We start from the raw sequence: 72089 nt of genomic DNA, 5'->3' as shown, positions 1-72089 counted from the left end.
CTAGTACTTTCAAAAGAAATATGCAAGTGTATATTCTGAGAATGTTTTAAATTTACAATCTAAATAGAAAAAAAAATGATAAATGAATTTTTCACACATTGTTGACAACAATTTCAAAACATATTTAACAACTGATATTTTATGGAAAGCTCAGAGCAAGGTATGTTTTAAAACAGTCAATGATCATTGAAATTAGACTGGTTTTCAGATATGAGTTAATGCAGTAAATATTGTTTCTGTTTTATGTTAGTGGGCATCAGCAATATCTATAGCCTCAGGTTTGGGAAGCACAGGCCTTGGACAAACGGCATCCTTTGCAGCATCTGACGAGCAGAATTCTCTGTATCTGCAATAATGTAGCCCTCTCCCGATTTTTTTTTTTGGGGGGGGGGGAGAGGGTTACAACTCCATAGGATCTCCGTAATGGTGCAAGTGCGGGAGTGATTCACTCCCGCAACGATTTCGTCTCAAATCGTTTATAAATGACGATAACATTTGCATTTCTTACCTGAACTCAAACGTTGTAGATGTCTATGGCATAAATTAATCCAAAAATATCAAGTATAGTCCATATATCGGTTATTTTCCGTGTATGTCAACAACGAAAGTTGAATTTGTCCGCCATGTTTACTGACCTTGACCGCTTTTATTTTGGGACAGCCAATGAGAATTCAGGAGCGGATCTTGAACTGAATATAGGAATTCCCCTATTTTAAACATTATGAACGCGGTAAATATGAATTTTCCATTATATACCGTTTCCTTAAATGATGTTTTAGTGATATAACGAGGTAAGATCGATTATTTACACTGTCATTCACGTTATCAAGCCCATCAAAACTCCAAGCGTACATCCCATAAAATCACGCGAGAAGTGTCATGGCTGCTGAAAAAGACGACTGGTAAATTATCTAGTTTTGATTTATATACGGTTGATTTGTTCAACCTGAATTAAAAAATTATTTTATCTAAAGAAAGTCAAACATAAAATCGATCTTTTCAGACCGAATTTTGAACCATTACGGAGATACTGTGGAATTGGAGCCTTCTCCAGTAAACATCGGATATAAAAAAATCGGAGAGGGCTACATTATTGCAGCTAAATTCTCTGATACTCTCATACAAATACCATTGTTTTCCAATGTCAAGTCCCTTCTGTGATAACATTAGGCAGCTGTCCTGCTGTTGGTTGTACATTTCCCTTAAGCACATTCACAAAAACAGGGTTGCCTGAATTTCTCTCCTTCACCTCAATCCGCCCAGGGTTGTCAGCATGAAATTGGAAGTGATGGTATCTTGTCAAATTTTTCAAAGGTTTGAAGAAATTTTGGAGATATGTTTTCCAGTCATAAAACACCACTGGCTTGTCCTGGTCCTGAACAATCTTCGGAATGTTGTGTCCATTTTTACTTGACCTATGAACTGATTCTGCTACCTGAAGAAATACATAAACAGTTCTTTTCTTTATATCAAATACCGGTACATTTTTGATAGTGTTGAAAGGGTAACTTTAGTAAAATAAATACTGATTCATGACGTCATCTGCATCGATTAATTTACCTCTGTTAATGTTTTTACATTTGAGTTTCTCCACTTAAGTTTTCACACTCCAAAGTGCAAGTCAGGTTCAAACTTGGTATGACCAGCAATCATTGTAGAAAACTGTATTTTTGTGCAGACCTAAATTGAACAATACACTATATTATTGGAATAGTGTTGTTTTAAAATGTTCATTTCTGCAATTAGAGTAAACATCACCATTAACTAAGTAAAAATAATGTACCTAAAGAAAAGTGTAAAAAAAAATGTTGTCATACACTATTACATCTTAACCATAATATTCTAAGAGCAAGATGTCAAAGATTTTTTTTTAAATGGTTTCTCCTGAAATACTTTCTCTTTCAACCAAGTAAATACACACAGTGTTTCTGTGAAAAGAAGTATAAAGCAGTTATAAAAACCAAACTGTACCTGTCATCACTCTCCATAGACCATACCACAGAACAGTGTTATTTTTGTTCTGGCCACTACAGTTGTCAAAGTGAAATTCCCCTTCTTCACCATGGCCATAGTATGTTAAATAGTGGTGCACCATGCTGACTACACTGTTTGCACCCTTGCCTTAACTTCCAAAAATTATTTTATTGATAACTTAGTTGTTTGGTCTTTTACATCTCTTACTATTTCAGCCAGTGTTCAAATGTATATATTTACCAAATCTTGCATTCTGTATTTAATATGTCGTCTATTATTGACATCATTCATGGTATATTTACATTCCACATATTTTTTGCATATAAAGTGTGTGGAAAGCTACTACAGATATAATGAAAATCTAACCTGAACCTTCAGAACACATGCTAAAAATATTGCATTACCTTGGTGTCCTAAAGTAAACAGGTCCAACCTGCTGGGCATGAGGTTAAATGATGATTTTTAATTATGACGTCACAAATATTGAACGCTGTTAAACGCAACGTATGTGGACCTGCTGGGTATATCCCAAAAATAGTGGAACTTCCCTTCCAGAGACATTGGCAGGTTACCTACAATTAAGAGAAATATTACTGGTCCAGTGCATACAATGTATAATTAAATTATCTACTCATGTAAAGTATCACAATTTTACATGGACACTGTACATGATACATGCAGTTATAACAGTTTTAAATTGATGTTTTGTGCTAAATAAAAATTGAATTGATAAATAATTTGATATGTAAATCTATTTTTGCTGTATTCAAAAATCTATCATAGAGAACATGTATACATAAGATCCAGTTTGAAATAATACACTTCCAAATCTGACAAGAAACATGTATCCATGTATATACACATTCAAATTTTTAACTCCAAAGTAAAATCATGGAAACAGTTGTACATGCATGTAGTAGATTTCCTTTAAGCTTAATGTATAAACTGAGCATGTCTGTGAATATTTTTTTAAACATTGTGGAATTTAATGAATATGAATTATTAAAAATGTATTAACGTACGGTGACTTTTCATATCCTCATCTAGTAATGAATATTTCTGTTTGCTTTCTGTACACTGCAGTCTATAATGGTCCCTCTACTCTTTAGCTAGCTAAATATGTTCATTGTATGACTGAAGGACACTGGTTTTTTTCTTCCTCTGATAAACTCCCACTCTTTGAAAGTAGATTTGCAAACTCTTGACATTTCTGACAGAGATATGTTCATGGTTTTGAAATAACTATGCGGGGACAATGGTCATTCCATATTCATAAGAAAGATCGTAAACTTATTGTTTTGTGATTCAGTTCCTCTCCAACTTCTGAATAAATTTTGAAAATGTCTTCTTTTGTTTTGTCTTAAGGTGAAAGAAGTACTCGTGAGTCTCTATGGTTTAGTAAACGTCCAGGAAGAGGAAGATCATTGTCTTTAGCATAACGACACAAAAATATTTTAATGCGTTATCTGTCTGTGTAGGTCAAACTATGCGTTGGAGGGTTACCAATTCTACCATGAACACGTGGAATCAAACCATCAACATCTAACGATTTTGCTACTGCTAACATTTTCTTCTTTTCAATGCCATGTAAAAAGCAAAAAGTTTTCCTTCATACACGTTTTCCCTTAAAATAAAATTCCTGAAAAGGTCTTTCTCTTTCTTTAATATTGTGTTTCTTTGCCTCTGTGTGTGAGCCCGATCTTCTATGAGCAAATAGTTAAGATTTAATTACGATATCTAGTTCTTCCCGAGACAATTCTTTGCATGATTCTCAATATTCGAACATTTCATCATAATTAACAATCTCACTACAGGGTTTACCGTAGAATTCAGTACAACCACATGCCTCATTCCTAAATTTAGCCTGCTTAGTATACCTAGATTTATCTTCATCTGAGGGGTCAACATTAACGACTGATTCGTAATCACTTGCTGAGGAACTCGTGTCGGAATCATAGTATAAAGTACTTTCACTTTCATCTTCGACTTCTGTAATGCTATTTAAAAAATACAGAGAGTCAACTAATTTAAGTTCATTTACAAAATCTTCATCCTGATAATCCGTCAATTTAAATGGAACAGAACTTGCCTGACTGTCCTGGCTCATGATTCTGTCACCATCTTCACTTCAAACTTGCGAATTCCATAATTCTCTCGCTCCTCTTCATGATTAACATCACATGTCTCAATCGCATGTCGAAACCGATTGTTTATATACACGCTTATTTTAAAGGACGAGTGCACTTATGGGCCCCGGTGAAAAGTGAAAAAATAAAGATTCAAATTAAGCATATATTTTTCCCTAACATTATATACTGATATTTATTCCATTTATTAGTCCCCTACCGGTTTCACCGGAGGGGACTATAGCTTTCCTCTGCGTCCGTCAGTCCGTCCGTCCGTCCGTCCGTCTGTCTGTCCGTCCGTCAGTCCGTCTGTCTGTCCCACTTCAGTTTTCCACACTTTTTTTCTTTATGCATTTGAGGAATGATATGAAACTTGCTGAACAGCTTCAAAATGTCAAACTACAGATCAAGTTTACACTTTTGTAGCGTCTGATTGACATATTTTCGAGAAAATTAATTTTTTATATTCCAATTTTTTAATGTTCGGGTTCGTTATCGGGTTCGGTGTGTAACTGAATAAACGAGGTCAGTATGTAGTCAGTAATAATATCGTGCGTTACTTGTACCAATCCTTTTCCTGTACCATTCCTTTAATCATTTCTAACAAACAAATAAAATCTATAAAATAGTGTCAAGCATTGTGTTGTAAATTTAATCGGCAGGGTTTTTTTGTATTATTATTACAATCGGGTTCGTTGTCGGGTTGGGCTGTTTAACTGTTTGGTTTGATTCGGGATTCAGAAGAGGGTAAGAAATGATATTGTGCATAACAGTTCATTGTTTTCACAAATTTTTACCAGCGAATATAGAATAGACTTGGCGAAATTACAGGAGATGAAATAAAGAGTATTATTTTACCTATTTCCTATTTGATTTCTATATCAACTATATAGTTTTAATTTCCTCTGTTCTTTTATCTCTGATTAAAGCATGACATCTCGTTTTTAATAGCTCTGAAATAGTTGTGTGCTTCACTGGCGTCGGAAGCAAATTGAAAGTGGGGGGGGGGCTAGACTAATCCTCTGAAATATTGAGAAAAAAGTAATTCCCAAAATCATGGAAATCCTAATCCGGGGGGGGGGGGGGGGGAAGTATACCTTTACTTCCAATAAAAAAATATTACTTACCCAAAATTCTTTTTCCAAAATCACGTGATTCCTAATCCGTGGGGGGGGGGGGGGGGGGGGGGGGGGCTAGTATGCTTCTGAATCCACTTTTTCAATCCTCAATGTAAATTTAGAAACAATCTTTCCTGCGAGAAAAAGTGGGGGGGGGCTGAACCCTCTATTATGCTATGTTTCTAATGGTAAGGTATAAATTTGCAAAAAAAGTGGGTGGGGGGGCTAAGCCCCCCTCCCCCTAGCCCCCCCCCACCCGGTTCCGACGCCTATGTGCTTGGAAGCTTTCATAGAATAATACAAACCGGTAGGGGACGTGTATTGCTTATGCAATACTCTCAGAATGCTTGTTCCATAAGAATTAACAAGTTTTAGCGCTGAATTTATTGTATATAAAAAACACGAAGCTTTAAAACATAGTAGGGGTCAGCAGACATTCGTGCTTTTGTACGGTAAATCGATGACGGCCATTCATTTCAAAGCCTGTGTTTACTGTCAGCCTAACCGAGTACAAACTTGTGGAAAGGACAAAAAGACAAAAAAAAACTCCTGTGAAAGTAAGAAGTTTGTACTACATTAGGCTGGTACCTAAAAAATGAAAAAAGTATGAAAAAATCAAGGTTTTTCTTATAGCAAGCGAAAGCTATTACCTGCGTGACCCATGTTTGAACCAAAGCATGAAATAAATTATTTCAAACAATCACGTGGGTTCTATCCAGTTAAACGTTTGTCAAATGTGCTCACTGTAGAGCATTGACATGTTTTAAATCGCTTTCAATCATCTTTGTATGGTCAGGAATATTTGTTTGGTCACTATGGTAATATGAAACTTCAAAGCTTTATTCGATTTTTTTTATCAGATGTAAAATAATGCATAAAGTATAATTCAGCAAACGCGCCAATCGATCCACAACAGAGCAATGTTGATTTAAATGTCTCCTCCCTCTGATTTAAATAGACACAATTCAAGTAGGTTCGATTCGATTTTTCCGGATTTAGATTATTTATAGGCATTTGAAAATCCTCGATTTTTTAAACTGTATGCTTATTTTGATAAATTTAAGCGTGCATATAACTCAGAAGTATCCATCAGTGCTTAACTATTACGAGAAAACAGCAATTTGTTCATATTTTCTACATAAAAACGGCACTGAAAAAGGGCCCATTCTCTATAGCTTAAGTGCACTTGTTATTTTAGACTTTTAGACGAAATGTTAGAGAAAAAAATTGATATTGTGTATTGGAAATAAATAAAATTTTGTTAGCAAGCCTCAAGAATAACCAGAACTTTATCATAGCTTTAAATGATGCCTATTTAGAGTCAGAAATATGATGTTTTGTTTTGCATAGGATGTCTCTGTTTATAGTAACAGCCAGTATTGCACTCTGGTTTTAATGCCTCTAAAATATTACTGTTTGAAAAACAGCAAGTATAACCAATATTCAATATGGAATCTTCGTTGAATGTAGATACACGTAGATCTGATGGTAAAGTGCTGAAACAAATTATAAACAAAATATAAAATACATGGGATAATATGAAAACTGAAATGTAAACAATTCACACAATAATGCATTTATATCATATATGCATATATATCATAGTTTTTAGGGGTGATATATACTTAATTAATGACCAGAATAATATAACATTAAATCATATAAATGATACAGGTAACCTATTATGTTTAACATCAAGATAATGGTACACAAGAAAATATGGTAACCACAACTTACTACAGTAACATTTATTACGAGGGTGCTTTATGTTTGCTTTTATAAACATGTCATGGCAAAAACAACAAATAAAAATGTGTAAATGCATATGATGCTTACAATTTGAGGGGACAAGGATGAAAACATGGAAATGTGATAGGAATGAAAATGTGTAGCACTGCGGCGGGACCGCATATCATGCATGTATTAATTATGCTATCTTATAAGAAACAAGAGCACCGCTAAGCGGAGCATCCCCATAAATTTAATTTCTACCTATGTTATACGATATAACATAACTTTGGTCAGTTTAAACTTTATAAACCGCAAAGCGGTTTGTAAAAAGCGTAAACTGTTCCAAGCTATAATATACTCGTATAACATAAATAGAAATTTATTTTATTCCTTATAATTTAAATTTTCTAAAATCGGAATATAAGGCCCTTTAAATAGTAAAAAGATGTTAATTTGTACAAAATTTAAACTTAACGTCAAGTGGATTAATACGTTTCGCACGCGCGCTGTATTGTAACGTAGGCAAGTTGTTATGTTATACGATATAAATGAATTTGTTTACCCAATCAGTTGAGACGTTGCTTTTTTAGGAATATACAGTTATGAAAATGGATGGGATCAAATGGTACTAACTCTCCATATTCGGCCAGCATTTTTCGATTTTTGGGTTTACAAACCCGCCGCTCGGTTTTCTGAGTTTTAAAAAAAAATACTAAAAAGGTCTCTTTCTTTCCAAGACAGGAAACTATTGACGGGATCGAGATTTTTTGGTTCGGGGTCGAGATTTTATATCGGGATTGATATTGTAAAGTAAAAACTTCCTGTCAAATATGGCGCAAGAAAAACATTCACATTGAACTTAAGGAGGCCGATTTGGGTTTTTTTGCAGAAAAACTACAATAGCAAAACTCTTTATTTTTTAACCATATGTAATTTAAACCAACTCTAGTTTATATGCGAAGGTTCATGAAAATCGACCGTCTGGTTCTTTTTAGGGACCATCTCAAAATAGAGGTACATTTACTATAGGAATATATAGGAAACTGTCATTTTCCGCACATCAAAGCAGTTTTAAAAAATACTACAATAGCTTTTTTTCTCAAATTGTTATATATGATAAGTAATATCATTTCCTACCTTATATGTAAAAAACACAAAATTCTACCGTCTGGTTTTTAGTGGGGGCCATCTCAAAATATGCACCAAATTTTGCCATATATTTGGATCATCACAAATGATGATTGGTATAATGGATTCATTCCAAAAATGAGGAAAATATCCTCGAGGATAGCATCATTCTGTATATAAAATTTCAACAGCGTACAATTTTTACTTTTTTTTTAATATTATTTCTTATAACGTACTCCTACAAATCTTCATTTTATCATAACGTCATAAAAGCGCAATGGCAATGCTCCCCTACCGCACAACGTAAAAATCGTGTTAAAAATAAAAATTTCCTTTAAAAATCTAAATATTTTTATCTGTATTTTGTTTATTGTGTTCAATTTTATAAATGATATCGAAAAAATTTTATAAGAAGTATAAAACAACTGTATTATATTAGAATGCGCAAAAACATGCGCAATGCAAACTAAAGTCGGCCTCCTTAAGTTTGTGTTTATTATGGCCTGGTTTAACTTTAGTCTGAAATTTGCTCGCGGTGACGGGGAATGCCAATATCAACAACTTAAAAAGAACAAACTTGATTAACCACTTAAAAAAAACAAACTAACTTGTAAGACCGCTATGTGATGCATGTGTTGCAAGTGGAAAAGAAACGGCCACTCAAGCATCCAAAAAGCAGAATCGTTTGTTTTATTAAAGAAAGTTAACATATTCAATAGCAATGTTGTACAATGATTAAAGTCCATGCTTAAACCTTTGACAATATACATTTATATTTAGCATTCCTTACTTCAAACATTTTAGGGTGTTGCTAAAACGCGGAACGAAAAAACGGAACGGAAAGCGGAACGGAAGGGAAAACGGAAAATCTTATCTAATGTTATATACCTCATAGAGTTGTTAATCATGCTAAAACGATATACTTTATGTACCTTTTTAATTTTTTTTGAAAGATTAGCAATATTTGATTATTTATTCAAGAATATTTATTTCCTCAAAATTAACAGTACATGCATTGACCACTATATTCTGTCCCAAAATATCCTCGATTCACTTTTTGCTGAATATTTATATAAACCTCTGGGTTTAAACGATTCTCTTTTAGAAGCATTAAACATTCTCGTTATTCTTTCTTTAAAACGTCCTCTCTAGCTTATCAGCTGGTATAAATAAACGACTAAAAATAAAGAAGTCTATGGGGTTTTGCATTTCAACAGACCCGGATGATAGTGTTGAAAAATTGTGAAAGGTCTTCTGGGTGACTTCCAAATGGAGAAAAGATGTCAACGTTTTCCATTATAAATCGTCCATATGTGCTGCATGAATATTTTGGGATCGACAGACTATAGTCCCAATATATAATCGGAAAATCAAACCAGGCAACGTCTAGAGCTCTCTATTCGGATCATATGTATATAGCTGCTGGAATAAACAACTGCTTTGTAATGCAAATGTAAACAAAATTGCATTGCTAAAAATACTAGTTTCACAAATTACTAGTTTCACAAATTACCGGGTATTTTAATGTTTACTGTATTTTAATTTTTAATGTCGTCAGTCCTACGGTTTTTTTCTTCCATCTCAATGATACTGTATCGTCTGTATGATAAAAGATCGTCTAGAACACCGAAAATTCAATTTTGATGTAAGTATATACATGTACATCATATTTGAAATATAAAAATACTCAAAACACGCATAAAACGCTTTCACTAACTGCGTACGTTACGCTGATATGCCAGCAATACCAAATAAGAAAAATAAGTATATAGTTATAGCTAATTTGCTCGTTTAATCCTGTTAATGTTTCACAATTCGTATACATTTGATTTTTCCGTTTCGTACTCAACTAAAGCCGAATGAATACAATGCTATAATTGATAGACATTCATATGAATATTAATAAGATAGCAACATGTTGATAATCATTCATTAGATATCAATAAAAGATACAAAGTAAATCGTTTCTGGCCAGTCTATACTCTTTTTAAGCGATAAACGTGATGATATTAATTTTCCATTCCGTTCCGCTTTCCGTTCCGCGTTTTAGCAACACCCACCATTTTATATAAAATTTTGTTTCATTGGTAACAAAACTTACTCTTAACAAATAAATTGGCGAACTATTTGTACTTAACTAAAAAGTTAATATGATACAACTGTAATTATAAATTCTTATAATATTAAATGACTTGATCCCTTTAAATTGACAAATGAACATTTTCTACATGTTATGTCAAATCTGTATGTCCAGTATTCTATTGTACTATTTCACTCATAATTCACATAGATGACATGCTACACTTGATGTAGTTACACACCACTGTCATGAAGTTGTCATTTATTATATAATCAAAAAAGGTGATGTAAAAAATAAATTATTTTACCTCCTACAGAACATTTTAATTTTGTGGATCTTAAACCTAAAAATAAAAAAAATGGTGGTCAAAAGTGATATTTTTTTCATCCTCCTACGGTACTTTCTTATTTTGTGGTTTGTAAACCTAAAAATAAAAAATGCTAGCTTTACTAAAAAAATTTTTACCTGTACTAGATCTAAATTGTACATTCAAAAATAATCAAGGGTTACTTTCACTTTAGTTTCACAGTAGTGAAGCGGAAGTAGTTATTGTCAAGTCGTACATAAAATTCCTGTTTAAAATTGTGTTATTTTAACGACATATGTATTAAAAAGTATTCAACTAATTGAAATAGTTTGTCCTTTTACCACTCCAAATAAGTGTACGAAGTTTGATAAATATCCGTCCAAGGGTTTTTTTAATATCTTGCTTCTAAGCTGAAGAAGACACAAATACTTACATACACACACATACACAGCAGCAATGCTATATCCCCTTCGCACCAAGTTTCACTAGCGGATAATAAATTTTAATTTCGCTGCTGATCAGAAATTTTTAAATGGAACGTGCAGATTAGAGAAGAAATTTCAGTTTTTTCTTCGATCCTTAGCCTGTACATGTATCTATACTACTAAATTAAAATAATAGACTCGATTTTTTTGGCTTTAATACCGATAAATCGGAAGAGTACTGCCTTTTGTTTTATACATTTTAAACATCATTGGTACTTGAAGATTACCAATTTGTTTTTATGTTTTCTCAATTAAACTTCGCTAATTAATAATCAGTGAAAATTCCTCAAAAAATCCCGGAAATCATCTGTATTTTTTGGATTTTACAATCTAGCGCATGCGCAATACATTCACGCTAACGGGATCTTTAGTTTATGTTTCCACAATATCATATTTGCATTAATAAACTCAGAAACGATAATACAAATACGTGTAAATTTTCATTGGAAATGTAATTGCTATATATTCTGTTCATATACATGTATATTCATGACTTTTTATGAGAGAAATTATAAAATAACAAATATCTACTTAGTTCTTACCTTAGTCTTCGTGATAGCAAAAAAATATATTTGATTTCATGCATAAAATTCACAATATATATATATATATATATATATATATATATATATATATATATATATATATATATATATATATATATATATATATATATATACACAGTACAGCTCACGAGTATCCCGACAAAAACACCGACCACCGTGTTTGAAAGTCCACGCTGAGCGTGGAAGTGTCGGTACCTTTGATCTATTGTTCTCTGTTACGGCCACGAAACGAGAAAAAACACGGTGCGACACGGTGCAACGCGATGCAACACGGACAGTAACACGGTGTAACACGCGGTATTTACCTGTGAAAAAAGGAGGATTTAGGAATAAAACTTATAAAGAATAAAATATTTATTGATGTGCGTTAGAGAATTAAAGAAAAAGACAAAGTAATAGAAATAAATAAATAAAATGTTTAGGCACGCAATTTTCAGACGAATGCGATTGTTACGGTTGATTTTTGTTGATATTAAGAACAAAAAAGTTCGATATCGCCCACATAAAGGTTTGATCAAATAAAACACTAACCCTTTATTTTCCTTTTTAAAATTCAAATACACTGTTCCATAAGTTTTTGTTTTTGTTTCAGTCCGTTTTTAAACGTAGTAGTAATCGTAGTTGCTGTAGATTGGCAGTTTCAATAGTGCATAGAATCATAACTGTGATCTTCTCTCACTTAAACTCTATTCAACAATAACAAATCTAATGAGTTGTTGAAAACAACTGTACTTTCTCTAAATAATATAATTATACAGCTTTATATTCATATTTTCAAATTTTCTTTCTTCTATACATGTGTATGATGTACTTGTCCATGTAGTACCGCACGGTACATATTCATTGCGCTTAGAATCCGTGGATCGGTACTTGATAATTTTTTATTTCATCTTTATAAGCAAATTGAGTTTAAAAATTATTTGTGTTCCAAGAAACTACTCAGTATTGCAATAATTACTGTTTGATTGTTTAATGATCGTCATATAAGAGAGAGAGAGAGAGAGAGAGAGAGAGAGAGAGAGAGAATACCGGTATGAGTTTAATTTTAAGTACATTTCCTTTGTAATTCAGTGTAATAAGTTAGATTTATAGTTTCCCTTATATTGAACCCTTTTCCCTAAAATTACGATAGAATCTATGCAGTCAGAGTCCACGTGCTATCCCTGTCAATCAAATCAGCCCGCGAGATAGACCACGTGCTCCTTCCATGATAAGGAATAAATGTCGTTCTATAGTTTTTTTAAGTCCACAAAATAGAAAAACGTTTAACAATGAAGTATTTAGCGTTTGATATGTTTAGTTTTTTCATTCTTATACTGCATGTATGAGGGTTGGAATATTGCGCTGTAAAATCTCTCTCTCTCTCTCTCTCTCTCTCTCTCTCTCTCTCTCTCTCTCTCTCTCTCTCTGTACTTTTGTCGTTTGTGCAATCATTTTAGAATTATAAGAGTTCTATTTGTATGAATTTAATTCATTTATTTTAGATCCATGGTTTTAATAACGATTTCAACACAATGACTAGAAGTTTGTAAAGTTCACGATGTAATAGGATTTTTCGTTAAAATTTCGACGCTTTTCACATCACACATATTAGATTGGTTATAAAGTAAATAAAGTTGTGTTTGTTATAAATGCTTGCAAAAAGTTAACGGTATTATCTCATTCATCTTTTTAATCAATCAGGTCTTTTCGTACATACATGTATGTGTACCCGGTAAATAATTTCTTATCGCAAGTTAAAACTTTGTGAAATTCCCGCATTTATAGAGTTGCTGAATTGTTCTCCGGATCCACGCGCCGATAGTCTTACGTATAGTAGTTTGTGTACACATCTACAGACAATCTTTTTGTTAGAGATTAGGAAAAATCACGGAACTAACAAAGTAGAAGTAAAATATATTCAGACCATACACACAACGGGTTGTGATGAGTTACCAAACAGGTGTTCGCGGAAAGGTGTGAATAACGGCATCTCCAGTACACCTGTTCAGACGTCCAAATATACACACAGTTAGTTGTAAATTACAATGACACTTAACAAGACAGACACTAACACCTGTTGTGTATAGAACCCAAGATGAAAGACAATGTTGTGTATCTGATCAGCTTCCGTACAGGTGTATCGCACGAGTGATTTTTTCATGTGAAATCACGGCGCCATTACCAGCTGTACGGAAATAAAGTTGAAAGTTATTTTAATAAATGCGCGTATTTTTAGTACATGTACAATGCTTGAATATAATTTAACAAGAGTATGTACATGTATTTATGTATAATCTAAAATATAAAAGAGATTTTTTGTTTATTTATTGCTACATAAATAGCTGAAGTCCAAATTATTCGAGTCACCGGTAACATGGGGTTGTTATTTACTACAGCACATCAACATGTTTTTAATAAAAACATGATCTGAAATGCTTTCATTTCTCATTTTTAATTGGTTTAAAGTAAGGCTGTAAATTAATTAATAACCAGAAAGTGTTTTCAGATAACAGAAAATAAGTCGTTTAAGCTCCCGATATTTTAATCGGATCGTCAGTTTCAACATCACGTGTGTTTAGAACAAAAAAACACGATGAATTAAATTGATTTGAATTTTGATTATATATCAATTGATTATTAAATATATTTGGTGAATTTATTTCAATTCATTTAAGAACAAATGAATTAAAAGGTACCCATTTACGTCGAGTTTTCAGATCACAAAAAAATAACTTCACGTTGACAGCCCCGACAAAATTTTCTGGGTCCATGCAACTTAAGTCGACATTCTTTCTTTTTTTTAAATTTAAAGAGGATATATATGTTTCAACCCTTGTTTAGCCATAATTATTTTATTTCTAAACATATGCTGTTTCTATCATCGTCTCAGGTAACAATATCCACGGAGTAACACAGTGGCCACGGAGTTACACGGTCGGCCACGGTGCGACACGGTGCTTTTTCTTGAATTTTACAATACACATACACGGTGTCACACCGTGTACACGGTGCGGCACAGACCGTTTTCCACCGTGTTTTTTACACGGTGGGTGTCGGGATACTCGTGAGCTGTACTGTATATATATATATATATATATATATATATATATATATATATATATATATATATATATCTTAAGACAGCGAAGATGTAATATATAGAATGTTTTATCGTTAAAATGATAAAAATATATGTTTATGTCCTACGGACCCAGTTTTACGATAGAATGCGTGTAAAATGCGTCCCGTCTCTGTAGCAAAGAAAATACGTATACATTGTTGAAAAAGTGTTAAATTTTTACATTATATGGATTAAATTTTTAGATGAAAGGTATTTACAGTCAGTCTCAAAATGGTTTATTATGATTAATTTGACTGTTATTTTCAATGCAACTTCATTACTTTTCTCCAAAATCGTTACGGGGCGATTCTGCAACTTTCTGTTACATTATGGGAATATGGGAGGTGTTCTAACTGTCTATGGTGAGGACCTTTCTTAAGACACGGTTAGATTTATTAGATCTATTCTAAGTAAAGAAAGTGTAGTGAAATTAATAGCATTGCTTTTTTAAGTAAATGTCAACTATACGGCGTGTCCATGTATCTATTTCGTAAATGTCCGATATGCAATGCCAACCCGTTCATGCACGGGTCAAAGACTAGTATCTTTTAAATTTAAATTATTTCATTAATTCAAATTATTTTAGGAATGTACATAACCCAATTAATAACATGCAAGCTTGAAAGAGGAAGATAAAACAGTCACATTTTTAAAATTGTTTTTGTTATATAAAGATGCAAAATCGATCGAAAGGCATTTTTTAATTTTCCAACCATAGGAAAAAGGAAAGGATACTATTCAAGCTCGCAAAACGTATGGGGCAGCTTCATATTGACTAAATTGTAGCAATAATGAAAACGGTAAATTCTCAAAATCATGAAAGAAAATCGTAATTGTAACTTCAATTTACTAGTAATTTAATTGTATCTTCCCGCGTTTCGTCAGTATAGCGGGAAAATGTTGTATTCACGGTAGGCATGTTTTCCAAATTGTTATGATCTAGTATTGACCAATGGGCGGCAAGGATTTGTTATGTACATATTATGATTTAGTAGAGTAAATCACTTTCTATCCGCCGCTTGTGTCGATAGACGCAATGGACGCCGAGGCAGTACAGAAACAAATTAATCAGACTTTACAACGCACCAATAATGAAATGCTTAGCAGTTTTACACAGCTCTTGGACAGCAGGATAATTCAGTACAACAAAACTTCCGCGAGAATCAAAATCATATTGCAGAACGACAAGAAGCAAAAATCGAACACGTGCTCTCAGACGGGTATATGTTTAAGAAACGTGACAACGACGAACAGCATAAGCACAACGTCAAAGTTATATCCAAACTGAAGGAGGCGAGTGATGAGCTGAACGAGGACAAAGTAGCAGAGGCCAAGCAAAAGATAGCCGAAGGTTTGGACATAGTTAAACAGCGTCAAGAGCTCATTCGGTTACCGGATTCATCAGAGGCGGGATGGAGGGCGGTCGATGAATATGTTAAAAATCCGATAGCGTCCGATTCAGAAGATGAGAAGAAAAATCAGAAGCTCAGAATCGTGCAGAACGGAAAATTAAAGAAGTGAAATTAAAGAAACGTAGAGACCAAAGAGACAATACCCACCCTTACGCAAGACCCAGTTTGACTGAGAACACGACTACCCAAACATAGTAAACATAGAAGTCTGGACATTGCTACCATTGTAATAAAAGAGGGCACTGGAGGAGAGACTGTACTGAGAAACTGGATGAGAATAAGATAAGTAGAAATGTTTCTGAATTAGATCATTTGATAAGAAACATAAACGTAAATGTAAATACAGTTTTTGAAGCAAATCATTCATGCATGAAAAGTAGTTCTCCAGTGGGTTGTTTAAAAAGAAATATAGGCCAGTTGCGTTTGATTGGAGCAAATGCGTTCATTTTGGAGGTTATAGAAAAGGGTTATAAATTACCTATGTTCACTGCACCCGAGTCTGTAGAGGTAAACAACAATAAGTCGGCTGAAGAGATTGTGTCAAAAGAAGTTGATTGTTTGTTGAAAAAGGCTGTATTTCAGAAGTTAGTAGTTAACCAAAAGTGGTTTATAAGTTAACAGTGGCAGGGAATAAATCTCCAAAATTGAGGTTAGTTCTAGACGCAAGGAATGTTAATTCCCATCTTTTCAAATATAAGCATCAGTATGAAGATGCTGAAGTTGCTAAATGTATGATTACGTTGGAAGATTATATTTTTTCGTTCGATCTAAAGAGTGCGTATCATCATATGGAAATTCATGAGTTGTCGAGAGAGTATTTAGGTTGTAAATGGCACGTCAGATATTATGTTTTTAATGCTTTGCCATCTGGCATTAGCACAGCAGGTTATATTTTTACAAAAGTCATGATGGTAGTTCTTAAATTTTTTAGGTCTAAAGGAATTAGAATTGTTATGTTTTTAGATGACGGTATCGGAGGGGGGTCCAGTGTGCGAGAAGCAGAAAGGATGAGTTCTTAGATTCAGAGAGATTAATTTAGAGATATTGGGGTTTTAGTTGCTATTGAAAAGTGTCAATGGGAACCAACAAAAAAGTTAGAGTGGCTTGGTTTAAGCTGGAAAACACAAAAAAAGTCAGTGTATCTAGGGGCAGAATTGAAAAGTTGGAGATGAGTTTAAAAAACATTATTAGAGCAAAACAGTCGGGTTGTGTTTGGTTTGAGGTCAAGGGTATAGTCTCTGTGGTTAGTCAGTTGATCTCAACACAGGTAGTGTTTGGTCAAGAGGTCAGATTAAGAACTGGGTATCTGTATTTTTGTATTTTAAACAGATCCAGTTGGAACTATTTTATAAGCCGAGCTCAGAGGCTGTGGGGGAGTTAGAATTTTGTTTTAAAAATGAAGAGGCATTGGGCAAAAAAGTTATTTGCTTGAGTCAGTTGACAGAGGAAAGCAGTGTTCAGATTCTTATATATTGTGATGCACCTGATACGGGTTAGGGATGTCATTTGACAAATAACTCGGTGGAGGAACAAGGTTTAACTTGTTATGGATTCTGGAACGGTTGGGAGAGAAAGCAAAGCTCTACTTTGAGAGAACTGGAGGCTATAAAAAGAGTATTGAGCAGTTGACAGTGTTAAAAATTGAACAGTACAGATTTTTGCGACAATAGAAATATTGAACATATTTTAAAAGTTGAAAGTAAAAAGTTGAAGCTTCAGAATATTGCTATGTCAGTGCATCAGTTTTGCAATTGTAATAGCATTGTGGTAAGTTGTAAGTGGATTCCAAGAGCAGATAATACAATTGCTGATACATTGAGCAAATTGAGTGATAGTGATGATTGGTCTATAAAGCAGGTTGTGTTTGATTATTTTGATAACAGATGGGGTCCACACACGTGTGATAAATTTGCAAGCAGTTATAACAACAAATGCAAACTATTCAATTCAAAGTATTTATGTGCAGGTACATGGGGGGGGGGGGGTTGATGCATTGGAGCAGGTTTGGGTTGATCAATTGGGTGACTCCGCCCCCTAGATTGATACCAGAGGTCATTAGAAAAATAGAAAATGAGAAATGTAGGTATACATTGGTTTGTCCAGAATGGAGGTCAGCTCCATATTGGGCTGGAAAAGATGGAATGTTTTAGTCACACGTAAAAAATTATGCTTGTTTGGCAAATGATGAGGTTATTTGTCAAGGCAGAGGAAACAATGGAATGTTTGCGAAACGGGTTAATTGTTTAATATGATATTTTTAAGATGGAATTTTAATTATTTGTGATTTTATTCACAGGATTAGACTAAAGAAGAGTGTAAAGGAGCTGGCAGAGGTGCATGATGTTCATTCGGGTAATTATCTGGAAGATTTATGTCCCAGACTATCGTATTATTTACTATCAAGTAAGAGTGACAACACAAATGCGAATTATTTCAACGCATTCAACAAATGGAAAACTTTCGTAAACTCACAAGGACATTGTGCATTACCAGCGAGTTCATTCATGTTGCACTTTATTTAACGTATTTATTGGAAAACGGGTCTTCACAACATCCGGTGAATTCGGCGATTTACGGTATAAAATGGAAGCATGATATTGTCGGATTGTCAGATCCCTAGAAAAATTCATTTGTGTCGTCTTTACAAGATGCTGCTAGAAGAAACGCATACAAAAAAGTGCATAAAAAACCGATTTCAAAAGAAATGATAATTAAACTCCCTAAATATGAGGAATGTAATGAAATTTTGATTGTTAGAACTTTTTGGATTTGTAGGTTTTTTCACGATTTCATGAGATCAGCGTACTTACATTTGGGGATGTCAAAAATTTTGAAGATTATTTAGTGTTATATATAAGAAAAAGTAAGACAGATCAATACACTCAGGCAAGGCAACGAGGTTTTGATAGCTAAAGGCTGTTCAGTGGCATGTCCTGTGACAATGTATAGTAGATATATTGAACTTGTTGGTCAAGAAGATAGTATTTTTTTTTACTTATTTAGACCCGTTTTTTTAGATCAAAAAACACATGGGCCACACCAATTATATTTCTTGTTCGTCGGACACGCGCGCTCGTATTTTAACAAAAGTGCAAAAATGTGATTACTTTAAATTTCCCGCGTCCGGAAAATTTCGTTTCGTTTCCCGCTCCAATTTATTTTTTACTTTATATTCTCGATCTCATATGCGTTTAGAATTCACCGGAAATTTACTAATCCTTAGTAGTAAGAGAATAAACGTTGATTAGCTTGAATAAAATGCGCTGTTTTCGAATCTCAAAGTTGAAAAACAACAGAAAACGATGATGTGTTCAACTACAAGCACTGCCATAAATACGACTTATTTAAACTCTTCGAGAGACTTGGTAATTGAAATGAGGATGACAGCATGAATTGTTCAATATACCAGCCAAGTTTATAGAAGAAAAACATTCGGACTTTGGAGCTAATAAGATTTTGGATTACGCTTGGATATAAGAATATAGAAAATCATAACACTTTTTGAGATTCCTTTGGCTCTAACCCCTTCTATTACATACTGTTGCATTGCGTGTGTGGAAGACACACACACACACACATCGAAAAAATAAAGCAGGGGTTGAGTCAGAGGAATATAGAAATAATTTTATAGAGATGACTTGTACGTTATTTTTATTGCGTTTATTGTCTTAGAATTGACAATACACATATACATTTACTATATCTTATCTAAATTTCAACCGACGTTTATTGGTAGAATACTAATGATGCCAAAAGGTCATATTAATTCTCAAAGTGAAGTTGGCCGTCAAATGACTTATGCAATAATCAAAAAGGTTGGAACATTGTCCTGTGCGAAGAATTTAGCAATTACATTTACAACAACAAAAATTGACAATAGACCAAGTAAGTGATATTATCATTATTAGATGAAATAATGAGCAATATTATATTTTGGCTTGACTCATGATTAGCGCCATAATTTTTTGCGCGTAATGGCATACCATACATAACGTCGTTCTGTTTACATTTGACGTCATCACACTCCTAGCTGTTGAATTCGAGAGGTGGGTGCAATTTTATCCCACCACCCTAACCTCATTTTTATTAGTAGTTATATGTATATCTTGATATGAAATGATTCATAATATTAAAAAAGTTATTTAATGTTACATATAACTGTATCAATTATGTCATGCGCTCATTTTCTGCCGTAGTTTCACTGCTATTTTCAGATAGCCAGGACGCAGCAGTTTAAGTGTGTGATCGGTGAGCGACTTTGTGCAGAGACTTTCAGTGATTAGCGAGTGGCATTTTGAAGAGACTTGCTGCTCATCTTTGAATAACAGTAGTTCAAAGATCTTTTTTACTTCGTCACGACCTACATGTCATAATGAGGTATCGCATATTCGAGACGCTTTCATCTAATTTACATAGCTTACAACTTCTGCTGAGTATCTGCTCACCCAGTACCAGTATAAATGTTGTCATAGTTTATTAGTATTATAAAACTTCTATAAGGATAAGGATAATGTTATAAGGATAAGGATTATAAGGATAATGTTTATACAGATAAGGATAATGTTTATAAGGATAAGGATATAAGGATAAGGATTATAAGGGTCAATATGTTATAAGGATAAGGATATATGTTGCAACATTGTATACAAAAATACATGTGAATTTTAAATAGATTATATTATGTAGGTCGTGGCCATAATCGCCAAAATATAAAGAATAAAACAATTGATGAACTTTACGCTTGTCGTCATTGTCTATAATAATTATCAAATCGCTCGCCAGCCCCTACTTTTTTTAGGTCATTTGTCCGAAGAACAAGATATAAAACTGGCGTGGCCATGCAAGCTTATATACAAAAATAAAAAGCTCAGTTACTCTGCTGCTAAGTCAAAAACATTTTTTCTGTTAAAGTCGGTTTGTAGCCTTAGGTCGGGTGGGGCGACTTTGGCTGCTAATGCAGGTGTGGATGAGAGGTGCCTTAAGAGACACGGTAGATGGAAGAGCGACAGTGCCAAAGATGGGTATAAAGTAGAATCAGTTGAGAAACGTTTGTAAATTTCTAAAGCACTTGGTTTATGATTACAGTATAAGCACCCTTTTTTGTATTTTGTAAAGTGTATACGGCTAGCTGTATGCAATGTATATATGTGTTCTTGTTATTTGTTAATAATGAGTATAGCAAATACTTGTATTTTCCTGCGTTTCGTCAGTATAGCGGGAAAATGTTGTATTCACGGTAGGCATGTTTTACAAATTGTACTGGTCCAGTATTGACCAATGGGCGACAAGGATTTGTTATGTACGTATTATGATTTAGTAGGGTAAATCACTTTCTAGCCACCGCTTGTGATCGATAGAAAAATTTTTGAAATATTTTTTGTCAGAGAAGTTGTTTTCCCATGTTATTATTTAGGGAATATAACAATAAAAAAATTATATGTATTATGTGAGGTCCGTCACACCCTTCTTGCATTATTTAGCATTGGCAACGGATACCGGTTTCCTAGAATTTTTTCACGATTCTGCATCGTTTTTTATTTCTAGTTTTTTCCTGGCTGGGTATGATGTTTTTTATAGAAGGAAGGTCATTTTTGGTTTTATAAAATAAATGTCATTTTTTATTTGTATGAGTTTACTTATCAACGTTGAAAGGTGTAATATAAACAAACAAAGATTTATATTACATATCACAGAAAATTAACACATGTACCTGTAGCAAATGTGTAACAAGAGGCCAATTGGCCTTAACGGTCACCCAGTAGCATTTAACCCATACACAAACTTGTCTAGGAGTCTCATATATGCATCTAATTAATTAGGTTTCATACTGGAGTTAAAAAAATCATAAATTTGTAATGACGACCACCTCCCTGCCTGAAATCTTTCAATAAGAACTGTGAAACCTATAATTTTGGTGAAAAACTGAAAGATCTGGTCTACAAAATCATGAATTCAGTTCTCCTTTCAGGTGTGTGGGAGTAAAGAAGATAATTTTAAACATTATATGCATTAACATCTATTCATCCATTTTGGCCCAACCCTAGAGTCAAAACCCATCCTTGAGGGGACATGAAAATTAAAATTTCACCAGAGGACTTCCTGGTATACATAATTATTTGTCAGTTTTTTATACAGATGTATGAGAATAGAGAAGGAAATGTTTACACATTATATGCATTAACACTATATTGCCCCCCCACTCCTCCCCCCGCCCCCCACTCCTCCCCCCGCATGTCCTGAACCTCTTACCCAGGGGCCATGAATTTCACAATTTAGGTAGAGGAATTAGTGGACGGACATCATAACCATGTATTCAATTTTTGTCCACATGTGTGAGAGAAAAGGAGAAGATTTTTTAAGATGTAATACATTTTTACTATATGGCCATTTTGGCCCCACTCTAGAGCCTGAACCTCTAACCAATTGGTCATGAATTTCACAATTTTAGTAGAGGGCCTCATGGACATCATAATCATGCATTTAGTTTTTAACGAATATATATGAGAGAAGACAAGAAGATTTTTTAAAATTTAATACATTTTAACTATATGGCCTTTTTGGCCCCACCCTAGAGCCTGAACCCCTGATACAGGGGCCATCAATTTCACAATTTAGGTAGAGGGCTTCATGGACATCATAACTATGGAACCAGTTTTTTTCCTCACATGTGTGGGAGTAGAGAAAAAGTTTTTGAAAATTTGGCTGCTTTTTTTATGGCATATTTGGCCCCACATATGGCGCCACAGGGGTGGTAGAGCCATGAATTTCACAATTTAGATTCCTCTCACCATAGAGATGCCTCACACCAAAAATGGTATCAATCAGTCTTGTAATTTTAAAGAAGAAGTTAAAAATGTAAATTGTTAACGCACGACGACGGACGAAAACGGATAGCAATAGGTCACCTGAGTTATGTATGGCATCCAACGTACACAGCTAGCTGTATGCAAGGTATATATGTGTTGTTATTTGTTAATAATGAGTATAGTAAATACTTAGAATTCCTTATTTTCAGTTCCTGCAAAAAAAGGGGGAGGCACGTGAATCGGCAAGCATTATGAATGAGACATATTATGGCAACAAGTCATGAAAATGCTGGAATCTCGATCCGATTCTCATCCGTTGACATAGATCCTTGACATTTGACATTTGTTTTGTAACAACTACATATACAATGAACAAAAAGGTATATATGTAAGTGTACAATTTTGTTTTACTTTCGTTCAAACAAAAGCTATGACAATAAATGTCCTATACTACATTCTATTGTGATTAAAAAATCCTGATTATTCAACCATAACGCCCTTTAAAGGGGCATGGTCACGATTTTTGTTTAAATTTCATTTTTCTGTTTTACTATTGACAATGCTTCAGAAATGCATTTCTAATGATCAAATGAAATATGAGAGTCAGTCATTGAGTAATAAGCAAGATGCAGGGCTCACAGTTCTATGCCATGTAAACAAAGCTCGTGCCCTATTTTTGTTTACATAGGTTCAATTAACCAGTAAAAAAAATTCAAGCTGATTTGTCTATCTTCTCATTCATTTTAAGCATAAATAAACAGTTCCTAACGGTTAACACATTCAATTTAGGTCTAAAACTGGAAATTTCAACTTTCAAAATGTGAACAAAGCTTTGCTTTCATAGCAAAGAATTGTCAGCTCTGTAACTCGCTTATTACTCAACGAATGACACTCAAATTTTGGTTGCCTATTAAATTGGCCTTACTGAAGCCACAGGGGCTTGGTTGTTGGATAGTGAATTTCCTAATTATTTGTTCCCGAAGAAAAAAATGATTAAAATTGGTTATCTTATGTGTATTTCTGTGTATTGAAATAAATAAATTCACTGAAATCCCCCGTTTCAGTCATGTTAAAAAAGTGTATTCATTGTACATTAAAAAAAGTAAAGGGACGACACTCGCCATCTTGGATTTATAGGGGGTCCTCGTTTCAAGCTATGTTTTAAACAAGTTCTTCCATTTCTCCAACGATTTCTGACGAGATATAGGTTGGAAAATATTCAACTGACTTATTCCTATCGTCTGACTACATCTGTACGCTGCATAATAAACACATCGTTCCGAAATGTACTAGATACTTGCCAAACTTATCGAAAGCAACGGAAGTTTACTTTTGAGTGACGTAAATTCTCCATATAATCACTGAGATGTTTCGAAAATGTATGATAAATCTAGAGAGAGCAAAAATTCCGCGAAAAGTTATCCACTTGGCTTATCCAATGCTTTCGGATCTCGTCAGTGATTACATGGAGAGTTTGCATCAACTTCCGTTGCTTTCGATCAGTTTGGCGAGTATCTAGTACATTTCGGAACGATGTGTTTATTATGCAGCGTACAGATGTAGTCAGACGATAGGAATAAGTCATTTTAACATTTTCCAACCTAGATCTCGTCAGAAATCGTTGGAGAAACGGAAGAACTTGTTTAAAACATAGCTTGAAACGAGGACCCCCTATAAATCCAAGATGGCGAGTGTCGTCCCTTTACTTTTTTTTAATGTACATTGAATACACTTTTTTAACATGACTGAAACGGGGGATTTCAGTGAATTTATTTATTGCAATACACAGAAATACACATAAGATTACCAATTTTAATCATTTTTTTCTTCGGGAACAAATAATTAGGAAATTCACTATCCAACAACCAAGCCCCTGTGACTGAAGCATTGTGGATATTGAAATCGAAAAAATAATTGTTGACCAAAATCATGACCATGCCCCTTTAACTGACGGTGAGTACAGTGGGTAGAAGCCCGTGCTACACACAGTTTGACCACGTGTATCCGCAAAATTCTTTGCAAAGAAAATCTTTGCAGTCTGTCAAAAAAGAAAATCAAAAATTTAGTTCATTAAATGCTGTTATTGAAATGCCCTGATTGTCTAAAGAAAACTGTGAACGCTGCGTTGGGATGCTCCAAGCAGTCATGTCCCAAAATGCTGTAGCAGCCACAGTCGGAACGTCTCGGAAGACGATTAGCCTTCTTTGGAGACGCTTCCAGACCACTGGATCTACCGATGATTGGCCCCACAGTGGAAGACCTAGAGTAACCACCCCCTAGGGAGAAAAGTCAAATCCGGTTGCTTCATCTGAGAAACAGATTTTTAATGTTGGGAGATTCAGCTCAAAATGCTTCGGGGAGGGGGATTAGTTTTAAGTCAATACGAAACAGACTGAAGCGTTGCGGTTTAAAAGCCCGTAGACCGTACAAAGGAACAGAGCTGACAGATCGACACAAAACCTCCCGACGAAACTGGGCGCGACAGCATTTACGCTTTCGGGTGCAAGACAGACTGGCCAAGAGTTCTCTTTAGTGACAAGTCTCATTATACCCCCGCTCCGAAGGAGAGGGGGTATACTGTTTTACCCTTGTGTGTCTGTCTGTCTGTCTGTCCGTCCGTCTGTCTGTCCGTCCGTAACAAAAATTTCTGTCGCATTTATCTCAGCAACTATTTGTCGCAGATGCTTGAAATTTTAACACAGTGTTTGTTAAGGCATGCCATATCGTGGGATATATTTTTGTACCAATCGGACGCCAACTTCCTGTTAAATGACGACTTTGCTTATTTTTTAACCAAAATTTTCAAACAAATTTTCGTCAAAGAATTCTCAGCAACTGTTTATCGCAGATGCTTGAAATTTTTACATAGTATTTGTATAGGCATGCCATATTGTGGGATATATTTTTGTACCAATCAGACGTCAACTTCCTGTTAAATGACGACTTTGTTTATTTTTAGCAAAAATTTTCAAACAAATTTTTGTCAAAGAATTCTCAGCAACTGTTTATCGCAGATGCTTGAAATTTTTACACAGTATTTGTATAGGCATGCCATATCGTGGGATATATTTTTGTACCAATCGGACGTCAACTTCCTGTTAAATGACGACTTTGTTTATTTTTAGCAAAAATTTTCAAACAAATTTCCGTCAAAGATTTCTAAGCAACTGTTTATCGCAGATGCTTGAAATTTTTACACAGTGTTTGTTAAGGCATGCCATATCGTGGGATATATTTTTGTACCAATCGGATGTCAACTTCCTGTTAAATGAGTACTTTGTTTATTTTAGCCAAAATTTTTAAACAAATTTTCCTCAAAGATTTCTCAGCAACTGTTTATCGCAGATGCTTGAAATTTTAACACACTATTTGTTTAGGCATGTCATATTGTGGGATATATTTCTGTACCAATCGGATGCCAGCTTTCTGTTAAATGTCGACTTTGCTTATTTTGCATATTCACATCAGTGCGGGGGTATCACTAGTGAGCATTGGCTCACAGATATCTTGTTTATGTTTGAATTTTGCCGATGGAAGAATCCGTGTCTGGAGGAGACGTGGAGAGCATTTTGCTGGTTGCTGTGTGACAGAAGTAGACTGATTTGGTGGTAGTAATGTAATGGTTTGGGGAGAAATTTGTGGTGGAAAACCGAACAAGACTTGTTGCAGTGAACGGTACCTTAACATCCCAGAGATATAGAGATGAAATTTTCTCCCCTGTTGTACTGCAATATCTGCGTACCAATGGCCCTGGTCTTGCATTCTAACAGGACAACGAAACAGCTCACATGGCTCGAGCAACAAGAGAATTCTAAACGAAAACAACGTTGACATGTTAGACTGGCCCTCAAAATATCCGGATCTCTCGCCAATCGAATACGTTTGGGACGAGTTAGGTAGGAGAGTAAGGATGCGCAGACCCCAGCCTCAGAATCTCTTGCAACTGGCAACAGCACTAGAGGTGGAATGGAATAATATCTCAGGGCATGTAATTCAACGATATGTATCCTCTATGCGTAGAAGGTGTGTCGCAGTATTGAATGCAGGTGGTGGCCACACACGGTACTGACTTGTGAAATTCCATTCTGACCCCGGGTAGATAAGAAGAGTGTTCTAAGCCCGAGTGTTTCTAAAAGGGACTTTTTACAAAAAAATATTGTCAAACATTGGTGCCTTGTTATTATTACCAAACACTGTTCTGATCCTTTGATTTTAAATAAATTGACAACAAATTATATATGCTATACCTTTCTTTTTTTGTTCAGTATAATATACTTTAGATCGAATTTTTTGGAAGAAATCTATCGACTTAAGAGTAAATCTTTGATGTTCATTAAGTTAGGTAAGTTAGTAAGACGACGCGACTCAGGTACCCTTTTCAAGATGAATGAAATCGCCCAATTGATCGAAAATCGTGTCACCCCCATCCCCAAATCGGTTCCTTATGTAAATATTCAAGCTTTATGAATTAATACATGTGTATATTTGTTTTAATCCAAACTGATGTTTCATTGGTACTGATGATAACCCAATACCAATATTTTCTTACATTGTACAGTAATAGACAAAGAGATATGTAACAACTTGTTGCGATGACCCCTCCCCCCACCATCGTTTAGATATGGCTATTATACTGAAGAGCGTGGTTTTTAATATTTAGATAGGTCAAAATATGTGTTTTGACAATTTCCCCTAAAGTAACTTATGCCCTGTGAATTTATGTGGATAATGTTTATAAAATAATTATCATAATCATAATAATAATCATATGCGTGATCTTTTAAAGATAAATATTAGGGCAGATTTGAGGGTTTTATATGGTTTGGGTGGTTCTATTGAATTCATTAAGTTTCTTATTATTTGTGTGTGTACTTTACAAACAGATGGCAGATCTAGAGAAAGAAATCCTGAGACTAGGAAGGGCCTACCAATGTCTTCTGTGCGATCAATACCAGGGAGAGAAGAGACATGGGATTCCTCAAATCTATAAATATCACATCGCCCTGCTCAGTGTACCTTCTTATTGTGGTCTCTGCCATTTCATAGCGACAGAGAAGAAGAAATTAGAAGACCATGTTACTCACTATGCTAAGCATACTGAGGCAGTAAAAGACCTGGGGGATTAAGTAATGAGCTATTTACACGAGAATAAAGATCCTATACTATTGACAGAACACCACTTCGCAAAGATGGGAAGGGAAGAGTCCCATGACCTGTAGGCCAGTCGGATAAGGCGGACAACTGTCGTCCCTGACTTAGGATTCCTGGGCTGCGAACCCAATCTTGATTTTTTGGACTAGATTTTAGGGTACGATTCCCCTCCAAAATCTGCAGGGCTCTTGAGGATTAAAGGAAGAATACGTGCTGGAAAGGGGAGTGGAAAAGAGATAGAGAAAGAAGGGAGGAAAAGGGAGGAAAGGCAAAAATTGTTGAAGAAAAGGAAGGTGAAAAAAGATCCACAACAACCACGGCTAAAGGAAACCTTGATAGCAAAGGTAGACACCATGAACAATCACTTATTCATGATTAATGATGTATTGCACCATATGATGGGAGAAATGAAGCATGAAACAGCAGCGCTACAAGAAATAACGGATGCTAGACCATTGGAAAGAGAAGAAGCTGTCGGCAAAAGAAGGTCAAGACAAAGAGGCCAAACAGGACAAGGAAACCACCCAGGAGATGGACACCTCCTAGACGGAAAGGATGGAGGAAGTAAAAGACTTCAATGTATGAGTTATTTATTTATAGCTGTATCAAATTTTGATTTTGTGTATATGAATTTTATTCAGTTTCCGTTATGACACTGGAAACTAAAGAGGGGGGTAAATATAGAGTGTAGAATGTAATATTTAAATAGGTCAAAGTATGTGTTTTGACACATTCCCCTCAAGTAACTTATACCATGTGAATTTATTTGGATGATGTTTATAAAATGATTATTATAAGATTACATATACGTGATCTTGTAGAGTTGAGTCCTATATTTGGTGTTAATATAAAAATTACTTGTTATATATGCATTATTGTTATAAATTGTTATTGTGTTTACAGAACAGAGGAGATTTGAAAATAACATGTTTTGTACGATTACAATCATGTTCTTGACTATTTGTGTACTTACGGGTTTGTTATATCATTATTAATATGTATCTTTTTCCTCTCGTTTCTGTAGTTTCTCTTTATTGACTATTTCACTTGTTTTTCTTGCATACGTATGCATTTCTGTGTTGCTGTTTCGAAGTTGACCTCTACGTCCGGGTCAAACTTTGTATTTTAGAGATCACCATCATAAATATTCATACCGGGTGAATTTCAACGAAATTGACATTGTTAGTAAACTAAATGGCATTTTTGTATTGATGAAAAAAGTAAAAGTTTAAAAGTGTACCTTTGATTGTTTGTGATTTTTATTCATAGAACTATGTTATTTGAGATGTATTCCGTTTACTGTTAACAAAATATGTATTTAGCAAACGAATTTGTTCAACTGATATGAACTGGGTTATATATATCAAGATTCCGATAATTTTCGTTAGTCCGCAACTTTTGGGGTTTTAGAGATGTAAGTGATGTATTTTATTGGAACTTTAATAGGGTTTAAGAGGTTAGTTTTTGATCACATATTTTCATAATTTGAAAATCTGATCAATTAATTTAAAGTTAATTAGTGAATTATAATTAATTAAGGCCACACTTTCAGATTTATATCGGAATCGGACCTTACAAACTTCTTTTGGGGAATTTTTATCATTGTTTACATTTAAATTAGGGTAGATAATTTTAGTAAAGTCACGTATTCAGAATTTTTCTGAATCAGACTATTTAAACATTAAAGTTGTTGTGAATTTTCTTATGAGGGTATATCAGAGACAGGAATTTAATTAATGTTGTTTTGAGGAGGCTAATTTTTTTTATTTACTGACTTATAAGAAATAGTTTGTGTATCAATAAATTGTAAAACTTCACAGCAGACTCTTTATTTTTTGAATTATATTTGGGTTAAGTACTTGCCAGTAAAAGTATCTGGTGTCATAAGAACAAAACATTTCAAAGCGTAGCGTTAGCACGTAACATATGTTTGGTGTCAGAAGTGGGATCGTATAACATTTTAATTACGATCCAGTGAAACGGACTCCTGAGTGCAATGTATGCAACAAGAGCACACAAGAGAATGGTGAACAATTTTGAGACAGGTGACAAATTAGAGTCATGTGATGTAGACACCCAAATGGATGGGGAGTCAGCTGATTAAGATGTCGGTAAAACGAATAGGAAACAGTCCAAAGACACTAATGATAGAAACAAGAGATACAGCATGTACATCAGACAATAATGGTGTACCTACTCAACAACCCTCCTTCATCAGCAACTCATATACATGTAGGGTCGACTCAAACTCCCACACAAGGGCAAGTGAGGGGACAGATTATATTAGTCAAGACGAGGTAAGATTCATAGCTCCATCTGTAAGGAACACCCCTACCTCTACTCGAGTAAGATCTTTACTTGTCAGTTCACGATCACCACTCATCAATCAGAGTCAGAGAATGACGAGGCAGCTGTTGAAAGACAATTATAACAAGAATAGAATTCCTGGGTCCCCCGCCGGTCAAGCAGTATACTAGTATCGACCAAGGCTGATTAAGAAACTTGACCAAGGTATTAGTGGTATAAACATTTGGTATAAATTTAATGAAAATCCGTCAAAATTTGTAGGCATGAGAGCGCCGCTTACAAGGTCAATTTTTGGATAAAACGGAATCATATTGTGGTCAAAGTCCCATAACTCCAACAAAAAGTAACGACCAATGCTGATTTTCGAACTTGACCAAGGTAATAGTGGTATAAACATTTTGTATAAATTTAATGAAAACCCGTCTAAATTTGTAGGCATGAGAGCGCTTACAAGGTCAATTTTTGGATAAAACGGAGTCATTATTGTGGTCAAAGTCCCATAACTCCAACAAGACGTATCGACCAAGGCTGATTTTCAAACTTGACCAAGGTAATAGTAGTATAAACATTTTGTATAAATATAATGAAAATCCGTCAAAATTTGTAGGTATGAGAGCGCTTACAAAAAAGTGTGACGGACGCGTTGCGGCGGGGGACAAAAAATCAGGGATTTTAGGTACTTTTAAAGCTCTCATTTAGGAAGTGACGACCACCATGACATAAATGAGGTCAATGGGACAACAGCTGAATGGATAAATAAAAACCGGTAAGAAACCACGGAATAAATAAGTTAATGGTTATACCCATCATGTCCGTCCCTTAAACTTAAGAGTAAAAGGTCAGTTAACCTTTACAGCGAAGTACATTGAAGCATTTATTAGGGGTTTACTCCAGAAAAGTTTCTACGTAATGTTTTGACTGACCTTTGTCTAATCAGATCGTAGCTTGGCGGAGTTAAGACATTGCCGCTCGTGACTTGAATGAGAGAGAGAGAGAGAGAGAGTGAATCGAGTAAATTATAAGAGGTGACGATGAAGGAATAATCATTAGTTATAAACTTGCAAACAAATTAGAACCATTTTAACAAGGCCTTGGACTTTCAGGAGGATGTAAATATCAATTTCTTGCGTCATAAAAAGTTAAAATGACGCTGGTTTCAAGCCATCTTCGCTAGCCAAGGGTTTTCGGTCCACTTTGCTCCCCATAAACCCTTGGCGGATTTCATTGCGAAAACTCGGTGATGTGGTGGCGCTATCTAGCGAGCAACTTGAGTTGCCCCCCTTGCATATTTACATTTTAATCGAATTAAACAACGGGTTATATACACACTACGGCATTAATACAACTTGAAAACATGTTGACTACCGAATATCGGAAGATAATTAACGATGCTATTAAATACGAGTTAAGTTATAAACTAGGGAACGCATGGAATATTTTATTCATAGTGTTTTGTAAGGACCTGTACCAGGAGTGAAAAAGTCGCAATTTATATCAAAGCTTTCATGTCATAAAACCAGGTATCGTTGTCATAAATATTGTGAACCAAAGAAATTAAATAAAATAAATCTCATTGAACCTTTAAAAGCAATAACCATAAGCAGGAACGTATATACTAACGGGATAGGCAGCTTCTACATTCGCCATGTTTACTTCCCATGCTATCACGCGAGCCTTGACAAGTTTGTAGAACTATGTTCAATCCCAGTAAAATATATAGGTTTTTTAAGCGATCTGGTTAGACCATCGTTGGCGAAGCAATGTACTCGAGAACTTGTGTCTCAATATGTTAAAAGCACCGAATGATTTACCTATGATCACACACGTGTTTTCTTTTAAAGTTTATATTTACAAGCACTGCGATTGGATCAGCCACTCGCAGCTGCAGCCAATCATAAAACGGAGCTCGTCACCGAGTTTTCGCAATGAAATCCGCCAAGGGTTTATGGGGAGCAAAGTGGACCGAAAACCCTTGGCTAGCGAATATGGTTTCAAGCGAAATATACATATTGCGTAGCCTTCGCTCAAAAGCAAGACAATCCTTGTTGATTTCAAATAGCCATTACTGAGTGGCCAGCATTGAAATAGACAGGCCTACGATACATTGCCGATTGACACAACTACCCAAAGTCCAAGCCCTTGTTAAAATGGTTCTAATTAAGGTGTGTATATAAAAATCACATGTATATCCTATATTGGTATAACTTTAAAGCGATTTAAAGAACGATTATGAAAATTTCTTTGGCCGCGCGCCGTCGACAACATGTACACTGTACATGTATAAAAATGACGTAGCTAACCAACTAAATTTCCTAGCATGGAGTCCGAGAATACGGACATTAAGTATTTTGAAATGCGAACAAATGATCACTTATTAACATGATGAATTTAGATGTAGTGTAAAGGAAAGGCAACGCAGGCGGATGCTTAGTGGGAAAGTAAAACAATGGCGGACAAATTCGTCCGAAGGTAAAGAATGTTTCACACCGAGTAACCATGAAGAAAGTTTTTATACCAAGTAAATTTACAACCTATGTTTAATTCCAGGAAGATTCGCAAAACTTTGATTTGAATATTAAAGGTAAAACTATTCGTTCAGTCTTCGATGTTTGACATTACCTCATCCTATTACTGATCAATATATAGACATCGTTGTTCCCTGGTTAAAGAATTTCAAAACACTTCAAAGTTTCATAAAATTATTAGATATACTAGACCTTGATTTGTCACTTTATAGGATAACTATTGTTAATAGATAGTTCGCTCATCTGCGTCATCCATAATTTTCTCCATTAACCAGTTAACTCTCTCTCTATCTCTCTCTCAAATTAAGTCACGAGCGGTAATGTCTCAACTTCGCCTTCTACGATCTGATTGGACAATCAAAACATTACGTAACAACTTTTCTTGAGTAAATGCCTATTAAACGCTTCAATGTATTTTGCTGTAGTACATGTAGAAATCTTACAAGAGAGGTAAGTACAGACTCCTCATCCACTGAAGATGATGACGGAAGCTGTATTTCAACAGGAAACAACTCCAGCTTAATAAATGAGGAAAGGTAGAGTAAAACCTTTTGGGCCAAGTTCCCCCCTTTACAGGCACAGAGCCGTGGAAAGTTTGGCACAACAGGTTTGAACCAGTTGCTAAACTTAATAGATGGGATGAGCATGAAAAACTACAATAACCTTTACCGTGGCAGCATAATCAAAACATTTGGTTAGATGATGAATTGCTTTAGAACCTAGATTGAAAATTTTCTTGTCTTTTCGAAGGCTGAAAAACTTGTTTAAAAAACTTTTTAGTGTGTCTGAAGTGACTGAAGCCGCAGGGGCTCGGTTGTCGGATAGTTGAATATACTTTTTTAACATGATAGAGACAGGAGTTTTCAGTGAATGTGTTTGCTGCATTACACAACAATACGCCTAAAATTGCTGATTTTAATCAACTTATTTTAATCATTTTTGTCTTCGGAAACAAATAATAAAGAGCTCCACTATCCGATAATAGAGGCCCTGTGACTGAATTCTGATTATTTCTCCTGGTTTTCACCGGATGCGGGGGCCCTAGAACATCATTAAATCATAATGAACATTGTAAAAACTAAGAAATCGTAGTAAATGCATTTGTGAAACAAAAATGAATCAAATATATAATTTGTAAAACTACGAACCTGGATATTATAGTAGAATCATTATCCATGATAAGTTGATGATGGTTTTCATTTTCTCTAGCTGGATTTTTAAGGTCACCAGAGTCACTTGGGTGGCCTATTGGAATTAGTCGTGCGACGTCCGTACTTCGTTAACAATTTTAATTTCTTAACCTTCCTTTTAAACAGCATGGCCATTGTCATTGTATCTCGAGAAGAAGAGGCATATAAATTGTGACATTAATGACTATACCATTTTCGGTGCCTTTTTGGCGGGGCAAAACAAGCCCAAAGTTTTTAAAAAAATGTCTTCTCTACTCCTTCAAGAGTGCTAAAAAAAAAAACAACTAAATGCTTGATTAAAGTGTCCATGAAGCCCTCTATTTGTAACATAAGTAATAATTCATTATTGAGTCAAATGTGCATGTCCTATGGTTGGGCCAATATGGCTATATAGTGAAAAATTTTGGTAAATCTTCTTCTCTACTCCCATATATATTTGAGAAAAACTAAATGCATCCATGAAGCTCTCCAGCTAAATTCTATAAATTTATAGCCCCTTGGTTAGGAGTTCAAGTTATTAGGTGGACAAATTTGGCAATATAGTGAAAATGTCTTAAAAAAATCTTCACTACTACCATATAAATTTGAGACCAACTTAATGCATGGTTATAATGTCCATGAAGTCCTCTACCTAAATTTGGAAATTCATTCATGCCCCCTGAATCAGGGGTTCAGACCCTAGGGCGAAGCCAATATAGCTGTAGAGTGAAAAGGTGTTAAGTCCTATATTCGTTATACTCCTTATTCGTACTTATTTGAGATAAACTAAATACATGTTTATAAGGTCCTGTGAAATGCATGGCCCCTGGTTAGGGCCTTGGTTAATGCTAATATGGCCACTTAATGAACATGTTAAAGATTGAACGTTTAATATTTTCTACGTTTACAGCAGTGTGAGATAAATTAAATGCGTGGTTGAGAACCTATTACTGTTGGTCATGTGTTGTCCTTGAACATTTTTACAATTTAAGTTCATCTTAAAAACTTTGTTATAATATTTTTAACAATATTTGGCCCCTAAAGCTAGGGAACGAATTATCTGAGAAGTCTCCGCCCCCCCCCCCCCTCCCCCCCCCCTCCCCCCCTAAATGAATTGATGTCTAAAGCAGCAAAAAATGATTTTTTCCACGGTACGGAGATTAGAAGAAAAAAATTGTATACAATGAAATTCATAGTTCGAGTCACGTGATGACGAGAGTATGATTGATGTTCGATGAGCACGAGATATCGGTTCTAGCCCGTCTTCTCACAAAGAAGCATCACATTTTCATTAAAAAAATTCATTTTTTTTTAATTACTATACCATGATTTAGATAATTAAGAGTTTTCATATTTGTTTTGCAAAGTCCCTGCACTACCCTGGAGACGGCGTGAATTCGCGATTTTGACATGGTGTGGGACACAGGTTTCCAGGGATTTTTCTATTGAATAGTTTTTTTAAATTTTTGTGTTATTTTTTCTAGTCAGTCATGTCGTCGATGACAGGATCAAAAGTTTCTTTTAAAAAGGGCGAGACAGCAATATTTTATAATATGTACATGATACATTATTTGTATTGTTTATTTTTAAAAAAAAAAAAGCTTCCGGGAGGCTCCTATTTGGCTAGTCGGCAAATATAGTAAGCCATCTGGGTGGTTGGCTAGTATCTCTGAATTCTCAGCATGTATAATGATCATAACTTCTTCATCTTATAATTCATATTTGTCAGGGGTAGTATTGATTTAATTATTCTTAAATCTATATGTTGGCCAGATTCCATTCTTTGTTGTCTATTAGTCCAGAAATACTCAAGATGACTGATCAGTCATACTCATTTATTAACACACATCATTTTAGCATAATACTGGTTGAACTGTACGTCACAATAATAACAAGCTTTCTATGTAAACACGATGTATAAATACAGATTATTCAGAAATACCAGTTTGGGCCGTGCAGTGATAGAGTAGTATAGTAGGAGATTTCTAAGTAGGCTATAAATTACATTATTGAAATTTCTCACCTATTTCAACTTTTGAAATGTTGCCGCCGTACAACTAGCTGAAATCTGTCGTAGCGTAGTACGCGCTTGCTTATATTGCCTCCCATTATCTGTCACATGACATGAAATAACCAATTGAAATATGCCGTACAAGCGATGAACCAATCAGAAGCCTGTACGGAGAGCTGAGTTACCTCACAAGTTCCCACACAGAACTACTTCTACCACACTGGCCTAACGTACAATGCCGAATGATAAATAATTTAACTAATCATCTATTAACAAGTTGCTAAGCAGTGAACATGTAACTAATTACACGTTTATAAATATCACATATTCATTTGTTCAATTTATTCGTAAATAATATAACTGCGCATGAATATCGTAACTACAGTCAATAGCATAAACAAATATAGTTCCTAGAGTAAGATTGCATATAAACAATTTATCAACAGTTTTCTTGAAATATCACACAGTGTTAAATAAAAATGCTAGTTAAATTAAACAGTCAGTACATTTAATTGGAAAAGATTGATAACTGGAAGTAACGAAGTCCACACGAAAAGGTGATGGAAGCCGAAAAGATAAAATGTAAATATAAACGAAGGAATCGTTCTTACACTGAATGTAGAGCCCTTAATGAAGTTTAATAAGGTAATTCTACGGTCGTATGTATTTCATCAAATCTATTAGCTCTGTAATAAAAACGTAAACAAATAGCTATTAAGTTATTAACACAGGCACATACTTCGGTTATCTAAAACATGAAACATATGGGGAAATAGCTACATGACATCAATAAAAAAAAATTCACATTTTATCAATTATTGAACAAAACATGAAGAGACAAACATATACACACTCATTCACTCACACATATTCAAAATGTACAAAGTCTAGAAAATCATACACTAGTAGTTATTATTATGAAAATATTTCTGTTGATGATAAATTAAGGAGAAAAATTGGACCAAAAGAGGTAATTAAGTAAAGACCAATGCTTTATTCAAGTGATGTAATAAGGTTATCAAGCATACTCCATCTTATAGTGAATTTATCTAACATCATTTGAGTAGAATATACTTTTTTCTCTATCAAATAATATGAATATCTTGAATTTTTGACTTCATTGATAGAGAGGCTTGAGTTTTTTCTTGATTTGTAAATTAGGTATTTCTATGTTAACAATTCAATTAATGAAGAAAATCATTTTTTTTTCTTTTGTATAACCAAACATGATTTCACACAATGAAAAATGGACTCTTATTACAGTAAAAAAAAACCATATGTTTTATTGACTCAGACTCGGTTGTGCATAAATTACATCTGTTGGTGTTATTTATTTTTCAATTGAATAAATACATATTTGTTCCTAGAATTCGGTGAAGTATTTTATATTCCAGCCATAGCAGCTTACTGTCTTTTGTGCATTTAAAAAGTGCATTATATATTGCTTTCCAAGAGAATGAGTTATCAAGGTTAAATAAAGTTTTCCATTTTTCTTCATGTTTGACGACAGTACATGTATTATAGTTACTTATAAACACATTATATACATCTTTGTTGCTTTTAATAAGATTGTAAATGTATCCTGGCAAAACAGACGTTTTATCCCATTCAGTAACATTGTTCACAAATAAACAAAGGACTCTTTTAAATCCAAGTATAATGGTGAATGGTAAATTTACATTGAAATCATTGCACTGTATAAACTCTCCATCTTCATTAAAAAAGTCAGATACATATATAAACCCCTTTTTATACAGTATTTTAAAAAATATTGATTTTCTATCTATTTTTATATGTCAGAATAATGTTTAGTTTCCTTGGATGATGAAGAAGGCAGCTGGGCAGACCCAATAAAGCTGGTGAAGGAAATATGGGATGGTGATGGTTCATTTTTCCTCTTTCGGTTTACAGGTGGATTAATCTGTTCTTGTTGGTGCTCTTCAATTGCCTCAATGAACTTTTAATTGATTCCAATAAATTTGGTCAGCCTCCTCCTGATTGTAGTCGAAGTAATTGATCTCCTTCTGTCCTTTGTTGGCTCCTCGGCTTTATTCTGTATCATTTGCCATTTTTCTCGAAATACTGGTCATTGCTTTCGTGTCACCTAGCACTGTTGCTATTGGGGACAGAACAAAACGCTGTGGGTCGGGACAAATGATGGTACCTGAGTCTTCATGCTGTTCCAACCACTGACCCACTGATCCTTTTTCTTGTCCCAGATGATTCTTAAGGCCCCTGTTGTAAGGAAAATTCTAGTGAAACTCCCAGCAATCCATACTTTGTTATCTGTAATTTAATTAAATTGTTGTGAAGGGAAAGTTCATGTGACATCTTTTATTGTCATCTAAAGGAATTTCTTCTAAATTTTCAAAAGTACTATGGATGATGTAAAACTGAAGAGGAAATTATACCATCAAAAACATCTCGTGTAGCCGACGCTCTACTGGTATCAACATCTACATCTAAATATTCATGAGACCGGTTAATACAAGACATCACACATTTACTGAATTCGATGCCTGATGTGTACCAGGTAGTAGGTCAACGTCTATAACACTGTTTGATAAATGACTTATTAACCATCCCAACATCTCTGGGAGAAGAGTTCTGGGTTATAAAAACCAGCTCTTTCCTAACCTTCTTGCTGCACCAATCTACCGCCTATCTTCTACATAAAACATCGAAGTACGGCTTCTCAAATTCAAATTCTGGAATACAGAACTAAGGAATGCACAACAACATCTATAGGAACTTCTCTAAATTATTTAATGCCGTCTTGAACCAATTAGGGAGCATTTTTCCTTTATAACTTTTATAAACTTTTTCTGGTTTATGAGCTGTTCTCTGCACAAGGTAGTTGACGTCATCTATTCGTTTGGTAGTAAGGTATAGGCCTTTCTATTTGGACGTTAACTTGGGACACACTCAAACTTTCCTAGTATTGTCATACAGCCAGACAGGTTGACCTCTCTCCATCAGATGTTTCTTTGCTTTCAGATCTTAGTGCCGTTTGTTGTACTCTGCACTCTATTTCAGATGGTTTCTTGTTATTGTTATGGGCATCATTCAGGGTTCTCTGTAGCTCTTCTATATACTCGCTTATTTCAGTTTCTCTATATGCTACACTGGAAGGCTAGGCTTTCCAACGACTGCTTCTAGAGGGAGAGTGACATTTCTGCCTAACATCATGAGGTTTGGTGTCTGATTAATGCTGGAATGTATAGTAGCTCGGTATGCTGTCATGACTTAAGGGGGTATTTATCCCATGTTCTCTGGATGTGCTCACAGTACATTGTCAGCATAGCAGCTAGGGTGCGATTCAAGCGCTCGGCACTGCCATTTGCCTGAGGCCTCATACTACTGGTTCTAGTTTAATCAATTCGAAGGAATTCACTCATTTCTTTAAAAAGTTTCTATTCGAAATTTCGTCCTTGATCGATGGTGTACCAAATCTACAGATATTTCATTTACAAAGGTGGTTACAATGGTTTCAGCTTCTTGATCTGGAATAGCTATTGCTTCGGTCCATTTGTTAAACAGTCAATCAAAACTAAGATATATTTATTTCCCCTTGTAGACTCTGGCAGAGGTCCTAGAATATCGAGAGCTATCCTTTCCAAGGGTTCTCCAAACCAAATATTGTCCTAGGGGTGGTCTGTTTTGTCTTTGACAGGATTACGTGCAGCACAGAAAATCGCATCTTTTGCAGTACCGTGTAATTTCTTTAGTCATAGATGACCAGTAAAATGAATTCCTTATGCGGGATATGGTCTTTTCAGCGCCTAGGTTGGCTCCGATGGAAATATTATGATAATAGTGAAAGACACCTGGTTTCTTCTGTTTTGGTACAATTATCTGTAGTACGACTTTGTTAGTCTCAAGATCTGATCTATACAACAGACCATTGATGACTTTAAGTCTCTCCCTTTGCTCCGCAAAGTTTTAAATGACTTAGAATTGTGTGATATGACATCCCATTTTAGTCATGTATAACACACTGTCTAGGCTAATAACAGCATGCCTATAGATTAAATTTATATTTGTAATTGTCTAATTTCATCCACCCCATCCCTCTAATATTTCCTGCTTTGTAAATGTATGCTGGGGTACTTTGCTTCTAGTGGTCACTCTGACTGATTGCTTGTTATTGTTGATTAATTGCATTTTAATAGAAACGACAAACAGGTAGAAGAGGGTGAACATGGTTAAGTATTAATTCAAAGGGGAAAAGGCTCACTGGTAGATCACTCTGCTACTTATTAAGGCAATCTAAATGAATCTTTGATCCGGGTATCCCCTATTCTTTGTCTTAGAACTACCCTGTATTTAAGTAATTTAACTAGCTTATGATCATTTAAAAATTATATCACAATATCTAAAGAGCAATGTTTTATTTGAATTTTATTTTATGGATCGTTAAAAGTATTATTTCTAATGCATGATTTCGTTGTTTAGAAAAGAAAAGGAATTTTAGTATGTTTTTGTGAAATTAAAAAATGTTTTGTTCTAATTTAGACATGGTAGAGTGAATAAATGCATCATAATAATATGATCATATAAAAATCATGTCTAGTTATGTCAATGTGACGTTTTAATTTCAAAACAAAAAATATTTATGAGAATAAAAATCAACTTTTGTTCATATTTTTCAAACTTATGGATGGAAATTAAGAAAAGAGTTGTGTCTTGTAGACAGCTAATGTTAGGAAAATATTTAGAAAGAAAGCAACATTTTAGAAATATTGATACATTTGTTATGCTTTCTGAATTGCAACTTGCAATTAAAATATACGTTTATATTTGTCTACTGTTCGGTATTTAATTACTTGTTTTCTTTTTCTTTTTTAGAGATTAAGACATCGGAACAACTTCAGGGAGATCAACACATAGCCGTCATCTTGTGTCCTGGATTTATTATCTATTTAAACATCGGCCTCATTGACGTATTGATTTCACTCCAAGAAAACCGATTATACAAAGTTATGAGCGGTAGGGGATATAGCTCAGTGGTAGAGCATTCGACTGCAGATCGAGAGGTCCCCGGTTCGAACCCGGGTGTCCCCTAACCTTTTGGATGATTTTAGGGTAGTACAATTATAGCACAATTTTTATCGATGATTGTTATTGATTTTCTATTGAAGAACATTTAACTATTTAAATATATGTTCTATACATTTTATAGCACAGCAAAATTTAAATCTATTATAACTAACTGATGTCAAAAATTTTGTTAATAAGTAATGTTACAAGCGGAGAACAAAACGAAATTAATTACTTTTATAGATTTCAGTTTTGTATTTAAACGAATGGTTTTGATATTTGTAATTATTTGACTCGTCTGGCGATTTCATATTGCTGCTTCATTTAACTTATTCTTGTCAGGTTCTGTACGTATCCAAGAAGACACTTAGTCTACCTTGCATAATGCCACACACTACCTCAATTGTTTCTAAGAAGGTTCACACTTGATGGGGCTTGGGATAGTGATGCTGTGAATCTAAACTAGAAAATTTAAATATAAAGTTCAACTCTTTATTTATTAAAGCTTTGCTGTGAATCAGAGTTTACAATATTAATTTATTTGATTTAAAAGCGAATGTTTGGGAAAGAATTATTAGATAAACATGCAGTACTTACGTTTCTAAACAAAATCAAAGTACTGAAAGTACTGTTAGACGGTGGCGTCGTTTGAAAGTGGCATATTACATGTAACAATGAGTGATGTATGATAATTATTTTTGTCGAAAACCGCGGCCAGTATCGCATACATGTACTAATACTTAACGCTTACTCGCACAACTGGTCGTGAGTTTCCTACATGGATAATTCTGTGGAAATCGTAGCTGTGATCTCAATCTACTCTTTACAAATGCTGTGTCTCTTGGTCGTCATCTTTTGGGAAAAACCCAAAGATTTATCACAGTAGTCTTTTATCAACAAGTAGTCTTGTTGTATAGAAGTTTGTATCTATATTTTGTATCAATATGTTTGTATCTATATCAGTTGACATTAAAACCCCGTTTGAATGGTTGCCACCACATATTGTATGAATAAATCAAATCCAAAGCGATTTCATCACAGTACGCCCAAATATTTGATTGTTTGAAGAAGGGGAATTTTGGTTTCTTCCCTTTTGACCTTTGGGTTGACCCCGCAAAGGGGAACAACTTTTGAAAAGTGTGGATTGGACTATTGTGCTTTAAATAAATTGTAGATTTCTCAAAGTAACGAGAACAAATAAAGCTTTGGTATGATAAGATACTTATTTTTACTAACTATTTGGGCATACATTTAGTATGTTAATTGTCCCTCTCGACAGCATTTTCTTCACGGGGAAAAAGTTGCAGTCTTGTGGATCATCACATTTGCTTTTTTCCTCATAGTCAAAAGAAAAAGAACCTGTTTGATAAAACTGGTATTGCTTTTGGAATGCACGTCATCATGAAATAGAAGAGTAAATCAATATTTTATCTTCGACTTAAGTGGATTATTTCCATTTGCTCACAACCAAAGTGAATGAAAATTTTAAAAAAATATCATACAACATTCGGTCGCCGCGGTTTCATTAATCAACGTTTTAAACATTTGTATTATTGTATTTAGCTATAGTTTTATTCAAATAATTTGAATGAATTCGGGAAAGTCACATGTATATTTTATCGCTTCTCAGTACACTTTAACACGCATACATTACTTTCTACATTAAACTTTTTTAGTAAACTTACAACAAATATTGATTAATTATACAAAATAAGTTTTTAAAAACACCAAACAAACAAAATTAAAGCTGAACGCACGTTTTTCTGACCGTACAGCTGTGTATATATAAAGAAGATGGGGGAATAAGATAGCGCAACTGCCCTTTTGGTTTAGTCGTAAAATACAATTTCAAATTTAGCATTTTTTTCAATTAAATATATTTGATTTGTTATTATACAAGTTTAAAAAATGGTAATTTCTAACTATATTCAGTTTGAAATATTTCAAAAAGATAAGAAAAAAAAACTCTTTAAGTTTTGGTGGTATGGAACCCACAACCATAAAACCCAAGTTCTATAAAGTTTCCTAATGGCTGGTGCTCTAACCACTGAGCCATTTCATTCACAACAAAGTACGTTGTTTAAATGCTATATGACACTATGACCACGAATTTACGGACTTGTATTATATTTCTAAAACGTTCAATTGTTGAGCTACAAAATGACATTTTTGAACTGTAGTGGGTCATCTCTCCACATTTTTGTTGAGTACAATCGGTTTAAATTCCATTAAACACACATTTAGACTGTAAAAAAATATTGAGCTCAGACCCACTCTATGAAAGAAAATGCATTGAAGTTATAAAAATTACACGATTAGGAGGTTTTGACACGCATACGCCAGTTTAAATCAATATATTGCAAGTATTTAAAGGGACTTGGACACGATTTGACTTAACATTTTCAAATTTTATTTTTTCATTTTCAATGTTTATGTTGATAAATATAGAAGTTTATTATGCTATGTCAACATTTGAAAGTCAAACATCAAGATATAGAAACTGTTTATTTAACAAAATTATTATATCTTACATTACCGTTCACAATGTACCATAAATGTATATGGAATATCGCATGTTTTTTCTCACAAAAAAGCTAGCATTTGCTGCAAATTAGAGATACACGAGCTGACACGCCGTGAAATCCATAAGACATTTTACAGCATACGTAAAAAAAAAAATCTGAACTAACAATCTTTGAAACATCGTAAAATGTAGTTTATAAACATTTAAAATGGCGACTCGATTTGCACGTGAATTTTACAATCCGACATCGAGTAGCGTGTTTAAGAGAAAGTCAGCAGCAAGTAAGGCGTCAACATCTGCAGTAAATATTGTCTGATGAATATTGAGGTGCCTGTAATAAAATTAATGTTTCTACAGACTGAGTGAGGTACAAAATAAGGTACATTGTAAATCACAGGTCAGTCAAAAATTAAACACATTTGTATCGTAAATTTAAGTTTTGTGTGTTTGAAAACACATGCACACTTGTAGAAGAAACTGTGCCATTGATCGGTTGAAGTTCAATAAAATGTAATTTATGTAATATTCATTGTCAGTATCTGTTGTGAATTCTTTGGAATAAGCTACAACAACAAAAAATATACTTCTCAACTAAAACTAATGCATTGAAAATGGCTGAATTTATCGATGAAGCATAATTGCTGAAATATAAAATGGCAAACCAGTTTAAATAGTGTGTTTCTGACAATTATTTATATCATAAAAAACAAGAAGCAATTATTGTGAGATCTCTTGGCCAATTATCGCAGTGCTATAGTTTATGCAGTCCTGATACAGAGTTAAACGTCAAAACTGGCAGTTGGTGCTTATATCATTAATACCGCGTAAGCAGATAGGGTAACGGCTCATTTAAAATAAAACACAATTTCATACATTATTTAAATGTATGTACAAAATAATTAGCAGCTATAATGCTTAAAATATCTAATAAGATTAAAATTAGTTCTCATACTGAAATCGACACGTAGATAAAACATTGTTTTTATAACACTGCATACATGTACCTAACAGAGTTATCGTTCGTTATCCGCTAGGGTCCCCGTGAGAAATACTCTTCCGGTCAGGACCGTAGCAATAGACCGTGGCTATTTATAGCCACCGTCTAAAAATGAATTACAAACATTGTTTTCTTTCATAAATTCATTCTAAAATTATTATTTGCTGAGTAAATACTTATCCTTCAGATTCTCAAAAACCAAACAATTGCGGCAATTGTACTTTTTTTCCTGATCGATAACATTTAGTATTATAGAGGAAAACTTAACATTGTATTCATTTTTGTTTAAGTACTAATGCCGTGCTTTAAGATAAAGTCCCTTGCTATGAAATCTTTACGTATCAAAGGCTCATCATTAGATGACTCTTCAGAGAGACAGAATACAGTTTTCAAGATAGGAAGTTGTTCTTTTGCAGATCAATTGTACATATATCAAAGGTGTGCATATTGCTAGGATTTTCATTTCCGATAATTTATGATAAAAATACCAGCTTTTGAACTAAGTCATTTTTTGGCAAAATATTGCATATAGGGTACCCTCATTGTACGGATAACTCCTCCTACAGTTTTCAAGATAGGAAGTTGTTCTTTTGCAGATCAATTGTACTTATATTAGAGGTGTGCATATTGCTAGGATTTTGATTTCCAATAATTTATCAAGAAAATACTAGCTTTTGAACTTAGTCATTTTTCGGCAAAATGTTGCATATAGGGTACTCCATTTCACTGGATACGGGTTGACATGGATTATGGATACAGTTCACATAAAAGAAAACCCGGTTTGCTGTCACATTGACAGCTTTTCACTTGTTTGATAAGTATTATTCAAGGAATAAGGAATCATTCTTTGACTATTATGAGGTGATAATTTCGGTCGGAGCGTGGTCAAATCCAATGAAGGCTTTATTATAGACTTGACCACGCTCCGATCAAAATCATCACCTCATAATAGTCAAAGAATGATTCCTTATTACTTATATTTATATTTTTTCCAATCTGTACACTTTAAAACAACATCTTTTTAAAACCACTATTTTATTATGTAGCACTTGCTATGTATTACTAGGCGGCGCAGCCAATACCGTTTTTTGGTTATGCTACAAGACCCGCCCATTTTTTGTCACTCATGTTTTATATAATTATTGGGTTTTAGGGTTCAAAATTGATTCGTATTATTATCACAAAGACAGCTGAAAATGTAAATATTTTATTTTAAAATCAACTATAGGTAATTTCGCATGGCAGTTTTTTTTAAAGCTTTAGTTGAATAATAACGCACTTTTTTTTCTAAAATATGAATTTTAGGGCTTTTCAGACAAAAAATCCGAGCTATATATATATTCTGTAATATTATAATAAAGTTCACTTACAGTGTACAATGCATAACGTATAAGTAATCAACCTGCTTCTGGAAAATTGTATCTAACCATTTTTTACCAAACAAAATTAATAATAATAAAGTTTAATCTACGCCAGTACTGGTTCTTGTCTTAGATTGGATAGTCAACCCTCGATTCCAAACGCCGCCGCTGTAGAAGTGGCGCTTTGGTAATCAACGACAGCGAACCAGTCTTATTGAACTCTGGCGTAGGAGTACATACAGGTCTTACTACAAAAACGTTTGTTAATAATTCGAACATTTTTAAATTTGACTATTTTCAAGGTATTTATAAATAAGTTTCCTTGAAGAACAATGATGAAAACATTAAAGTTCCATCCAAAACAGCAATAGCTTTCTTATTTGTAAAATCGCCAAAAAGTTCCTGTGCCAGGTCTTGTATGATTTTCTATAATTTCTTCTCTTGTTGTATGTTGTAGTCCAAGATGATGTGGTACAAATGACTTCATGAGTGCTGTACGGACTGATTTTACTGCTCTACAGAGGGAAGACTTTGAAATTCCAAAAATCGTGGCCATAAGTTGATTTGACATTCCTGATCTCAGTTTCAGAAAAAAGATTCCAAGTGACACCTTTGTGCCTCGGTTTTGTGTGTTTCGAACATCAGTGGAAATAAAATAAATGGGGGTCTTCAAAGTTTTCTTTAGAGATACCAGTCAGTGCCATATAATCACTGTTGCTCATGGTAGACAGTTCAAAAGAAAATCTGCTTGTTGAGGTCTGGAGGGCATAATTTCGTATTTTTTGGATCAGTTCCAGCACTGTCGACTTGTTTACAAATGAAGACTCGAATGTCTGTATATTGGTCAAAACACCATGTCTGAATTCTCCTTCATCAATGTGGGATGGACAACATCTGCTTCCAGGTGGGATGATGATTTCATGGTGAAGAAAGGCTGAAAATCTAGCTGCTGAAGATACGACAACAGGTTTAGGACCCGGTCGCTTGCAGATTAAGCAGTAAGCATGTGAAGAAGGTGTTCTCTGGAGAGGCAAAGATATAGATGGTGGACTGCACATTCCTGGTTGTGGAGGCTGAGACACAGGAAGGGAACTAAACTTCTGCTGGCATGTTTTCTGATGTCCATGGTAGCGATGTCTACACTTGTTGCACAAAATGTCATTTTGAGTTTCCTCAACAAGAAAGTTCTTTCTGAGGAAGCGACGGATTGCTGTTGACTCACATTTTATCTGTCATTTGGTCTTGTTCTTTTTTTTTGCAAAGGATGCATGGGAAAATCTTTTTACTTTCTGTTTTCACTTGATCATTCATTTTTATGTTCTGAAAATACAAAACAATAATGTAGTTACACACAGCATTCATGTTCAGTAAAAAATTAAAATATCATTTTAAGATTTATGTTAGCAAAAACTTGCAAGTATTAAAGTAACTTTACAGAAAAATTCAGATTGACAGACTAGAATTACAGTGCTCCCCCCCCCCCCCCCCCCCGGCAATCGAATATCTAAGGGTTTTTTTTTTAGTAAATCTTCAGATTGATAACCAATATTGTATGCTTTAAATTACATGCCTATATAAAAACAGTTTTTAGGCTGAATAACGTACACATGAATTGAACAATTCATAGGCCAATCTGCTCATCTGTCAAATAGTACCATGCAGACGAACGTCGGGAACAATACATTGTAATATTGATTCAAGAAAAAATCACCAGAAATCTACGTATTCAATCAAATTCGTATACATACCTTCTTCATTTTCTGTAGGTTTTGTTGATCTTCCGTTTGTGTATTTTCAAAGATTAATCAGAAAAAGTAAAAGCCTCTGTTTGTTTACGTATGCAAATAAGCATGTATGGAATGTCGTGCATGCGCAAAATTTAGTGTTAAAATTGAACACGTATACGTTTCGTTTACAACACACTGTACCCTTTTATTTGTCAGAATTAAATGACAATGACCTAATGTGTTTGATTCTTGTGTTTTTATATTTTTAAAACAATAGGTGTGGAAAAAAGTGTAATACTTTCAAAAATAAGTAAAATCGGATTGCTCCTCATCTTTTTTACATTTAAATTTTCATCAACAGCACACCCTCTGATCTAAAAACTTTCACTATAAATATCTTTTTTTAATTGTTACAATTTCATAATTTAAAAACATTTTTAGATCAGAGGGTGTGCTGTTGTTGAAAAACACCACCAAAGAACGAAAATGCTGTGATTTTACCTCAAAACCGGCCCGATACCGGTTTTGTAATTTACATACTTTTGCAAGCAGACGTTTTGGCGGGGAAATTCTGGCATGTCAAAATAGTATCAGGTCTAGACTAACACATAGTATCAGGTCTAGACTAACACATAACGCCAATTTTATTTCATTTTGACTTAGTTTAATTTTTGACATATCACAGGGCCATATATAGCTAAACATGGATTTAGTCCTTTATCAATTATTTTTAAGTGCTAAGTCCTGTCAGCGGTGATGGGTTTTTTGTTTTGATTTGTTTTTTTTTATTTGCATTCATTAATGTGCAGGTCCAAACACTGTTTCACTTCCGTTTTGCCTAAAATACAAGTAACTGCATAAGAAAGTTGATTAAAATCAACTCCAAAAACTTGAATACACATGTTAAATGTGATATATACTAAAAGCACAAAAAGATTCAACTAAATAACCAATTAAATGAACATATCAACTTGTGTAAATCAAAACAAATGCAAACAATTACTATTAATGAATATTCACATTTTGTTATCATAATACTTTTTAAATATACTTATACTATCAATTTTTTGGATTTTGTAGATCATTAAATTATGTACATTAACACTATTTTAGAACTGATAACCACTGTAAAAAATGTTTTATAAATCTGGAAAGCAGTACACTGTACTAAAGAAAAAATATAATTGTTAATTTAAAAAGAAAAAGAAAAAAAATGAAGTAAATCTGAATATGTTAATGAAAATCAAATGTGAGGTAACTAATTTTGAATCAAATATTTTTGGAAATAAATTTCCTGCATTTTAATGACTCGAGCGATTTATATATTTCCAAAAGCTGCATAGTATTCCATTATGGTTTGTATTCAGATTCTAATAAAAGGGTATAAACACTGCGTCGGCCGGGAATTGAACCCGGATCGACTGCTTGGAAGGCAACCATGCTGACCATTACACCACCGACGCTGATATATTTTTTCAGCTGTGAATTTTTCTATGAACAAAAATTTAGAGTAGTTTTTAAGGTACCTCACTACAACTACACCTATACTTTTAAAGACACTACGTCACAAGATGGCGATTTAAATGTTTTATTAAACTGTTTATATCGTTCGATTGGGTTGTATATCGTCGTAGCTCAATGGGTAAAGTATAGGGCTTCTTAACCGCAGAACATGAGTTCGAATCCGCCTGGAGCTTTTGTTAATGTCAACTGAATTAAATTTTTGAAAATGTAAATTTTCGTCCAAAATTGCACATTTTTGCCTATTAGACTTAAATACTTCCTATCCGTTATGATATCTATCATAATCAAATAACTCTCTGCTGATTTGAGAAAATATTTCACGGTGTAGTGAGCAACCTTAAGGAAAAATGTTTTTGAAATTATAACTCTAATTACAACAACGCATTCTTACCAAAGGTAGCCAAAAGTGTATTGAAATGTTTGAGTCAGGTGCTTGGCGCCTTGGATTTATTGTCAGAGTTTTAAAAAGAAATCGCGTCGGACGGAAATTGAACCAGGTCGACTGCTTGGAAGGCAACCATGCTGACCATTACACCACCGACGCTGTGTTTTTTTCTTACTTTAAACTTTTAATGAAAAATGACAATAACAAACGGTCAACCATCTCAAAAATCCATAAAACAAAATACAAACTCAAAGCAGAGCCACACAGACCTCTAAAAAGATAGAGGTAGGATCAGGTGCCATGGAGGAGTGAGCATCCTCTGCTGACCGGTCACACCCGCCGTGTGCTCTTTGTCGTAATCGGGGAAAAAACGGAAAAGTCCGTAGACAATTAGGCAAATAATTATGGTTTAACAGTTAGTATGAAAAACGGTAAGTCAGAATAGGACCCAGTGGAAGATTGTATTTGCTGACAAGGTTGTTGTATCGACCATATGGCTTCTCAGAAGATTTGATCACGTACTTACCAAGTTCATATTCCTACGAACTTTTTAACATTGCTGTTTATTACTTATATTTACATTTGAAAAGGGCAAACTGTTCAGAATTGTTAAAATAACTAAGATTTCATGATTACAATAATTCGATAAGCGCGTGCTATAATCATGGTAACCTCATGAAAAAGTTCATACAGAATTGAACGTTTTTGCTATTCTATAGATTCATCTAAGTTAAATTAAACTTATTTGCAAATGTAAATATGAATGAATAAGAAAAGGAAATGTCTAAGTTACAAAGAATACAAACGGACAGTGAAACGGAGAACATCCAAATCAAATGTACAAATATGGTATCTCATAAAGTAAGATATAAAAATGAAAATTAAAATGCAAAATGAAAGTACTATATATTAAGTCATTTACATTCAACATTGTTGTCGTGAGGCCTAGAACTTAAAGCAAAAGCTATTGATAATAATGTTCGAGTTGTCCACAAAGTTACATTATGAAGAATTTATGTTAGAATGGAAAGTAAAATATAACATATTGCATTCAATGAAAAACCTTATTTTGGATATCGTATTCCTAGTATATGATCTATTCAGCATAAAATTTTTACATATATATTTTCAATTTATTATGAAGCCTGTTTTATTACACTTGTAATATTATTGCAATTCATTCATAATCCAATACGGTTTAATGAGTATAAAGATCAATTGTAAAAGAAAATTTGGATGAATATCAGATCACATCTAAAAAGCAACTCAATCGACAGAAGAACAATTTTAAAGATTGTATCAGTAGGCTGATTTATAGAAATAACATTGCAAATTAAAGTACAGAAATGGGATAATCATGGTTTCGAATCTGTAAAAATCAGATGTTAAAGTAAATCCACCCTCCTGTGACGTCATACATTTTACATAAACCATGAATTCATTAAAATTCTTGCAATTAGATTTGTAATTTCTATGTTATCATAGGTGCACATCAAAAACTCAAATCATTGTTTACTTGGAGATATTCAATAAGCGTTTTTCATCCTTATATTCGACATAATTCAATAATGACAAAGGGAAATAACTCTTTTCTACTTTTCTCTAAGTGATATATCTAAATGCTATAATTTTTCTAATGTAAACAATTTTTTCTTTTTTTAAAATTAATTTTAGTTTTCTGGCAAAGTAAGCAAATAAAATTTAAATTGACAAACAAATATCCATACACTTATATTTAATTTTTAAACAAAAAAAGTGTGATTTTCAGATGATAATATCAGCCTTTGGTTTTTATTACCTTACATCTTAAATAGTATGGATACATATATATTTTATTTATTTTTTGATGAAATTCAAGTCCAATAAGTTTAAAAAAAGTTAAGTTTTTAACTTTGAACCCATGATTTTATAGGTACGGAGTTACCTTAATCGATAAATAACTCCTTGGAGGTTGACCCTCTCTCCCAAGATTCATTGTCTTGAGGCCAATTTTATCAAGAATTAACCCCAACGCTAGGCTGGGATGTAAAACGAAACGTCATTATTTTTTTAACATATTATATGTCATTCTAAACTCAAAACTAAATCATACGTTATTTGCTTGTCATTCCACATTTTTATTTTTTTTTAAATATGTTCTTGATGTAACATTATCTATTCCTCAGTTTGGAACTTCACATAATGTGTTACATACACATTATTTGCCAAATAAGGTGATTAAACAAAATTAATTAAAAAGAAATGCTAAATAATGCGTAAATACTACATGCCCTTGCTAGAGACAGTGTGCATTTATTTAGATATTTAAAGTCTAGGTTATATTTGAACATAACAATTATTTTAACACCTCTAACGTGTTGTACGAACAGTTTAGAATTATCGGAATTCTTGTTTTTCATCTGTTCCTATCTATATTTTTTTTACATATTACTTCAAACAGGAACATTGATATTGTAAATATGCTAAAATCAGAGAAGGAATCAATAAAGCAAACTCTAATGTTGTAATAATCAGCCCATCTTTCAAGAAATAAAAAAAAACCAACAATACATTTACAGTATAATGTATACGAAATATATTATGTTCAATAATAATAAGAAAATTTTATAATGGTATTCAATGATTCAAAAACGTATACATATTTTGAATTTTATATTCTTGAATCAATATATCAATATAAAAAAAAATCCTTTCACTTATCTCTATTAGTTTATATCATTTTTCAGAGTGCATTATATTTCTTACGGTTGGTATTAATACTCTAATTAAAGGGGTATAAAAATTGCGTCGGCCGGGAATTGAACCCGGATCGACTGCTTGGAAGGCAACCATGCTGACCATTACACCACCGACGCGCTTATTTACTAATTTTTCTACTTTTTATTTGTATCAAGAAACAAAGAAAGACCTGACGAATTCAAATTTTGCATATTTATTTAATTATAATATCTTAAATGTGCTAAATGAGCTAAATTATTATTATGTTGTAAATATATAACACGTCACGGTGCGCTGAGTTTAAGAACGTGCCACGTACACAGAGCAGATTGCCTCAAGTGAACATAAAAAAAAAACAGCCTCTAGCTGTGGTTACTCGGTGCGCTCTCTAACAAACATAAACAGTCGGCATATATATTCAGTAAGATTGTCAAAAAGCAGCAATTTTCATTCCGGATTCTTTTGAAACTTAATAGATTGTACTTTGTTTTCTTCTTAAACAATACATTATAATGGTTTATTGGATTCGATGAAAGTAATTTTACAACAGAAACGCCATGTTTCTAGTTCTTTCTGACTTATAAAGAAGGTATAAAGAACTTGAACTTTTTTTTTACACGGTTTAACTTTTTTTGAAAACTAGTTTGGAGGTAACGTACATGTATAGGTTCATCAAACGAATGATACATGGATACATATTTGTATAGAACGATTATAGATATTTATTTGATTTTATTTTCGCTTGTTTTTTTAAATACGATATTGTTCTCATTAGGATCTTAAATTGTACTTAAATTTTTATTTAACATTTGATTCATTTATTTATGTATTTTCATCAATATTTTAATTTGATTTAATTATATTTATTTGAATTTGTATTGGACATTCGACACATTTCATATGTGTATGTTCCCAGGCAACTGACGTTATAAATTTGTCTCATAATACAAAAATTATACGTACTAAAGTGTATTATTGGGTAGAGGATACACACACACACACACACACATATATATATATATATATATATATATATATATATATATATATATATATATATATATATATATATATATATATATATATATATGTGTGTGTGTGTGTAACGTCAGGTGTGTGTGCGTGTGTGTGTGTGTGTGTGTGTGAAAAACATACATCAACATTTGTTGGTTTTTATTTTGAAAAAATGTAGTTGTTTTGATCAGAAAGGCAACATATTACATCCACTTATGTATAACTATTTCAATGAATGTGTAATTATCACCATTTTTGTCTGCGCTTCATGTTTAAATAATATTTTTATTTAATAAAATTTCATATCAAGTAATCCTTCAAAATCCATACTTCTTAGAATTTGTAAACTCTAAATGTGTAGAATGGTGTCACTTACACCTTTAAAATGCAATCCATTTTAAATGATCTTGCATCACTTCGATACTCAATGAGGAAAAACAAAATTGCGTCGGCCGGGAATTGAACCCGGATCGACTGCTTGGAAGACAACCATGCTGACCATTACACCACCGACGCTGCGTTCAATAGGTGGATAGTCTTATAAAATACAAACATAAAACCTAACAATTTTTACAGATGAGTAAAAAATTAGTAGTTTTCGTTTTTATTGATCATTTTAATAATTTTTTTCAAAATATATTAATCGCAAAGCTACTTTTATTTCACATTGTAAATGTGCGTTAAAAGAACAGTCACCTGTTCATTAGTTATGGTTTGTTTTCATATTTTAACCTTACACTATCGTTTTTTTAGAACACGAATTATATATATATATATATATATATATATATATATATATATATATATATATATATATATATATATATATATATATATATATATATATACTGTATTCACTAGTCATTCAATAAATGTTTTATGATGAATTTCTTTTAATTCAATCAATAAAATAAACGATCGTGGCATATTGAAATATTATGTCAAATATAAACACGAGTTCTATCATATTTTGTCTTCTTCCTCCTCAAAAATCTTCTGATTCAAAAATTTCCATGGAACGTGTTAGCTGCTATCATATTATTAGATAAACACTTTACGTTTGAGAAATTTCAGAGTACTTTAGATGAAAACGGCTTCATTAATTATTTGAAATCTGTTGAATTCAACAGGTCTTGAATCTCACGCGTGGTCCGCCATTCTCACTGGAAAACACATTAACACTTGGGCGCATACAAAATAAAGTTGGAACCATGAAAGGTCAAAACAATGGGAATAATCGTATGATTTAAGATGAACAATCATCAAGGACAAGATTTACTTTAAAGTTTAGCTTTTAATAGAAACTTAGAGTGCAGACTAGAAAATCAGAGAATGGACATTTTTATGCACTTCTGTAAAAATCACCGAGATGCATGAATGTATATATGAGAGAGACAGGATTACGGCCACTTCAGTATATCGTGTAAAACAATATATTTACGTTCCATACACATTTTTCTTCCTATACGGTCTTTGCTGTTGTAATGGACCATTTTTATACAAAACATCAACCCAAACCATAAATAGCTTAGGTGCTTGAAAATGTGTGAAGCATTCATCCATTTTATAACTCAGATTACTTCAAATTTCAATTTGTAGTAACTTTACATTACTTTAAGATTAAGAAAAAGAAAACATATTAGTCAATTTAAGCTTAAAAAAAGAAAACATGCTTGTCAAATGTTATCTTTTAGCTATAAAAGGACAAATAAAAATCAATATTAGAGAAAAAAAATGTATATCCCTTTCTTTGCGAGGATACTATGAATGTACTCGAGTGAGTGTTAAGTTGTTTAAAATATAGACAAAAAAGAATTGAATGTATACATTATGATGTGAATACATATTTATACAAACCAAGTTTATATGAGGAAAATTTATTAATACATTAAGTGTAAAAGTACTATACCTTTTGGTATAAACAATCGCCTTGAGCTTCCAGTAGACAGCTTACTAGTATTCTGAGGTGAAAAATGCAACTCTGTAATGTATCTAACTAAATATCTTATAATGCAAATTGAAATCATGTTCAATCAATACATAGATCTTCGATTTTAATGATAATGAAAGTAAAAAAAAGTTCATAGTATAATACCATGGCCCATGGTATTATACTATGGTCCATGGGGAATGGTGATAAGCAGACAGCTTATTCTGAGGTGAAAAATGCAATTCTGTAATGTATCTAACTAAATATTTTATACGGAAATCAATGTTAAAACAAAAGATAGATCTTTGATATCAATGATAATAGAGGTACAATAGTTCATAGTATCATACCATGAGGAATGGTGATTTAGGACGATTCTTTCTTACTTTGTCAAAGTGCACGTGATATTCTCCGAATTCAGACTGCACGACAATACTTTGTTGTGGACTCTTAAATATTGATTTGCAGAAATTAAGATGGAGGATTTCAAATAGTAAATCTAGATAACTCAATCAATGGTACAGCTAGAACCATTAAGTTTGTCTGATAATAGATTAAAGTATTCCTTTATTTCAGAACAATATACATGTAAATATATTGGCTGATAGTGTGGCAAAATAACTGAATGGTTTTGTCATCATGACCTAATGAGATTATGTATGGAAAATAGAAGATACCTTAATGTATAATACTGACCAATGGTTGATACCTTAATGCATAATATTGACCAATGGTAAATGCTGTTTCATAAACAAATTCTAGATCTTGTTACAGATGAAAAAGCCATAATTCAGACATATTTTTCACCATGCATTTTGTTGCTTTTTTAATATAAAACCCACGAAATTAGTAATTTGGCCTAGAGTTTTAATATATAGCATGCATTCATTTCGTATCTGTTCATTGCAAGTAGCGCCAAACGAATCACAAATACTCATTGTAACATGACCGACTCCACATGTTTCAATAAATTACCGTTATTAACACTGAAAATCTAAACCTGTACCGGTGTCACAGGAGAATAAAATCACCGGTTAAAGAGTGTCGAAAGTCTTCCTTTTTTATTAAAACCCCCGACCCTAGTCACGTGATGCTACGTTGAGCGGAAATGACAGGGGTTCCTTCTAAGTGTGGGTTGAGTCCTATAAATGACAGAGGTTCCTTCTAAGTGTGGGTTGAGTCCTATAAATTACAAGGCATTTTCCCTCCTCATTCATTACTTGTTTGGCAACATTTGAGGAACTGAGGTCTTCCTGAAGAAAAGCAAGCAAAGGTATGATTTTACATTTGATAGATACTGTTGATATATTTTTCCTCTCGTATCATTCTTTTTAAATCATTATATAAGCCATTTGTTTGGCAACAAATTGTATTACTAATTAATTTAGAATCGATTCTTAAGAAAGCACAAACTTTTAAATCTCATTTAAACGTTATTATCTTCCATTGCCTTTCCTTTGGGATTTAGTACTAATTTCAATTCATATCTTGTTTGTCACAATGTGAAATATATAGCGATCAACAAATATATAGCGTTCAATCGCTAGCTCTGTTTAATCCAGTGGAAAGCAGCATAAAGTTGAGTATATGTTTTTCTCTTAAAACTTAATTTGATAAAACGATTTTATATCTAAAGTTTTGTACATCTTGTTGCCTGATGGTATTTCTCCTTTGAATGGTAGCTAGAATCATATATTCTCTATTGCAATTGTCTAATATATATATTTAGATTTAATGTTCGTCTCATTATCCAAGAAAAAGTAAATATATTTAAAGGGGTGCACTGAAAAATCAATTTTGTCAGCAATAAGAAATTTGGATTTTTATTTCTTAACCTGTTGATGCTTATTAACCATTCTTTATTCACAGTGGTTGTACAGTTTAAAAGAAAAACAATAGACTTCATTAGATTTAGAAATCTTTCTTTTGTTGATAGATTGTTCAGAAATGCGGCTTAATTGATCTAAGAAGATAATAAACGACAAAATTCAATTGCACAATAAGTATCAATAGTCTTTTATTTTGAGTTGATATTGTTAGATTCATCAAACTGGTTTTGAGAATTTTACATCATTTAAAATGACATAAGAACGGTATCATGTCAAAAGTCATTCACGCTTTAATTTTTTTTAAAAACTTATCAATTGATAAAATGATTAAAATGATTTTTTGAGTGAAATCAGGCATTTCAAAATAAAACTAGCATTATATGAGTTTCCTTGTTACTGAAAGTTTAGATTAAGAATTAAATAGCCATGGGCAAATGCACTTGTAAAGCCTTTCCTATTTAGCAATTGAATATCAAAATGTAGGACGGAAAGGAGAATGAAACTTTTTTCAGCAGGTTTAGAAAATATGTAACGACGTAGTGATAAGATCCAAGCACGTCCTGTATATATGTGGGGATGTTTTTTAACCAAAGAAAAAAAAAGCAGGTCGCCAAAGATTCACACCAGCAACATTTCCCCCATGGTTATGGAATCCCTCTGGACTTTTGACAAAAAGCTTACACATTGTCAAAATACACTGGTGAAAATAATTTAGGGTGTTAATCCGGTATACTTGACGGTTCAGGTACCTATGACATTATCTGACGACGAAATAAGCGCGTCCATTTCCATCAGGGCATTTCTTTAAGTGCTGAATTTCGTGCCCGATGCAATTAATAATGCATGTAAGCCTCTACATCTGTTTCATTAGTAAATTGACTGTGCATTTCTATCTAATGCCTTTTTGTCTTTGTCTCGATGATGTGAGAAAAAAGAGTTCTTCGTGACACGCCGTCAAAGCCTTCGGCTGTTTATTTCTTCCTCAAAGAGCAACTGCTAACTGTGGTCCATTTGTAATTTTATTTACGTCTGTCTATGCTTTTACTTAAAATTAATCAACTCAGCTTAACCTTTTTGTATCAAGTTGATCCTCCTGATTATTGTTTTTGGTACATGTTTATGATATTAGCCCCTTTCAATCGCTGAGTATACTATGCACATGTAAGAAGTGAAAAGTTTTATATTATCCGGGTCCAAATGTTCATTATAACTTTCAAAATGAAATCAATTGATGCCCATTCAAATATATCCGGTACGTTCAGTCAGAATTTAGAAAAAAAAATACACGCCAATTTATACAAGCAGAAAGTTACACATAAACAATCGATAATACATTAGTGTCGATATGACCTATCTTACCTTCATTAAGTAAATGTAAATTTTAAACATACCTATAAGTTCTTTGTTTTATATTTAATTATTCTATCGAAGACTTTCACATACCTTTATACAGAATTTATTGTTACGGTATATCAGAAAGATTTACAAAGAGATTAATTTCTCGGGCCTCCCATGAATATTTTACATAATAAATCCCATCTAGATAACGAAGTCTGAATGTATATAAATAAATGATATTCATTATAATATAGTTTTGTACAAATGTTTTTGAATTTGTATATCGAATGATTACGGCATCCTTCCATTTCTGAAAATAACAAATCCCCAATATCACACCAGGAATAAAAGGCAGTCTACATAAAGATGGTTGATTGTTACAAAATCTTACAAACGGAGCGTTAAGGTAATTAATTCATGTTTATATATTTATATAAAAAATAGTAGTTGATTGTTACATTCTATCTAAAATATAGGATAAATTGTAACACACCTTTTCTTTTTCACGAAAGAAATTTCAAATATTTCAAAATCTTTCCTTTTTTTTCAATTAAAATTCATTCATTTTGATTCTTCTTTTCGCTGACCAAAAAAAAGATTCAAATCATTTTATTTTTTCATATAGTGTATAAGGAATACATTTTTGGACTTCCATACTGGTATTTTTTATGTGGATTGCATTCTGTTCTTTGAAATAAAATCATTTTACGATCACCATGAGACAAATTTATTCAACAAAAATTACTAGTATCCAAAATTTTCATATCCTTCAAAAAGGCTAATTTTGTAAAATTTATCAAAGATATATCAAAGTTGCTTTTATAAATAGATAGTTGTATTTTTCATTTTTGATTTTGATTTCTGATACTACTACATCTGTAGTAATGAAAACTTTATATTTATTGAGATTGGTTTTGATACTCTGATATTTTACTAGAACATACCTCAACTTTTGTCTTGAGTTATTTCTTCGGTAAAGCATATATAATTTTATCTCATACGTGTGGTGTATATTACCCGTGTGATAAACCTTTGCTATATCACACGGGTGATGCTATATCAAATACTTCCGGTCGGAACTACTTTTGACACAGCCCCTCGCTTCAACGCTTCAGTGACCTATTTTCGAAGATTTGCTAGTACTTTCAACATAACTACTACAAAAATTAATATAAAATTGATTTTGTCAAAGATTTAAATTACAAATATGAAGGAAAACACATAACTGCGTAGAACAGGCGTCGGAACCGGGGGGCTATTGTGAGTGGGGGGGGGGGGGGGGGGTTGCCCCCCCCCCCCACCTTTTTTGCAAAGTTATTCATAACCGTAACCACAAGACCCTTTTTTTCTTGTTTGTCAAGATTTTTGATAAAGTTAGCCCACTTCCAACTTTCAATTTGCTTTGTGAAGTTTATAAAACTACAAATTACGTTAACTATCAAGGAGTTCATCCTGACCACGCGATGAAAACAGAGCGCTCTGTTTGTTTTTATATACAAGAACTTACCGAAATAATGTTTCATGAGACTTTTATTCCACCACCAGTAAGCATCCTTATTCACTATTTTCAATTTTAAATCATAAGGCTAGCCTAGTGTTTGTTTTATTAAACATCATGCATCAACAACTGTTTCTCGTTCGAGTCAATTCAAACTAACGAGCATTCGCAACTTCGTGTATGTCAACAAACTTGATTATTCAAGTCTTCTAATCGGAATTTCCATTTAATCAAGTGAATAAGCTCTAAGAAAAGTTATCTAGAGCTAAAAAATTATTTTAAGGTTTATTTCATTGAAACTTTACATTAAAACAGTTAGATTTATCTCAGGAATGACGTACTAAATTGTATTGCGCAAGGTCACAATTATAGCCGCATAACACAACGTTGCATCATCGTTTTTAATCTTTGAAAAAAACCAATTTGGGTCACACAAGGGACTGTCTCAAAAGCTTCATAATATAAATCAAATTATATGAGATAAATAGAACATCTATTATTGTGTGATTTTATATTTGCTTTATCCAACTCGTTGAAATGGTTATATTCGCTCGGCAAGCCTCGCGAATATATACACCATTTCAACTCGTTGGATAAAGCAAATATAAAATCACACAATATAGATATCCTCTATATATACTATAAATGTGAGATTTAAAAAAAATTCTGATAAAATAATCCACTTTGACCACTGGAGTATTCAGTTTTGATGTCAAATCAAGATTTGACAGGGCGTATACTTCCGAATAGTCGGTCATATTCGGACAACTCTTTCTATAATCTTGAACTTTAACCCGCTTGCATTTAGAAGCACGGATGATTTTCTAGTTTTAAACAAATCATTATCTAGGCTTATAATGTAATAGCTGCAAGTCTTAGCTCCCGGTCAGAAAAAAATCGGATGGACGACCTGGGAGCTACAGTGCCACCCATTGAAAAAAATTGTATATTTATTGTGCACAAAAATCTGCGCTAGTTTTGGACTGATTAACCTTGCTTATATGAAAATTCTGTGAAAACGATTAGTACCATCATATTTTTTATGCAATTTACTACTTATATCGTGTCTTTACTTGCCTCTGATAGTCTTTTTAACACCATCACCAGCCCCGTAAAGTGAAGTGCTGCAGTTTGTTTACATGTAAAAATGACAACTCCCGATCTCCATGTAAATTTAACATACTTGATTTTTCGAGGTCGGTAGCGTGTTCCAGAGAAAGTCTGATGCAAGTAAAGAGGCGATATCAGAAGTAAATTGCATGAAGAATTTAATGGTATAAATTGTTTTCACATAATTTGCGTATAAATAAGGTTAATCTGCCCAAATAAGCGCACGTTTTTTCTGCACAGTAAATACACAATTTTTCAATGGGTGGCGCTGTAGCTCCCAGGTTGTCCATCCCAATTTTTTCAGACCGGGAGCTACAGACTCGCAGCTAATAAATTATAATGTAAGTGTAAAATGGCTAAGTTTATAAATATTTTCAAAACTGCTCATCATCCAATGGCTGTTGTCCTCTTGTTTTAGGAATGACAATAAAAAAAGGCTTCACACACAGTTTAAAGGCAAAAAATCTAAATATTGTTTCTTTTTTTTTTCTGAATGAATTAAACAATGTATTGACTGACTTAATATTTGCCCCCCCCCTCTCTCCCAAAAAGCTCTGCTGATAAAAAAATAAATGAGTGATTTGAATCTTTTTCAGATGCCCCGACAACTTTACACAGCTCTGTTCTTAGTCCTCGTCGCACTACTTTTAAGCTCAACACCGGAAGTCTCCGCCAAAAGTTCGTGTTCCTACGCCTGCATGAAGACCCTATTTTCGTGCAAGCGGCGAAGTGAGGGGGATTGTTGTAACAAATTCACGGAATGTTTCCACACCTGTGATCTTGCTGCACCCCCGTAAGTAATGCAAAGTAATGTAAACAAAAAACGTCTACTTGCGAAAAGAAATCTTCCTATATTTAATACCGCAAAATTTCATAATTTGTAAGAGTGGTTTAATATACATGTACAGTGGCTTCAATATCATATTATTCTTGGTTTAAGACTGCATTCTGTGAAAATTTCGTCCTTATGAATATTATTTCGTTTAAAATAAGATATATTCAATGACAATGTAAATTTATACTTTTTAAATATAAGGAGCAAAAATTCCTCTCTGGGTTATCGTAAAATAACAATAACGAAGATACCTAATAAATAAAAATTAATTGCAGCCCAGAAGACTGGGCTACTCCATACATGTACAACCGTTTTAATTGTTTTGTAAGTTATCGAAAAATAACATATACAATATATCTTTAAATATCTATAATCATAATTATTAACCTCAAAATCTTGATTTTTATTCATTGCACAATATGTAAAGTTCTTTCATATGAAAACTAACAGTTTTATTATAATATTATTACATCTTCAAAGTATTATTCCCTCTATTTCTTACGAAACTTATAGTTAATTCATACATGTAGTTCTATAGAAACAGCCAGACTGAAATCGATTGGTCGAAATCTACAGCGGCTGAAACTTGAGAAGAAATTGACAGGTCTGAATTTGACACACCCTGTTTATCGATTGGTCTAAACTTACAGCGACCTTCAAAATATCACGGACTGCACGAAATAATCATGATGATGTCAGACTCAAAGTCTCACAGGAGACGATTAGCCTTTTTTAAAGCTAACCTACTTATGTATATTAACAGTAATATAGTGAATTTTACTAACTTTTCATAATCAATTTATTGATTTGTTTAAGAGGGATGTTAATATAAACAATAAAATGCTTTCTTTGATGATTCATGCGGGTTATGAAGATAACGATCATTGCAGAAAAAATTTACACAACCCGCTAACGCAGGTTATGTATTTTTTTTTTTTGCAATGTCGCTTCCTTCATATCCCGAATGAATCACCAAAGAAAGCATTTTATTGTTTAAATGTGATCTTAAAAGAAGAAGTTAAGCTTGCTTATGATTTGTTAAGCACAAGGACGAATCACTATTTTCCAGATATTCATATATTAAACGACTAATAAAAGAATTAGTTGTTAATCCATTTTTAATTATCAATATTTACATAGAAGATGCAATTATAAGTTTAAGGCATTTGACTAAACCTCCGTGTCATTTGGGAGGGGGGATTGGGAGGTGAAATATTATTACATACCATTCACTAATATTAAACATGCACGTGTGCATGGACATATATTTAAAAATCACGAAAGATGTCTTCTTTTTTATATCGATTTTTAGCGGTGTATGTATAAAATTTATATGTATTCTCATCTGATGGACAGGTTTTTGCTAAATATTTTACCCGTGCGCCAATTCGTTGCTATAACAATGCTTTCTTGTGTTTACCGTAGCTACTGGATATGTTGGCTTCAATATTTAAACATCTTTCTTTTAACAAAGTAATTAATTGATCGTAAAAAGTGAGTAAAAGCTACCAAATTACTGTTAATGTACATCAGTGAGTTAGCTAAAAAAAACACCCAAATCGTCTCTTATGGAATTTGATTCTGATATCATCGTTATCATTTTGTGTAGTCCGTAGTTTTTCTTATATCGTTGTTGGTTTCGACCAATCGATAAACGGGGCGTGTAGATTTCAGTCCTGTCAGTTTCAATCGCTGTTCGAAGGTTTCGACAGATCGATAAACGGGTCGTGTAGATTTTAGTCCGGCTGTTTCCAGAGAGCTGTGGAACTATAAGTTTCTGTAAGACATACATGTAGAGGGAATCTTACTCGGTAGATGTAAATATAAAACAATGATCTGATCATATGTTTATATATTCTAGAAAGCCACGGCGTAAGACTAATCTCTCAGAGAAAAGGCGACTTGATTTTGATAGATAACATAATGACTGCTATACAAAAAATTTATGAATGATTGAAACACACTGCTTTCATAAAAATGTTTATCAACGAAATAAATTAAACTAGACTTTTTATTTGTCGTAGGTGTGCTGGAAAGCGCGGGAGTTGGAACAAGCGATACCAGGTCTCCCAGGGTTACGAGGACCGGGAGCTTTACCCTTACTATTAAACCTTGACCTTCAGCATTAGTGAACAGCTGCTATAACACAACAGATCAAATAAAAATGCATCACTCATTGGAGACAGTGAACCTAGGAAAACTCGCACCGTACACATTATCTGTTTATATATTTTTTTCTTGATGAAGAGTTGCAATGATCACTATTCAAAGCCTTGCTTTAAGTATCATACCATTTCTTTACCAAGCACTATTCTTCAAAAGAATTAAATTTCTATCACTTCATGTTAGGAACTCCACTACTACCATCACAGCATGTACTGTGTATTTTCAGTTCTTCAGTGAATAAATACGTCGTGCACTATCAGTGCATTGAAATGAAAAAATAATCTGTTTTTATGGTTTAATGCTCATCGTACGAACGAATTACATGTAGACAGATGATAATTAAAGGACGACTATCCAAGAACCACCCATGCAGTAGTCCCGTTGGTAGTAGATGTGGATGGGGTAGAAATAGGTTTGGTCGGATTGTGTGAGTGGTGCTGATGGTAATCACAGGCAGTGGGTAATGCACATACCTCAAAGTCGAACTTCCGGTCTCTAGGTTAATGCCCAAAGAAACAACGAAAAAAAGTTTGGTTTTTTTTTTAAATACCGCGAAAAAATCATTTGAAATCTTTTGAAATTATATCCGGACAGTTCTAAAATACTTTGACTAAAGCTAAATAGAAGCTTACTCCGCCTTGTTGTCATGAAAACTAACAACTCCTCTAATGAAATAGTTGTCTGGGGCAATGTAAGTAAACGGGCCTTGAAGGTCATTAACCCAGCCGGTGTAGTGGCAATTGGTTTCACATGTAACTAAGGAAGAAATTGTCTGTTTAACGATATTAAAATTGAGCGCAACTAGTATTATTGCATCTTAAATATAAAATGTAGTAATATTATTTTTATTAAATGATCATAGTGATAAATCACAGGCAATCTCTTGCTAGAAAAACCCTTTGCCTAACAATCTACGAAAATACGTGTATATATCTTTTCAGCTTATGCAAGATAGGTGTCGATGCTGACCAAATTTTTTTTTTCAAAGCAAATATCTAAAGGTTGTAGTTTTTAACAATTAATACAAAATTTACTTACTTTACCATTTACTTACGTGGAAGATTGCAACACTTGAATTTAAACCTCCTGTCTTCGTATGTGTCCTGGTGGTAGCTTTCTATTCCATGGATGACACCAGACCCACACTGAAACACTATGGGACTGTCCATCGCATTGACATAATCTGTACCAAAGGCAAAGGTTTTAGTTGCTTTTTTCGATGTATTATTAAACATAGGTAATCACTGATTACAAAGCTCACAGAGACAAGGCATCACCTTTATGAAGCATCACCTTTATGAGATCACATTTATCATATTATATGAAAATCACAGTTGATGATCTTGGATAAACATGGATACTCTTTTGACACAATATCGTATTTCTATATCATATGTTTAAATATTGTCTGATAATGCAATCATATGATATGACACTGTATCGTGTTATACATTATTGTATTTGATCACATAATACAATATAATAATATAAATGATACAATATAGTAAAAACCTTAACCTCATCCTGCATCCAAAAGCTATGTCTCAAATTCAGCATTCAAGCCTGTCATGTGTATCAGTATCATAAGACACACCATCCATGCAAGTTTGGTGAAGTTAGATTTAGTAAAAAATAAGATATAATCATCAAAATCCACCTGCTCCAAAAACTTTAACTAGCTCTAAAAACCTTAATCTCCTCCAGCATCCGAAACCTATGGCTCTGATTCAGAATGTAAGCCTGTCTCGAGCATCAGTATCATAAGACGCACCAGCACCATCCATGCAAGTTTGGATCCTAAATTTGATCGATAAAGTAAATACAGATATATACCGGTCCAGAAACAGGAAGATACTTCCACTGGGGAATCGAGGCGGGCGTTACACTGGAAACTGAACTTCCGGTCGTTGTAATAGCTGTTGAAGAAACTCTCTACGTTGGTCAGGTAACTGCCGACGGGGCACACAAATTGGAAATGTCCGTCAAACTCGTTGGCCCAGTTCGACTCTGGAGCGCCACCTCGCGACAGACACATGAGTAAAAGGAAAACTGCAAAGTAGAGCTACTGGGGGAGTTACATTCTCAAAAAAGAGAACTTGCTAATACTGGTAGACGCGTTATTTGACATGTATAGCATGTTTAAAACCTTGATGACATATTATGACCTTATATTATGACCTTAATACAGAGAAAGTCCTCAAATGATACACAGGATGATATTTTCCAATCGTTACCATGACTCCCCCTTTTTTAAATTTAGTGATTATTTTATGAGGCGAATTACTAAATATTGTCTGTGAATGTTTCATTAGTAACAATATTAGTCTAAAATATAAATAAAACTATCGGTATATACACAAGAGTATAAAACATATACTTGTTGGTGTCATTTACTGCCATTGTCTTTTTTTTAACGATACTTTTTTTTCGAAATCACTTACCTGGGACGGCGTCATTCATGTTGATTGCACTGATAACCTACATGTACCTATCTCGATCCGGCCTTGACCTAAGGTAACCACCACTCAATCAACTTCTCCGAGATCAATATCAGTGACGCTTTTTTAGGATTATGTCTTGTATGTACGAACAATTTGAGCGGTAAATAGGTTTTTTTCTAAATATTTTTGTTCAATAAATAAATTAAGAATTTGCGCCATAATTTGCTTTAAATGATACATATTTAGTTTACAAATAAAAGGTTTACATATTGCGATGAATAGGAGTTTTTCTGAAACTAAGGAATAAAAAAATCTCAAAAATCTTTGAGTATTATGGGTGGTGAAGGGTATTATGATAGATTTGATCACCCCTACAGTATTTGATTAATTAATAATATTCAAAGAATGATTCCTTATTACTTATATATATGCAAGTGATGAATTTTATTAGACTATACATTACAAAATCGATCGTGATGTTATCACAGACTGTGACAATGGAAATGAAAATATCAGAGGTTCATGGACGAAGTCCTACGCTAGGAATCGAACTCCTATCCTATGGGCACCGGTAACTGGAATAGGTCGAAATTTAAAGTTCCTACGCAAGAAATCGAACTTTTATCATAGTGGCACTGGTTACTGGAATAGACCGGAATTTATAGGTCCTGTGCTAGAAATCGAACTTTTATCATAGTGGCACTAGTTACTGGAATAAGCCGGAATGTATAGTTTCTTCGTTATGAATCGAACTTCTATCATAGAGTCAATGTTGTCAATGTATAACGACCACATTGTGTACGTAATAAATGAATGGTCCGATATTCTTAATCACGATATCATTTGAAGGTGTTATAAATAAAAACACTCCACCAAAGGAATTTTCGGGGTTTTTTTAATTATTGTCCTAATCATTGCGCCTTCAAGTCTATTTTCAACGCAAGTTTTATTAAAATGATATAAAAAGTAACTTGTATTTCATACAAATCTTTTGGTGAATGTATGCATAAAGTTTCTCTATATTGAAAGAATCATTTACCGTGGATATTTTGACAAAATCAAATTTTCTTCCTTTAATCAAGGGAAGATAACGCTTTAAAAAAAATGAAAAATGGCCGACCTCTTGTTGTTAGTCGTGTGAATTTGGATCTTTTTACTTTGATTGTTACTTGTATTTAGCGATTATTATTTAACTAATTCAAAATGATTCAAAATTGTTCAATATCCCTTCATTATACATTGAATACTTTATAATTATGAGTCTTTAAAATAAGTTGCTGCTTATGAATCACTTTGAAATTGAAAAACTAGAATTCCAATTTTTTTTTAAAAATTAAAGGAAGGAGAACAGTATTTGGTTTGAGCTCTTGATAGGGAGGGATATAACAATGTTTGATGCCATCAATTTATAAGATTATTTTCTATTCTTTATATCAGGTTTTTGGGTATTTCATGCCATGTTTTTATTGGGGGGGGGGAGGGGGTTAAGACGTGACGCAAATATGCTATAAAGGAGCGTTGCAATCAGTGTTATAATGGAATTATATAATAAAAAGGTACGAATAAGAGAGGTATGTGAAATGATGATTAATAAAATAACTCCGTATAGAGTAAAAGAGTGAACCTTTAACAGAAAAACAACCGATAGGTAACAGCGAAGTTAATGAATAGATCACGAGATAAATAAGCTTCTTTGATTAAGTCATTTATTATTGAGAATACGAGATGAAGGGAGTTGATGATTGCATAACCCTGTGTTTCTGTAGTATTCCAGATACCCGTTACATAATTACCCAGACGTTGCACTTTATGTATACGCTGCGTGAATAACGGTGCATACCTGTGATTATTATGTCCGATCATCGTCAAGTAATGTTGTTTAATAAGTTGTTACTGGATAATTCCAGTCCGTGTAAATAGACAACATGATGAATGGTAGCCTGAGGGGACATCACACCGGGCCCCAAAAAATCTGCCGGGGTCAAAGTGTCATACGGTCCTGTTTGTTTGCTTTTTTTTGTTTGTGTCTGACTCAATCATACTAGCATAACAGTAAATTCTTGTGTAGTATATGTAGTTTGGTAAAAAAAAATTTCGGTAATGCTCACTTAAAAGCTCGTGGCAAAGCTACCTGTTAGATGTTGATTGTGACAGAGTATGTAAAGTATTTGCATGATCGTAATATTTGCAGACCTACAATTTTGCTTATTTCGTTGAGTGTAGTAAGCTCGGTTTTTGTGTACTTGAGTCAGCTACCTGATGTCAAGCAAGCAGAGATATAGCCATGTTATTCTTTCACCTCATAAGAATTTAGGTTCTTTATTTTGCCAAATTTCAAACACTTAGTAAATGCAACTAGTTTAAGATATAGTGAAAAAAGGTTTTGTTACCATTTTAAATACCAGAATACATCTTTATGATAAACATTGAAGCTGTAAAAAAAAAATTGATCGCCCTGTATGAGCGTGTAAAAATGTATGAGGTACTCAAAATGTATGAGGTACTCAAAATGTATGAGGTACTCAAAATGTATGAGGTACTCAAAATGTTGTCTGCATATAGCTATATAGATTTTTAACGAGCATAACCTATATCCACGCGTACTGAGCAAAATTTATTTACACTAAAAGGACACTTTTACAAAATATGTGCATATTAAGTTTAAGCAATATTATATGTTCCTTTTTATGCATTTTCACTTGCTTTAAAATTGTATCAAAGCATTCTATATGACCACAATTCATCGGTCAACTATGACAGTATCGTTCATACAAGCATAGAGAATACTAAAACATATTTATTCGAATATATCAAAAAGTTAAAATCAATAATTTAAAAACTATGATATCAAATTCCCTTCGTACTGCGTTGAGACGGACTAGCTATTGACAAGCCTTGACAACACATTCCAATTAGAAAATAGATTCATTTTTAGAAATAGCTTGTCGTTTCGTTATGGATTTTGATGAACAATATTTTTGTGAAAAATAATTTTCACGAAATAAATTCACACCCAAAGCTGCAACGTTTTATGCGCCTAAATGCCTTATAACCTCTAGTATGAATTACAATCTATCTCGCAACATCATTTATGGAGCTTTTAGAGTACTCCTGCAGGTGTCATACGGTAACATCTGCGAATGAAACAAGTCAATTTTGATATTTTATAAAGTATTTATTACAGTAAAAAAAATGTATTACAAATCGCCTTAAAAATTAAAACTAACATATAAATAAAAAACAATGTAAGTTATGACAATTACATTGAAGTAAAAAATGGGTACATGTAAATGAAATATTATTTTGTGCATGAACACTGGATTTCTTTGATTGAAATTTGAAAACGTTCTATAGAGTTAGGTCAGGACAGTGGAGCGCCTGCACATCGGGCGAACCTCAGGACACGTCAAACAGCGCCGACCGTTGTAAGACACGGTGCTCTGGTCGTAGCACCTCGCTGGAAGTCCCTGTGGCACCTGTCCGCACGTGGGGAGCAGGTTCTCACAGATATCCAATTGTTCCAGCTGACAGGCGGGGTCGACCTGTGGACATCCGGGACATTCTTGGCCGTTCATTCCCATGATGACTCCGGGTCTGAGACAAGATTCGGGGACATTTCTAGGCATATCGGGACACATAAGGGCTGGGCACAGTTGTGGATTGAATGGACGAGTTGGCGCTCTTGGTGTAGGTGGTGCCGGTGTGGCTGGTAGCGCTTGTGGCGGCCTCCTCGGCGGCATTGGACATCCAGGAGCCATTACTCTGGATGGACACTCTGTGGCGCACTGTGATCCCGAGAGTTGGGAGGGTTGTCTCAAACAACGATACGGGACCCCTCGGACTTCCGAGCACTGAATTCCGGGACACATATTGTAGGACTCTTCTATGCATCCGGCTTCTTCTGTTTTGAAATAAGGACATGTTAAACAAGCTCTGTTTCCAAAACTGATGACGGATTGAGACTTGCATCTATTGGGAGTATTTGTTGGAGCACCCCAACAGTCTAGAATGTGGTTTTGACAAATCTGTAGGTTTAAACCGGGACAGAATGGATCAATGACTGCACATTTGCGACAGGGTGTTCCCTCGTAGCTGGATAGCTCCCCTTCGGTGATACAATTCTGTGGAATTCCGGCCAGCGGTGGACAATAAGAGTTGGGACACAGCGACACTGGTGTTAGGCTACGTTTTGGTGCGGCAGATAGTGGGTTGCAAGCTGGATTTTGTGTGTCTATCTCTGGACAGAGGTGACATTGTGAGGAACCGAGCCTGACCATACGTCCCTCCTTTACGCATGCGCTAGATACCTGAGACAAGTCGGCACATTTTAATCCCGGACATCTCCTTAAGTCTGGTGTATTGCATTCTGGGTCCTCGGTTTTCAGAAATGGACAGGACAAGCATGGATTGTTGTTAAACTGAATGACGCTCTGTTCTATACACTTCTTGGGTGCTGATTTGGGTACACCGGTGCAGTCTACGATGTGATTCTGGCAGATGTCCAGATTCAGACCCTCACAGAACGGGTCTACGTAATCACAATCCCTGCATTGAGCGCCCTCAAACTCAATAATCGACCCCTCCCTGATACACGATTTGTTGATTTGGGCAAAAGACGGACAGGACACATGGACGCACGGTGGAACCTCATTTTGTTGTCTGGGGTTTCCAGATTTCAGAACGGTTGATCCCACACTTGATGGACCACCAGCAGGTTGTCTTGGTAAGTTTTCGGGTAAGCATTCAGAGTAAATAATATCGCAACTCTTGCAGAGCGACCATCCTTGGAACATCAGGCTGCCTGGAATAATGCAGAATTCTGGCATATCCACGGGAATAGGCTCACACATCAAGTGTGGACAGGTCGGGAAGCCTCTCCATAACCAAGGGAGCCTATTCTGGCCTGTTGAACAAAACAAAATCAAATCATCAGTTTGATATTTTAATTGCGCAGAAACAAGTAATTCTAGTCATATAAAATAGATATATAAGATATCATAATAAATAATTTTTATTAAAAAACAAAACAAAAATATGTTCATCGTTCATGTATGAAAAATAAATTTAATAAAGTTGTAATTCTAGATAATATTTTTATTTAATTTCTTAAGGTGCATATTTACCGTAAACAGAACAGGTTCCTATGAGCAGCGTGACCAGTAGCTGTGTTAGAGCCATTGCTGTACTGTGTGTTGTTCTTTAGAATGAAGGTAGTGCCGAGGATAGGGGATATATATACCGGCTCCAGGGAGCGGGCAGTGAGCGCTGATTGATGTAAACGGCCTTCAGACAACACCGTGTCATTTATTAATTAACCAATCAGAATCCCGGAATGCGGAGATTCCAGCAACGTAAACCCCGATGATGACGTATTTACTGTTATTTCGGCTCTAATTAGAATCACGACTTACGGCGAAGACAGGTTACGTATGAATCAAGGAATTTGGGTTTCACGAACTTTGTATATTTCAAAATCTGTGTGAAATAACATATCTTTTTTCCATTAATTTTAGGCATTTTTACTTGCAAGAAAGTACAAATTGTACTATATAATATTTTAGTTATAAATATGTTTCATGTATAACCGCTCTGTCGTCACATTTTGGTGTTGCGTTAAAACTGATCTATCGTAAAATTGTAATTTAATACTTGA

At 33.9% G+C, this 72089-nt stretch overlaps 2 protein-coding genes, 1 long non-coding RNA gene and 4 other non-coding genes across 8 annotated transcripts; 2 read left to right on the top strand and 5 right to left on the bottom strand.

Annotated features, from left to right (window-relative positions):
- The first annotated feature begins 40991 nt into the window (after positions 1-40991).
- Trnac-gca (transfer RNA cysteine (anticodon GCA)) lies at positions 40992-41063 on the top strand. The gene has a single exon. It is a non-coding gene; the product is annotated as a tRNA-Cys (tRNA).
- A 7976-nt stretch (positions 41064-49039) lies between these two features.
- On the bottom strand, positions 49040-49111 carry Trnag-ucc (transfer RNA glycine (anticodon UCC)). Its single transcript has one exon. It is a non-coding gene; the product is annotated as a tRNA-Gly (tRNA).
- Positions 49112-52340: 3229 nt separating this feature from the next.
- Positions 52341-52412, bottom strand: Trnag-ucc (transfer RNA glycine (anticodon UCC)). The gene has a single exon. It is a non-coding gene; the product is annotated as a tRNA-Gly (tRNA).
- Positions 52413-53733: 1321 nt separating this feature from the next.
- Positions 53734-53805, bottom strand: Trnag-ucc (transfer RNA glycine (anticodon UCC)). Its single transcript has one exon. It is a non-coding gene; the product is annotated as a tRNA-Gly (tRNA).
- Positions 53806-56111: 2306 nt separating this feature from the next.
- LOC128155762 (uncharacterized) lies at positions 56112-64245 on the top strand. 2 transcript variants are annotated; one of them, XR_008239643.1, is made up of 4 exons: positions 56112-56336; positions 56377-56492; positions 61591-61787; positions 63854-64245. It is a non-coding gene; the product is annotated as an uncharacterized LOC128155762 (long non-coding RNA). The 2 variants fall into 2 exon arrangements; XR_008239639.1 differs by having other exon boundaries at positions 56119-56492; positions 63854-64237.
- Positions 64246-64345: 100 nt separating this feature from the next.
- LOC128155754 (hemagglutinin/amebocyte aggregation factor-like) lies at positions 64346-66491 on the bottom strand. Its single transcript, XM_052817607.1, has 5 exons — positions 66437-66491; positions 65829-66044; positions 65050-65178; positions 64628-64751; positions 64346-64490 (listed from the first exon to the last, which is right to left on the bottom strand). The coding sequence occupies exons 1-5, from the start codon at positions 66453-66455 to the stop codon at positions 64346-64348; spliced, it is 633 nt and encodes a 210-aa protein (XP_052673567.1). The 5' UTR covers positions 66456-66491.
- A 3099-nt stretch (positions 66492-69590) lies between these two features.
- LOC128183104 (uncharacterized) lies at positions 69591-71717 on the bottom strand. The gene is made up of 2 exons (XM_052851970.1): positions 71560-71717; positions 69591-71339 (listed from the first exon to the last, which is right to left on the bottom strand). Exons 1-2 carry the CDS (start codon positions 71612-71614, stop codon positions 69793-69795), a joined length of 1602 nt encoding a protein of 533 aa, XP_052707930.1. The 5' UTR covers positions 71615-71717; the 3' UTR covers positions 69591-69792.
- Positions 71718-72089: the final 372 nt, after the last annotated feature.

The sequence above is a fragment of the Crassostrea angulata genome, chromosome 1, assembly GCF_025612915.1.
Source record: "Crassostrea angulata isolate pt1a10 chromosome 1, ASM2561291v2, whole genome shotgun sequence".
Lineage (NCBI taxonomy): Eukaryota > Metazoa > Mollusca > Bivalvia > Ostreida > Ostreidae > Magallana > Magallana angulata.
This window is presented reverse-complemented; position numbering and strand designations above follow the sequence as displayed.

Excerpts from the sequence above, each read along its gene's own strand:
- LOC128155754 (XM_052817607.1), bottom strand. Across the intron at positions 64,752-65,049 it reads CAAGTGTTGCAATCTTCCAC|TTACATGTGAAACCAATTGC; the intron begins GTAAGTAAATGG and ends TTTCTTCCTTAG. Across the intron at positions 64,491-64,627 it reads TTTCATGACAACAAGGCGGA|AGACCGGAAGTTCGACTTTG; the intron begins GTAAGCTTCTAT and ends GCATTAACCTAG.
- LOC128183104 (XM_052851970.1), bottom strand. The coding sequence starts at position 71,614 with ATGGCTCTAACACAGCTACTGGTCACGCTGCTCATAGGAACCTGTTCT. Across the intron at positions 71,340-71,559 it reads AGGAACCTGTTCTGTTTACG|GCCAGAATAGGCTCCCTTGG; the intron begins GTAAATATGCAC and ends TTTGTTCAACAG.